The sequence below is a fragment of the Ovis canadensis genome, chromosome 7 (assembly GCF_042477335.2).
Source record: "Ovis canadensis isolate MfBH-ARS-UI-01 breed Bighorn chromosome 7, ARS-UI_OviCan_v2, whole genome shotgun sequence".
NCBI lineage: Eukaryota > Metazoa > Chordata > Mammalia > Artiodactyla > Bovidae > Ovis > Ovis canadensis.
The window spans coordinates 106,418,482-106,490,570 of record NC_091251.1 but is presented as its reverse complement, the minus strand read 5'-3'; positions in this window follow the sequence as shown (position 1 = coordinate 106,490,570).

Here is a 72,089-nt window from a genome sequence, read left to right as displayed (position 1 = left end):
GGAGTTTACTCAGACTCATGTCCATTGAGTTGGTGAGACCATCCAACCATCTCATCCTCTGTCATCACCTTCCCCTCCTGCCCTCAATCTTTACCAGAATCAGGAGCTTTTCAAATGAGTCACTCATCCCATCAGGTGGCCAAAGTATTGGAGTTTCAGCTTCAACATCAGTCCTTCCAATGAATAGTCAGGATTGATTTCCTTTAGGATGGACTGGTTGGCTCTCCTTGCAGTCCAAGGGACTCTCAAGAATCACTCCAACACTATAGTTCAAAAGCATCAATTCTTCGGTGCTCAGCTTTCTTTATAGTTCAACTCTCGCATCCATATATGACTACTGGAAAAGCCATAGCTTTAACTAGATGGACCTTTGTCAGCAAAGTAATGTCTCTGCTTTTTAATATATGCTGTCTAGGTTGCCATACCTTTTCTTCCATGGAGCAAGGGTCTTTTAATTTTATGGCTGCAATCACCATCTGCAGTGATTTTGGAAACCAAAAATTAAAGTCTGTCACTGTTTCCACTGTTTCTCCATCTATTTGCCATGAAGTGATGGGACTGGATGCCATCATCTTTCCTTTTTGAATGCTGAGTTTTAAGCCAGTTTTTTTCACTCTCGTCTTTTATGTTCATCAAGAGGCTCCTTAGTTCCTCTACACTTTCTGCCACAAGGGTGGTGTCATCTGCATATCTGAGGTAATTAATATTTCTCCCAGAAATCTTGATTCCAGCTTGTGCTTCATCTAGCCTGGCATTTCACATGATGTAATCTGCATATAAGTTACATAAGTAGGGTGACAATATACAGCCTTGACATGCTTCTTTCCAATTTGGAACTGGTCTGTTGTTCCATGTCGGGTTCTAACTGTTGCTTCTTGACCTGCATACAGACATTTAGCTTTAGCGTTTGATAAAAGAATGAATGCATGTTAGGAATATTAAATCAACTTTGTGGGCACTTTTTATGTGAAGAAATGTGAAAAGGATATGTTTGAAACTTTCATCAGTACCAGAAGATTGAAAAAATAAATGACAATTTGGACTACAAGTTAAAACCAGCAGAAGAAAGGCTTTGAATTGTAATGGATTTCAAGAATGAAAATGTTTTTAGGTTCAAGACCTATGGTCTCATGACTATCACTGACTAAAATTTAAAATTTGACTAGAGTTCAGTCTGAATGGTTTAATAAATTACTCAGGCTTAAGGTTGTTCAGACAGATACAACAGAATCTGAAAACTCAATTTTTTTTTAATGCAATTCCTTGGAAATGTCAGTGGGTTTTTGTTAGTTTGCTTGTTTTCTCCATTGCTGCCTTAGGGACCATCTGGTTATAGAGGTATTTTTCCCCAGCGGTAAAGGTGCACATATCCTTTATTTTCCCGGGAGGAAACACCAGACTGAGTTATTTCTAAAGTCAGAGCCCCGTTTTTCTTGTGGAAAAAAGAACACTAATTCATATTGCTACTGATTCTGCATGTTATTTTTTTTCATTGTTGTTGTTGTTATGAGTGAATGGTCTCTTCCTAATATGCCTTTTATGTGTATTATGAGAGGAACAATAATAAAAAGAATAATAGTATTTCAATAGAAAGGAGTAATGGCAATATGAGACATCTGTTGGATGAGATTGGGAAAACGAAAGAGTAGGAGTTTGAGCTGGGAGATTTGTCCAGGTGTGTGATGCTTGACTGTCACTGGGATTGAGCTGGTCAAAAAACCACTGCAAAGAAATCAGGGCCATATTTGAATGCGCAGAGTCCCTGCTAGATCTCTGCTTGGTTTACTTGAAAATGTCACTTCCGCTCCTGACTTCACCACTCAGTCTTCCTGTGAGTGGGAACTCCATCCCTAATCCAGCCAGCAGCATGACAGCTAATTGCCTGGTTACCTACCTAACCACTCCACAATATTCTTTCCACAGAGTTTTTCAGCCCAGAGTAACTGTGAGACCAAAAGGAAACTTCTAGCCACTCAGCAGTGTGATGGGGTGAGTTCCAGTGGTTGGGGTGAAGATGAGTGCTCCAAGCACTTATATGTTTCATAGCAAAGCATGCCGATTCTCCTTTTAAAAACAATATGAACTTATTTTGTTTCTCATCCTTGAAAATAAAGTGTGTTTGGTTAGAAATGAAACAACACAGCTGTCAAAATTATAGGTTTTTCCTGCCTTTGATGTATAGAATTATGAAAGACTCTGGAGGACTAAGGGAAGACTTAAGCTAAGAGGGCAGAATAAATCATAGTTTTGCTTGAAGAAATTTCCTTGCATGACTGACAGTATCATGCCCTGAAGGGTTTCTAGGATTCCATGGCACCCTCCTCATGGAAAAATGTCTAAGACCCAGTGGCAAAGGCAAAGAGCTAAGATCTACACAGACAGAGTTTAGGAGAAAGATAGCTTTAGCCTTTAAACACTGACAGTGGCTGATGGCCGACTCTTAAAGCAAAGGTAAGAAATTCTTTAGAAACATCCCTTTGAAATCAATGTGAGTGGAAATTCCATCTCTTCTGATATTTAATTCACTATATTTTGAAGATTCTGATATTTCCTATTGCAAGTTATTTACCTCATCTCCCTTGGATTTTTTGTCATCATTTTTGAAATAAATTCCTATTTTTTTATAACTCTTTAATGTCATTTTTCTAAGACTAATCTCTAGAAATTGAGAGCTGATTTCTTTCTTTTTTTGGAATTTAGAGATTTCAAGATATGGACCTGAAACATATAATTTATCCAGAGGAATGTGTTATGAAAATTTCTTTATTAATCAAAAGTAACCAGAGGAACCGCTGACCCCATATGTTATTTTGAAATACAGTTTATGTATGAAAAAATAAGATTTTATTGATGTAGTTACTATATTTCAGTGTTATAATATGGAGGACATAAATACAGACCATATTCACAAATTGAGAGTATGTGCTTCGTAAAGTACTAAGTCCATCTTTTATACAAATCTTCCTTTTGACGTGATCAAAGGGAATTGCTACCACATGCTGGATACTGCTTTTCATCCTCCTCTCCTTCTGTAGGCACAAACTATGATCTCAATTTGCACATGACATGATGCATGCATGACTTCAAAAGGTATATTGATCAGGCAATTAAATGCAAGCTGATGTTTGACATCATGTACAAGAATCATTTCTTGACTAACAGAATATTCTGTTTTCAAATCATTGCTGTGGCACCCTGAGAGAAAATGAAACAGGTTTACACAATTAAAATTCACTGTATTTGCAGAGCATTTGCAGAAAGATATATAAAAATTAGAATAGAACTTAGGTTTTCCCTTGTTAATTGTTTAACGATAACACTAGCTATGATGGTATCTTCCATTTATTGAGCATTTTTACTTGTCATATCTCATGTGATTAATTTGCATTTAAAGAAACTGGGCCTAGTAAGTAAACAAGGTTGAAATAAAGGAATACATAGATAATAATATTTTTTTTTTCTTTAAAAGCTTCCTAAAAATAATTAAATAATGTATAGTGGCTCAGACGGTAAAGCGTCTGTCTACAATGCAGGAGAGCCGGGTTCAATTCCTGGATTGGGAAGATCCGCTGGAGAAGGAAATGGCAATCCACTCCAGTACTATTGCCTGGAAAATCCCTTGGACAGAGGAGCCTGATAGGCTACAGTCCATGGGATCGCAAAGAGTCGGACATGACTGAGTGACTCCAATCAGATTCTATCAATTCAATCAGTTGTTCAGTTGTGTCCTACTTTTTGCGACTCCATGAAGTGTATGCCATCAGGCTGCTTCTGTCCATAGAATTTTTCAGGCAAGAATGCTGGAGAGGGTGGCCATATCCTCCTCCAGGGGATCTTCCTGACCCAGGGATCGAACCTGCATCTCCTGTGTCTCCTGCATTGCAGGCGGTTTCTTTACCACTGAGCTACTGGAGAAGTCGTATGATTAAATAATTATTAGGCAAATTTTATGAACTTCCAGGTCTTCCATTCAAGTCACAGCATAAAGAGAAAGAGGAAAAAGAGAAAAGTACAAGCAGACATGAGGCTGGTAATTAGCTCTGATCCTTTTGTGAGCAGACAGACTAGAAGGCAAGACTTCCTTAGAATGGATTCAAAAAGACAGAGAAGTATGGTACAAACTTTCTGTAAAAGCAGGGACTACCTGGAGCAGCAGTGAGTGTGGGAAAGTGTCACAGAGTGGAGAAATGGAGCAGTCAGTGGCCTGGCTTATGTTAGGCAGTTATCTTCAGAAATATGAACACAGGGAAGTCATGGTGCTGATTGTCACTGTGAGTTGTGAAGGTCATCAGATAAATGAGAGCAGCCAAGAAAATCAGATAAATAAGAGAGCATCTTTAGGTGGCAGTATTGGCAGAAGGCCTGCTTTGCAGGACCAGCCAGGCACAAGGAAAAATACAGGGAGACAGCAGTGTAACCTGAAACTGAAGATATGCAGGAGCTGTTACTTCCTAAAAGATAGACAGCCTCCTCTGCTTTGGACTATAGTTTTCACTGTTCTTCGATGTGAACTGAGGCAAAGAAATACAGTCTTGAAATAATTTTGTAAGTTTCCGCTGTAGGTCCTGTGCTGTAACCCAGACTGGTAACATGTGAACTCTTTTCATATTCAAATTTGTAGATTATTCATTAATTGGTTATGGCTAATGGGCTTCTATGGGTTTCCCTGGTGACTCAGCAGTACCAATGCAGGAAATTTAGGTTCAATCCCTGGGTAGGGAAGATCCTCTGGAGAAGGAAATGGCAACCCACTCCAGTTTTCTTGCCTGGGAAATCCCATAGACGGAGGAGCCTGGCAGGCTACAATCCACGGATTCACAAGAGTTGGACATAATTTAACAACTAAACAGTAACAACAATGGTCTCCTATATTTTCATTCCATTTTTCCAACAGATATTTATTTAGAGACCATTCTATGCTAAACACTGACATGCTAACACTGATTTAGATCTTGGGAATAGAGATAAGTGAAAGTGAGAGGGTTTTCCTGCTACCGTGAAGCTTACATTTTAACTAGGGGGTGATATGCAAATAAAGATGCCAAATATGCAAAGATTTACAATTGGCTCTTGTAGCAAAGAGGGATCAGTTACCTTTTAAACGTTAGGATTTAAAAGAGGATGATAACGTGACCTCAAGCGATTCTGAGGAAATAAACCATTTCAGTCAGAAAATGCAAAGCCCATTGTAAGGATGCTAAGGTTAGAGTGAGATTTATCTGAAAATCTAAAATAAAGCCATGTGTTAGAGCATAATGAACAAAGTAGAAAGTGGCAGGGAATGAAATCTGAGACATACGTTTCATGTGATGAGGTAAGAATTTGGAGATTTATTTGAAATGCAGTTGTTATGAAATGAGCCGTTTTGTTTCCTCAAAACCGATATGTTGAAATCTAGCCCCTAATATGATAGCATTTGGAGGTGAGTATTTAGGGAGGCAGTTGAGGGGTGGAGTCTTCGTGAATGGGATTAGTGCCCTCATCAGAAGAGGACAGAGAACTAGCTTACTTGCTTTCCGCTATGTGAAGATTTAGCAAGGCCACAACCTTGTGCAACCAAAACAAACCTTTATCAGACACAGGACTGGCTGATATCTTCACCTTGGACTTCCCAACCTCTAGAACTTGTGTTGATAAGCCTTCAGGTCTATGGTATTTTATAATAGCACCTGAGCTAAGAGAGCAATAGGAAAGCACTAGAGTATTTTTAGGTAGGAGACAAACTGGTTTGCTCTTTTTTTTTTTTTTTTTTTGGCTATTCCACGCAGGGATGTGTTCTTAATTCCCCAACCAGGGATCAAACCTGGGCTCATAGCGGTGAAAGCACTGAGTTTTCACCATTTGACCACAAAGGAATTCCCTGTTTTGTTCTTTTAAAAGAACATACTGGAAAATGAAAGAATTAAAGGGAGTAGGAACAACAGAAGGAGCAAGGAAATCATTTCGGAGACCACTATAGTACTTAGGGCTATGGATACGTGTGATGGTGGTGATGACAGAGATGAATGAAAATGGGATACAATGTGGAGGCAGGGACAAGAGGGTTTATCGAGATGGGTTGGACGTGGAGGGTAAGCGAAGAGGAAAAAAGACTTTTACTTTATGCAGCTGGGGTAGTGGATGTGGGAATTTAGAATAAAGCAGAAGTGTGACATCCAGAGAACACAACTGGAGTGAATCTATCAAAAGTTTTGTGTCTTTGATCTTAAAGTTGAGGCACCATTTGGAAATGCAAGTGAAAAAGTCCAAGAAGCAGTTGGATATTCAAATCTGGACTTTTAGGGAAAGTTTCAGTTTAGATATATTAACAAGTAAAACACCATCAGAGTACATGCAGACTTTACAATCTTCCCTGCGGCGACATTCCCAAGCATGTAGCATCACACCTTGCACCTAGTAGGAACTCAGTAAGGATTTATGTGCATTTTTATGCAGGGGGTATAGTGCTAAAGGTCGGGCAGAGAGAAAAGAATCAGAAATAGTTTAAGCAGTTTAAGAGATGGCCTGTTAGTTTCCCCCAGCGAGTGTAACATTATTAATACCACAACCCAGATGGCTTTCAAGAACAAAAATTTATTCTTTCATATTTTCAGAGGTCATCAGTCTGAAGTTAGTATCCTGGGCTGGAATGCGCGCAGGGGGACACACTCTATCTGAAGATGCTAGGGGAGAATCCTTTCCTGTCTCTGCCAGTTTCTGATAGCTTCTGTCACTCCTCGGCGTTTGGATGCGTCCTTCCAGTCTTTGAGATCAGCATCTTCACACATCTGCTCTGCATACACATCACCTACTCCTGGCTTCCCGGGTGGCTCAGTGGTGAAGAATACACCCTCAATGAAGACAACACAGGAAACTGAGTTTAATCCCTGGCTCAGGAAGATGCTCTGGAGGAGGAAATGACAGCCAACTCCAGTATTCTTGCCTGGAAAGTTCTACGAACAGAGGAGCCTGGCAGGCTACAGTACCTAGGGTTGCAAAGAGTCACACACAACTGAGCACGCACGCACACACTCTCCTTGATATGTGTTACAGTTCCCTACTATCTCCTCCTTAAAGGATACATATGAATGGAGTTAGAGCTCACCTGGATAGGCTAGCATAGTCTTTTTTATTTTTGTGAGTTATAAATTCTCAGAAAACCTCCCAAGTTTTAGAATATAGGCTGCTAAGTGAATCAACACTGCAATACAGCTGTTATAAAAATATCACTGTGCTAAATGTATTCAAATTTAATTGAAATGTAAAGATTTGAATTCATTATTTATTACAGCTAAAACTTTTAAAGATTACAACATTCCATATAAGCTATAGAAAAATAGGAAAAAGTATAAAGATATTCTCTAAGTGTGAGTGTAAACTTTTCATCTCAAGATCTTTAATTACATCTTCAAGACCTCACCCTTCCTTTATGTTTTTTTTGCCTTATAAGGTAACATTCCCAAGTTATAGGGATTAGGAGGTGGATATCTTTGGGGGGGTCATTTTTCAATCTACTACAGATAGTAATGAATTTGATAAATTTATAAATGTTAACATTGTAAGGGTATGTAATTACAGCTAAAGTAGAGCACTGTTTATAGTATCATAGGAGCATGTAAGTAAATCAAATTAATTTTGGGGATGTCCAAGGAGAAATGCTTCAATGCTCTGGGTCTTGATGAACAAGTTGGTGCTTTTAAGGTTGGAGGTAGAGACAGGAAACCCCAGGCATAGAGAAGTATATGAATGAAGGTGTGGAGCTGTGAGCAAATGATGTAATAAGCAAAGGAAAATTCAATGAACATGCTTCAATCCCAACTCCTAAGCGAGAAGTGTTATTCAGCCTTTGGAGAATACAAACTAATTTAAGATATGATATTTGTAAAAGTCTGTAAACTTAGATCATCCTTGGGGAAATAAAGTGTGCATACATTGAACAAATAGAGAACACTATAAATCAATATGCAATTATATGCTAACCTTTGTAATATTTACCAGAACTTCAGGGATAGAAACAATCGTCAGGAAATAAGTTTATTTGTGGGGATGAGGTATGCATCATGAAAGAAGGGCAGAATTTGAGTATGTAGAGAAGGTAAAATATGCAGAAAAAAGAACTAGAGTTAAAGCAGAATTAGGAGCTGTGTGAGTGTGAGAATATAAGGCTCACAGAAAAACTGGAGTCCTTTGAAGCATAACGAGAAATGAGATTAGATAAGCTAAGATGCAGTCCTTCTGTTGAAGGGTTTAAGGACACACAGAAGGTGATTCCTTGAAGCCCTTCTCATATAATAAGGACCATGTTGACACTTGCATTTCTGTCCTGCAGTTTGGAGGGTGTGATTATTGTCGTGTATCAAGAAGCAATGACTGAAACAGGGAACAAGTTTTAGTAATCCATTAAATTGCAAACTCTCTGGGAGAAGAATACATGGTTTATACTTTTTAGTTGGTTCCCCGATTCAGGGAACAAGTATTGTAGAATGCCACACCTGGAAAGGAGAAGAGGGAGACTGATATGGAAATGGGGAAGGAGGGACTTCCCTGGCCGCCCAGTGGTTGAGATCTCACCAGTGCAGCAGGTACAAGTTTGATCCCTGGCTGGGGAGCTAGGACCCCACGTGCTTTGAGGCCAAGGAGCCGAAACAGAGAACAGAAGCAATGCTATAACACAGTCAATGGGGACTTTGAAAATGACCCGTATCAAAAAAGATTTTTTAAAGAGACAGAGAAAGAAATAGAGATAAATTGTGTTGTTGACTAGTCTCTAGGATTACACAAACAGAGTGTGTGAAACCTGGAAGGAGAGTCATTTAAATGATTTATCGGGATCTCTGCCTGACCGTCTTGGTAAGCTTCATGTAATCTAGCAAGGCACTGAGAGAGACAGGCTGGAGAAAACTCAGCGTAGTGAAGGTTGATTTCCATTCACAACACATACACACAAAAACAAACAGACACGCACACACTCATGCACACACGTGTGCGCGCGCACACACACACACACTCCCTTGGCCTCTCTTCTGGAGCGTAAGTGTAATGTTTGCAGACTGTCTACATTAGTTGAGTTGAAAAGATAATATTTACAAATTGCTCTTTAACCACAGAAGTTGATCAAGTAATAAAAAATATTTTCCTAATGTGACGTTGGATCTGAAAGATTTGAAATGTGCCTACCTGGTATACTTGTGCGGTTGTTTTTGGCAAAAGAGACAATTTCAGAGCTCACAAGTCTGTCTTTCTGTCTGCCTCCATAAAGTTTTCTTGTTGATTTCACAGATATTTCAGCACTGATTACAAAGCAAGCAATATGCAAGGATCTGGCCTTTAATTTTGTTCTGTTTTCAACTGTGGATGGAAGCAATTCACAATCCCTGTTCCTTCATTCATCCATTTATTAAAATGGACACAATTTTTCATGCCTGATGCTCTGAACACATTTTCCCCAAGAGCATGCTGTGCTTCAGCACCTATTTTATTCTCTGGGAATAAACAACTCAAAAGTCAGGATATACGCTTTTGAGGCTACAACATAATATAAAATCATGCAAAAACTCAAAAATATTTGTGTATGGTATGTTGTATAAAAAAAATAAAGACTAAAAAAAGTGTTAATTGAAACATTAGTGGGAATTTCTAATTAATTAGTCTTTTTCAGGGAGTCAGGGAAGACCTCACCAAGGAGATATGAATAACTATTGAAGAAAAAAGAAGAGAATGGCAAGTAGATTTCATATCAAAGAGGAAGTGTGATAATAGACTCAGATTCACAGAGTAATAAGACATATTGGAAATCTCTGTCTTCAATATGGTAGGTGCATAGGATCCAAGGTGAAAGGGCCACAGTAGATGAAGGGACAAGAAGGGAATTGAACCTTGTTTACATTGCTTAATAGAAACTGTGTTTTTAAGTCACAGAATTTCCCAGTTGATTGAGACTTTGACTTAATTATTATTTCTTTCTGTTTTGTGCTCAGTTGTATCTGACTTTTTGTGACCCTGCCAGGCTCCTCTGTCCTTGGGATTTCCCAGGCAAGAGTACCGGAGTGGGTTACCATTACCTACTCGAAGGGATCTTCCCGACCCAGGGGTCAGACAGCATCTCTTGTACCTCCTGCATTGATAGGTTGCTTCTTTAACCATTGCGCCACTTGGGAAACCATATTTATTAATTTATTGGCCATGTTTTACGGCATTAGGGATCTTAGTTTCCTGACCATGGATTAAACCTGCACCCCTGCAGTGGAAATTCAGAGTCTTAACCCCTGGACTCCTAGGGACATCCCTAACAGAAATTCTCAAAACTCTGTAAGTGGAGAACAATTTAGTCAGATTTGCATTTAAAGGTAAGTGGCTGAACAAAGTGAACAAGCCCCAACAAGATAAGATGCTCTGTGCTCTGTATTAGTTAATGACAATGTTCAAGTGTTTTTGTAAGACAGATACTGTGTTGTGGTAATTAGAATCCATAAATCTCAGTCACTGTTGTAATACCAATACTTTGGCATCCAAGTATCATGGGTTGGCAATTTTGAGATTCTTCCTTCTTTGCTATTTTCCTATTTTGGAGGTTTGGTCCCTCTGGGTCTCTCCATTCATTGCAATTTTGTGTGGCTGAGCTATTACTCTTGATATGGTAACTCAGGAATCAGCAGTCCTAGGTGGGCAGGTCAAGACTCAGTGGAGCCTGAGAACAGTACTTAAAGGGGGAAAACCAAGGGAAAGTAATGACTATAATATAACATGTCCAGTGAGGGGGCTTGACCTTTCAGAATCCTGAGCTGCTGCAGACGCTCCACTAGCTGTGCTGAATAGTGAAGAGATCAGTCGCCCCTACCAGGCTAAATACCCTTTTCCGAGAGATCTCTATGGGGAAAGAAAGTGAGTGATTTGTCTGCTGAGTTAATGCAGGGCACACAGTTGTTTGGAAATTCAGGACTGGATGCCAAGGAGGAGAAAGAGAACGTTTAACCCTAACAGGATCTAATGTGTATTCAGAAGTGCAAAACTGGTTAGCACATAAGATCTGAAGATCAAAATGCTCTGGGAAAGAAGGAATGGCAGGGGATTTCTGTGAACAGAGTTAAAGACGAACTTGAAGAGTTAACACGTAGCTACTGTGACACCACAGCTGAAGTAAATGTCTTATGATCATAAGGCTGCCTTCATGTCTGTAGATCACTTATCTTAATCTGCAGTTAGGCTTTTCCTTTAGGAGATTCTGTTTCTCCTACTACAGGAGTAAAAGCCAACGTTCATTTCTGGCTTCTCTTATAGCCACTGAACCTACCATAGGATCAGGGACACAGTTGGTACTAAGCAAATTAATCATGTTATCATTTATGGGAAGCCTGCTGTATGGTATTGAAGTGAACTGTCAAATTTTAACGTGACTACAATCATCTTAAACTTTGCTTCAAAGGGGGTTTTCATTCAGAGATTTTGGAGTGTTGTTGATGCTGGGCATACATTGAGAAACAGGAGTTAGACACCTCAGGCAGAATACCTGGGGATCCAAAACTTTAGTAACTTGTCCGTTTACCCAGCACTCTCACCCAGACCAGGCTGATGACCCCTTAGTTCTCAAGCCTGCTCCCTGCCTTCCTAAACTCCAGCCATTCCTAAATGGAGCCACACAACTACCCTTTCTCCCCTTTCCAAAATGGTGCCTGTCTTTCTGGCTCCTGAAACTACTGCAATGGGACATGTGGTTAGCTTGCTCCCGATTCATGCGTAATGCAGGGTGCCCGGGGTATCTTGTACAGGTGAGAGCTGACTTCTTAGAGAAACAGCACAGGCTCATTCTCCAGACCTAGATGAAATAAACTGAGAAAAGTGACAAAGTGAGAGTCACTCAATCATGTCTGACTCTCTGTGACCCCAAGGACTGTAGCCTGCCAGGCCTCTCTGTCCATAGGATTCTCCAGGCAAGAACACTGGAGTCGGTTGCCATGCCTTTCTCCAGGGGATCTTCCCTTGACCCAGGTCTCCTGCATTGCAGGCAAACTTCTTACCATCATGCCAAATAGCTCTACCAGTCATAAATTACCTTTGGTCTTTTCTGAACAGAAAATAGGTCCTCACGCTGATAAAAAGTAGAACCTCTGTCTTTGCCTGTCTCAGCTGAAGTGACCTTAGCAACAGCACCTAAAAGTGGAATTGAAGAGAAATTGTCAGACCAGAGACAAGTTCAAAATTGAGGGTGAAAAAATTGCCCAGAGCTAATTACCTTCAGGAGAAGGCAATGGCACCCCACTCCCATACTCTTGCCTGGAAAATCCCATGGGCAGAGGAGCCTGGTAGGCTGCAGTCCATGGGGTCTCTAGGAGTCTCACACGACTCAGCAACTTCACCTTCACTTTTCACTTTCATGCATTGGAGAAGGAAATGGCAACCCACTCCAGTGTTCTTGCCTGGAGAATCCCAGGGATGGGGGAGCCTGGTGGGCTGCCGTCTATGGGGTCGCACAGAGTCGGACATGACTGAAGTGACTTAGCAGCAGCAGCAATTACCTTCAAACATCTCTCTTTCTTTACTGGACAGCAATTATGCTCTGATCTTTGAAAAATGAGTTTTTTTAAAAAATGGAAGAAAATAAAACGATTGAATCTCACCAGAAGTCTCTTTACCCTTCCTGAAACGGTCTGTTTACTGTTGCTTGACGTGTGTGTGTATGTGTAACTCATCTTACAACACACCTGTGATCATGTACCCTGCGTCTTTTGGCTTCTACTGGGTGGGTTTTACAAGAAAGAAGAGGCAGGGTTTCATTTTTCCCAGCTGTGAAGATGCAAAATTTTTAAATTAAAAATAACCTTTCAGCTGATTTCTTGCATAATTGCTACCTTGTTTTGCTAATATTCTGTGGCTGAATTATAACTTGCTGAGGCCTTGGGGATTTGCATGCTGGTTTATCCTCTGAATTTGCATTGACATGGTTTTCAGTGAAGTGAGCAACTAAATCCTGTGGCCATGAGCCTGGCTGGCAGTATTTGCATTGGAAATCAGTAGGAGATTAGGGGAACAGGGGCTCTGTACAGCCTCCCTAAATAGATCCAATGGTGAAAATGTTGGGTCTCTCAAAATGCTCTTCTCTCCTGTTAAGTGTCGGTGGTTGCCGAGACTTTAACTGTACTTCATCAAAGGATCAAGACGACAAGAGGATCCATGGGGGAAATGTACAGACTACCACTATATGACACGTGTTGAATGATAGGATCGTTTGCCAGAATCTTTTAAAATATATTTTTGGGAAGAAAAATTTGGGGAGATTCTTTCTGAATGAATAAGAACTTTCTGATACAAAACACCCCCTCAAAACTCCATTGTTTCCTGGGGCCAGGAATCAATGTATAAGGCCAATGAGGAACTTAGCATATTTCCTGATGTTGTCAAACTTCACCAGCTTACAAAATATTTTAAAGGCAGTCAGTGAGACATTCTATAAATTAAAAATGAGTGAAAAAAAAATGAGTGAACTTTTTTTTTTTTTAATAGGCTGGCCTTTTTTTCCTTTCTAGGCATTGCTTGTATATTGAGATTTGTACCTGCTGTAACTAGGCATCGGGGGTTATGCCTGATGCTGAAGAAGCACTGCTGCTGCTGCTAAGTTGCTTCAGTCGTGTCCGACTCTGTGCGACCCCATAGACGGCAGCCCACCAGGCTCCCCCGTCCCTGGGATTCTCCAGGCAAAAACACTGGAGTGGGTTGCCATTTCCTTCCCCAATGCATGAAAGTGAAAAGTGAAAGTGAAGTCACTCAGTCGTGTCCAACTCTAGCGACCCCATGGACTGCAGCCTACCAGGCTCCTCCATCCATGGGATTTTCCAGGCAAGAGTACTGGAGTGGGGTGCCATTGCCTTCTCCGGCTGAAGAAGCACAAAGAGCTTTAATTTCAAACAAATTTTTCGTTTCTTCTTTTTTTTTTTTTTAAGCTCTGATTATGATTGAATTGCTTTTACTTGGCACCACGGACTCTTTCCCTTTGGAATTTGAAAACCAGTCGAGAGTGTGCCCAGAGCCACCCAAGGAAGGAAAGTGCATCTCTGGGATGTTGAGGGACATCCCCAAACAGCGCATGAGTCTCTGGGAGTGTATGCAAATCAGTCTTCTGCCAGAAAGAGGAGGGGGTGGACATAGAAAAAGATGATCATTTTAAATATATAAAAAGGATGCTTGGTCATTCTTATATTGTCTCCTCCCGTTGAGTGTCTATGTTGTTGGGAGAGCTAGGCTAGGACCCAGGGTTTCTGAAAACCACCCTCTTATTGTGATGGCGCTCAAGTTCAGATGCCATGAGAGAAGAAGCAGGAAGAAGGAGCTCACATTTGCTCTCATTTGAGAAGGAGGCTACGCTGGTTTGTGGACCAGGTATGAAAGCAGTTCCTTATTATCCAAACATGATGCTTCATTTTGATACCCCGGGTAATGAAGCAGCAAGCAATAATTGTAAGACCTGCAGAGTAAAGCCTACTGTGACTATCCCAGGAAATCCCTGTCATGAAGAGGAAACACCAGGGCTGTTTACATTTATATTAATTTGTAACAGAAACAAATTAGAGAGCTAAGAATGTCCCAACAAATTTAGACAAATAATGTTTGCTTAAGTTAAAAAAAAAAAGAGAGAGCTTTTGCAAGGCGTTCTATCACTATAATACAAAGTGTGTTCTGTTGTAGAGCGATGATAAAAAATTATAAAGGATACAATACAATATCCATATAAAATTACTATTACATCTCAGTAAGTCACAGCAACGGAAAAGAAGAAAGCTTCATGACTTAAGAAGGCTGAGTGAGATTTGAAAAACTCTTCTACAGCAAGGTCAGTGGCTATAAATATAAATAAATTGCCTCTTCATGTTTCCCCCTCCAATCTCCTGGTTCCTCTTTAGGTTGCTGGGCAAGCAAAAAGAAGACAAGTAAACCAAAGAAAACAAACAAAAAAAGCCAATTTTCAAACAGATGAAAGAACATTTTCCTTTCTTTATGATTAACATTTTCCTTTCTTTCTAATGTTTTTTTTAATGAACATTTCCTTTCTTATCATTTCATATTTTTGTTCTTTTATTAGTAGCAGTGAATTCACATTCAAAGATCAAATTGATAGTATAAGTGTGTGGTTCTCAGAGCATAGCCCTCAGTCAAGCAGCTTTAGCATCACCTGGGAACTTGTAGAAAAGGCATGTGGTTGGTTCCAGTGCAGACCAACTGAGTCAGAAATTCCAGGCTGGAGTGCAGCAGTCTGCTTATAAAGCCTTCCAGGTGATTCTGGTGCATTCTAAAATTTAAGAACCACTGTTTTAAACAAATATTATGATATCCGTGGGCTTCTCTGGTGGCTCAGCAGTAAAGGATCTGCCTGCAATGCAGGAAATGCAAGTTCGATCCCTGGGTCAGGAAGATCCCCTGGAGCAGGGCATGGCAACCTGCTCTAGTCTTTTTGCCTGGAGAATCCCATGGACAGAGGAGCCTTGTGAGCTGCAGTTAGTTCATAGGGTGGCAGAGCGTCAGAAAAGACTGAAGCGACTAAGCAGCAGCAGCAGCTGGTCTCTGGAGTTTTTATAACTTATTTCTATTCAAATTGTTTTAGCATGGAAGTTTTCAATTCAATTATTTGGTTTTAAACTGCTTTTTTAATGCTTTAATGCAGATGAGATTTCATGTTCTAAAACTGATATTATGAGTTGTTTCTTCATAAAGAAGAATAAGCATATCATTTAATAGTTTAAAATTATGTATTTGCTATAAATTAAATAACCCCCAGGTTAGCCTCCATGTTATCCTTCATAAATATTTGAAAAATGTTTGGCATAATTTCAAAAGGACTGAACATTTTTCAAAAAAGACTTTCATTATATGAAGAATATTTTCAATAAAAAATAAATTTAATAAAATAGGAATTGGTTTAAGAGCTCTTCCCTAAAATTTCAATTTATTTACAATATATCAACTCATTATATTTATCTTTATAAAAAAAATATTATTTGCCTGGCAGCACTGGCCCATTATTGGTAACTATTTAAGAAATGTCATGAAGCATCAAAAATTTGTAACTTTCAATATGTAAATATTAAACAAAACTAATGCTTTTTGCTTTTCTAATTTCACTAGTATTTCTCTGGATGTTTTATTCTTTCATTAGGAAATATGTATACATGACAAATATATATGTTTATCTGTATTTTACAGTATACTCAATTCTGAACATGAATGAAAATGTTTTTAACTAAATAACTTTCTATGTAAGCCGAATTCAAACAAAAATAGTTCACATGGCATAAAAGGGTGTTGAAGCCACTGTGTATAGAATAAATCTCTTTCAGACATCGCCTATGATTTTTAATGTGGGCTGAAATAATGATTTTACCCCTTCTTTTTCAGTTTCAGCTGTATGTGAAAACCAGTCTTGAAGGCATTGTGAGAAAGGAAGCATTCAGTATGATATCAATACCTCATGCTGTCAGAATATTCAGATATTTTCAATAAATTAAGTTTTGCTGTAAAATTCCCTATGCTGTTTTGCAAACCTAACAAAAATGTTTTGGATTTGCATTGGTTCAGTTTCCTTTATGTTCAATCAACACAACCATATATTGATGTCAAAACTGTGTAGTGAGGGATGTAGATACAGCTATATATCCGTCCAACTGGGATTGCAGAAAATGAAAGTTTTATCCTTGGAGTAAATAAGTACGTATTTTGCTATATGTGCATATGTGTGTGTGTAAAATATATAATAACACATGCTTATATATGACTTTTTAAAATTAAATTGCGTTTGCTTTCCAAGAGCTTCTGAAAGACTTTTCTGTTAACTGCCAAAGCAGATGGGTTTCATTAAACTGCCCAGACCATTCTGTCTCTAAGCATCTGCCTGGGCCAACCTGAAGGGGAAAGGGCAGACGTATGAGGAATCTATTCTTCTTTAACCCTCTCTGCAAGGCATCTGCTAAGACCTCATTCATCACCGTGAAAGCTGTGAACGGATAGTTAGGCAATACCCCAAGGTCTCGTTGGGAGTGGTAGTGTAACGCCTAACCTCTCCGCTGGTAAAGAAAAAGCAACATGTACTTTTGTCAAACTGTCAGCAAACACTTCCCTCTTGATACAGTTTGCTCGACCCAACCTTCTGCAATGTCAACTGGCCGCAAATGTTTCATTTTGAAGAAAATCCCCAACCGGTGCCTTGATGTGGCTCTCACAAATGAGGACTTCTGCCTCTGCAGAGGCCGAAAGTGTGTGGAGTTTGTTTTCCTCCAGAGGGATCCAAACTGTGGAGGAAATAAAATGGCTTTCAAATTTGCCTGTCAAATTATACCATTAGGCGATGAGGGCTCTGGAGCTATTGAGTAAAACCAGCCCAATATGTCTCCTTATCAACCATGTTTATAATGATAGGAGACCATTCCATCATTCACAATATCGTAGAAGTAGGGCTCCTCTGGCCGCCGTGAGGAGTAACGGATGATGGCAGTATAAGCTGCAGACACCAGCCCGCACCCCACCCTGCTCCTCACCTGGGACTGAATGCTAATGCAGTGTTAACTACATGGCCCCCCCTTACTTTCAGGTTTGAGTGCCATAACTTTTCAATCAAATGAAATTAAAGCCAGAATCATCATCCGCTTCTTAATTACCGTGTGATATATCTCAATCACTTTGTTTTTAGAGGTGGCATGAGAATTATGAAAGACAGTTAATGACACTTATTATGCAGGGTATGGCGTGGTCCATTAAGCCTTAGAAACTTCCGTGTAGCAATATTCACCCTGACTTCCCTCAGAATTCTAATTCCTTGTTGTCCAAAGGCTAAGACGCTTGAGAAATCAGCATGACGCCTGGTAAAATATCAACTTTCCCTCAGTTGACTGGGAGTGTCCATCACAGAGTAGCTTTTGATTCTTTTTATTTATTTATATAGTGCCACTACCTCTCTGTCTCTAAATTGTTCCGTGGTTACCAAGTTATCACAGAAAGTAATTTTATTTGTAGTGAATTGAGTTCACCTATTTAGTGCCAATGTAAGTATTGATGCTCTCAGGGAGGATTTTCTGTTCACATTTTGTCTTGAATAGTCAATATCAAATTTACTGATATTACATATCCTAACCTTAGTTTTCTGTTCTGCTTTATTTTTCATCTCTGTTAGTAAGTCTAGCAAATGATAATAATCACTCTTAAGATGCCTTAATACAGTTTTTCCCCCATTTACAAAACTGTTAAATATACTTCTCATTTTGAAATGTATTTATAGATTGATTATAGTTTCTTTTATGGAACTTGAATTATTCAAGTGACTATAAACTGTCCCTAATACTAAAGTAAATCTTGTAAATCAAATAGATGCAATATATATGAAAGTGAAAAGTGTTAGTCGCTTAGTCGTGTCGACTCTTTGTGACCCCATGGACTGTAGCCTGCCAGACTGACCTGTCCATGGGATTCACCAGGAAAGAATACTGGAGGGGGTAGCCACTCCCTTCTCCAGGGGTTCTTCCTTCCTGACCCAGGGAATGAACCCTGGGCCTGCTGCATTCCAGGCAGATTCTTTACCATCTGAGCCACCAAGGAAGCCCTCAGAAATATGGTATTCTCTTAAATAATTTGTTAATGTGTATAAAATTTACTGGACTTTGATGTAAAGTTGCAAAACCAATCACTTGCCATGCCATGCCAAGTTGCTTCAGTTGTGTCCAACTCTGAACAGCCCTATGTCCATGGGATTCTCCAGGCAAGAATACAGGAGGGGGTTAGACTAATCACCTGGCCCCAGAGTGCTCATTTGCATCCAACTCTTGTGACCCCATGGACAGCACCCTGACAGGCTCTGTCCATAGATTTCCCAGGCTAGAATACTGGAATGGGTGTCCATAGATCTCCCAGGCTAGAATACTGGAGTGGCTTGCCACTTGCTTCTCCAGGGATCTTCTTGACACAGGGATCAAACCTCCATCTTTTGCATCTCCTGCATTGGCAGGCAGGTTTCTTTTTTTACCAGCTGAGCCACCAGAGAAGCCCTGACTGGTCACTTAACACATTGTAAAAAGGAATTGCAAGTATTAACATTTATCCTGATTAGCCAAATTCTCAAACTGTCAAATATGTACAGCATATTCTGAAATCAGATTATTGATACCTAAGTTAAATTCTCTTACGTACTTCTCTACTTAATCTTCTCCAGATTAATAAATAAAACTCAATTAGATATAATAATTCATCTTAAAATCCTTGGCTTTTCTGTTCTGGTGATTGTGGTTGGAAAATGACCAGATACATAAATTGGGATTTGAATGGCACACCTTGATTTTTAGTGTGTAATGGAGACTTTGTCATTTAAATAAGGAAGTAGTCAGGATACAAATATTCATGCCACCCCATTACCTACTTCTGACAGCTTGCAGAAGACTGCAAATGTTGCCAATATGGCATAGAATTTAGCTGTGTTTTGCATTATTTTTTCATTATATACATTTAAGTGGATTCTCATCTAGATATACTAAGTAGTTTGATAGGACTCTATAATTTTTTAAAATAACAAGATGAAATCTGACTGATTTTTAAATTTTTTCTAATAGTTTAAGAGTATCATTAATATTATTTATACTGTAGTTGTGAAAAGACTCGTGTGACTGTCATTTTACATCCCAGTGAGAGTAAAATTTCGTATACACTGAGACTATCTTGAGGACTATTCAGCTTCTTCCTTTTGATTTACCTGTTTTTAGCTGTTTTTCTTTCTTCAGGAAATCTATAAGGAAGCCATTTTATAACCTCACACCATTTTCGGTCTTGATTTCTCAGTACAAATGTCCTGATTTTGTTAAATGGCTGGCTTTTCTTGCTGACCATCCCCACAAAATAAAACTACTTTCCTAAGTAAAATCAGAGAAATACTGCTTATGATTTAAGGCCCACATCAAATGCCACCAGATCTGTGAGATCTTTCTCCATTATTTCACCCAGATGTGAACACAGATACTATGGCCTTTGAATCTCTAGCAATGATTCCTAAGCCACACTGGTTAGAACCCAGTTCCAGCTCACCCCGCCTCCTGAATGATGAAGGGGAATGGATACCGAGGAGTGAAAATGCAAAAGTGTTAGTCACTCAGTCACGTGCAACTCTTTGTTACCCCATGAGCTCTAGCCTGCTAGGACCCCCATCTGTGGAATTCTCCTGGCAAGAATCCTGGAGTGAGTAGCCATCAGCTTACCGTCTGTGCCACCGGGGAAGCCCAGAAGTCACATAGATGGAACACTAAATCTTGCTCACCTGCTTTGCAGTGGAAACCCTTTGTTTACTTATGTATTTTTTTCCCTCTTCAAGTGAAGCTTACATCTGTTTGATATCACAGCTTAAAAAAAAAAAAAGATAAATGAATCCAAAAGAAAACAAATCGAAACTTACATTTCCTTTCCCTGTTAGAGTGTAAGTGCCAAGGAAGTGATCATTTTCCCCTCGTTCCTTTGATTCCCCGACTCTACTTGGTTTGTAACTTGGCAAGTGAGTAAATTCTGTTATATGGGTTGACGTTAGGCTTGTTGTTGTTTAGTTTCTAAGTCAGGTCCAACTCTTTGCAACCCCACGGACTGTAGCGTGCCAAGCTCCTCTCCCCTCTCCTCTCTCCTGAAGTTTGCTCATATTCATGTTGATTGAGTGAATATTGCTATAGAAGGCTTGTTCAAACCTGACCTCGCCTGTCGTGCTAGCAATCAGAGTGGGATAACCCTCTTTATTATTGTTTCAATTAAATTGAATAATAAGAACTGTAACACCAAAGTCAAGTGCTGCTGCAAGAAGGCAGGTACTAATTATGGTTATGACCTTGGGCTTTGAAGCTAGACTAGTGACATTCACATCCTGGCTACCATTTATACTTTCATACTTGGACCACTTACTTAACCCTATGCCTCAGTATTTCTGTATGTAAGATGGAAATATCCTATGGAGTTGTTATTTGAAGCATTGATTCGTGTATCTCAAGCAACAGTACCGAGAGAATCGCATAAAGAGATCTGAAAAACATAAAGCACTAGGTAGTGAAGGTGTAACTTATAGTCTCTAGGTTTACCATTTCTAGCATCAGGAAATTTCTAGCCCTAAGTTAAGGAGAACTTAATGCAGCTTTTTAAACTGCTCAGAACTTCAGAATTCTAAGAGCACCCATAAGTATCATATATTCTATGAAGTTTTACATTAAAATCAGATACGGTAAAATCATGATTATTATTATCAATATGAACAGAAACTGCTGTAGAAGCATCTCTTCTGGCCACTTAGAGCCAATATATACCTATTTGTATTGCTGGTCATCTAATAAAGGTTAATATGGCATCATGTATTCTTTATTTCATTGTCTTTTTCTACTTGAGAAAGTTTCCTAACGAGAGGACTTCAGTTCGGGTAAAATGCCTGTCTTGGTTTGCCTAGAAGTTTTCCAGGTTTAGCACTGAAAGTCCTATTCCCAGGCGCCCCTCAGTTCTGGGCAAATCAGCACAGTTAGTCACATTAGGGCCTCTTTCTCTATTCCCTAAAAGGTTTAGCATCATTTCTTACACGTGAACAGTGTTCAATTAACATCTCCGGAACTGCAATAGATTCAGTTGGTTGCAGTCAAAATCCATCTATCAGGTCAGGCATAGAACCAAGGGAAATGTCTTTGTCTGATGTGGTAGAAAAGTTACCAGGTGGATTGATGTAGGCCCACGAAAGTCAAAGAAGATTAAAAGGGAAAGTAAATCCTATGTGCAATAAAAGTAAACTAACCAGAAATTTTTAATATACAGTAATTAAATTTTTATTCATCTGCTGAAAAGCAAGGGAGAGGTTGATATTAAATTATTAACTAGCCAAAGTATAATATATTAAGTTTCTCTAATTGACAATCTGCTTTTATTTCAATAAGATAGTAATTGTATGTTTAATAAATACTAACAGCTAATTAAGATGTAGTGATGGGCCATTATAGTAAGAGTCTATAAAATATCTTTCTTTGTAAAGTTTCAAAATGTTTTAATAAATGATACTTGTTGAAACTCATGTACAATTAAAGAAGTGCATTAAAAATCTCTGCTTTAAGAAAAGCACGAGTAATGTCCTTTCCTAATTATAAGTGTTAATGCACACTGAAGGAGTCTGCTTGGTTATTCATCTTTTGAAATCCCCATCAGTGACTCCTTGATCTTGGAAGTCCCTTGAGAGATAATGTAAGCCTGATACATTCACGCTTTGCACTTCCAGCCTAAGTGAGAGTGCATCAAAGGGGGAGAAGTTCATAAGTCATACATTCTGTTCCAGTCCCTGTTAGAAATATCAACAGAACATGCTTTCTGAAGAGTTTTAAGTACTTCCAACCTCTGTTGGAAACAGGAAGGGCAAAGGTAAAAACAAAAAATATTAAAAAAAGAAAAAGTAAAGAAAACAATATTGAGCTTCAAAAAAGAAAGAAAAAAAATGCTTGCTTTGCATTTGGAACCAAGATTAGAATTTTTTCTTTCTGCTTACTAATTCACCCACCCCATGATCGTTGCCAGGGCAGAAAGTCAAATAGCCTTCTCCTTGTGCACCTCTGTACTCTGGGTGACTTTAAGCTCAGTGCCCCCACTGACTTCAAAGAGGGGAAAGGCCATGGAAGAAACCCATAGGGTGCTGGGGGAGTGGGGCAAAGGGTCAAGGACAAAGCTGCAGCTAAGTCATGTGAAGTGTAGCATTGTTTCTTTATCATCTGATGGGTTTAATTAAGTCCTATCTTCAATATTATATAGCAGATATTTTTTCTCTAGGTGAAATGGAAACATCTGTATGTTCTCATAAAACTAAACTCTCACACATGCAAAAATAATAATTCTGAATGGTTTTATGTGTATAAATGTCAAGTCAGGCAAATGTCAGGAATATCATCCCTTTCCTGCATTCAGTTCAGTTCAGTTCTGTCACTCAGTTCAGTTCAGTTCAGTCGCTCAATCTTGTCCGACCCTTTGCGACCCCGTGAATCGCAGCACGCCAGCCCTCCCTGTCCATCACCAACTCCCAGAATTCACTCAAACTCACATCCATTGAGTCAGTGATGCCATCCAGCCATCTCATCCTCTGTCGTCCCCTTCTCCCTCTTGCCCTCAATCCCTCCAAGCATCAGTCTTTTCTAATGAGTCAACTCTTCGCATAAGGTGGCCAAAGTACTGGAGTTTCAGCTTTAGTATCATTCCTTCCAAAGAACACCCAGGGCTGATCTCCTTTAGGATGGACTGGTTGGATCTCCTTGCAGTCCAAGGGACTCTCAAGAGTCTTCTCCAATACCACAGTTCAAAAGCACCAATTCTTTGGCACTCAGCTTTCTTTATGGTCCAGCTCCCACATCCATATATGACTACTGGAAAAACCATAACTTGGACTTTACAGAACTTCGTTGGCAAAGCAATGTCTCTCCTTTTTTCCATGCATTATGGATTCATATTATGCAGAAGCTGTCCTGGCAAAAGTCAATATTCGAGGGGTAATTTACTCTAATGAGAAATCTATAAGGCATTCACAACTACTTGACCAACAGTTAATTGGTGCAGAGGTCTGCTTTGGTGAAAAGGGGGAAGAGGTCACAGAAATGGAAATGTAAGATAGGGTTTTATGAAGCTGTTACTGCTGTTAGCTAATAGCTTTGCCACATGGACATTTTTTATGTGTGAATGTCACATAAGAATAATCCCATTGGTCTTCCTCTCCTACCTCAAAATACTTCATTCTTGACCTGTATTTTGAGAGGGACAAGACCAAATACATGTCTTTTTTAAGTGTATCACTTGAAATAACTTACTCAAAAGGTATATCTTATTTATAGAGCCACTTATTTGATGAAATCCAAAAAAGTGATTCAAATCCTTTGTTAATCATAACTGTTCTTAACTTACTGTTGTATGGGTCTTACATCAATTTTTTTTCCTATAATTTGGCCATTTTAAAGGCTTGCTGTCAAACACCATTTCACAGTCTAATTTTTAATATTTCCATTAAACTTTCTGCATCTCCACATGGGATCCTTTCCTTGAACATCACATTAATGTTATCTTTCTTCCAAAAATCTAATAATGATTCTTGCAAATGCGTGACTAATTTCTTCCAGAACTTGTCACTACCAAATGCTCACACCAAATGTTATACTATTAGTAGATGAGAAGCTCTATATTCAGCAAAGTTCACTCTCCTTTTTACCCTTCTGAGAGCCAAAAACACAGATACCTGTTTTCATCACCAGAATGGAAGCCTAGTTGCCATGGAATGGTCTCTGCTGGTTCTAACAGAGCTCCCTTGTGAAGATTTTATTCTTAATAAAGTCTGTCCATAAAGCATGATTGAGGGACTTAACATAGAATCGATGAAATAAGTTTAATGTGATGACTTTGCTCCTCTGCCTTCTCCTACATCCTGATTACAAAATCCAGGCTCTCGTAAAAGATGGTATGTTGTGTATTCTCACCTAGGGGTCAGTGCTGGGAGCCACAGCAGGTCACACCTATTCATTTACTCTGGTCAGTGGCTGACTTTTACTGCAACTGCTTCATGGGATAGTTTCAATAGAGACTATGTCATGGTTTGCAAGCCCCAAAATATTTACATCCTGGGGAAAAAGTTTCAACCTATTGTCTGGTGACAAACAGTGATAATTCCTATAATCGAGTTTCTGCCCTCATTTCTAATTTCCTTCCCTTTCCCACTAAAACATAGTAGCCAACTCAGAACAAATCTCAAGATCTCCTTCAACTTTATATGGAAAAGGAGTTCTTGCTCTGGAGTTCAGGAATGAGATTTCTTTTGGGTGTATCTGCATGTATGTAGGCATGTGTCTGTCTGTACCCACCTTCTCTGGAGCGGTGTATATTCAGTGGCTCAGAGTGTAGTTCAAATTCAGATAATTCTGATGTTTGCATGCAGGCTCTGATCGTTTGTCTGTATGACCTTATGCGGATGGCTAAGACTTTTCCAAATCTTAATTTCTTCATCTGAGAAAAATAGATCAATTAACACCAACTGAAAATATTGTTTGAGGATGAAAATAAATATGACATTGTCTCTCGGGTTCATAGAGTCATATCAAGTACTCACCAATGCTCTTAGCCAGTAGTTGGGAAATCTATTGGATACTTAATGCCAAAAGATGCTCACTTGCAACTCCTGTCCCTGAATCAAACTAATTTGATTTAGTCATCATAATGATTCCAAATAAAGCCTTTGTGATATGGTGAAGAATGAAATGAACTGTGACCGTGCTTTCATTGATAGCATAATGGGGAGCCATGGAACAAGCTTAATAAAATACTGCTTTTGAAGAACATGTATTACTACCAATTTCCAGCTTATTTCTAAGAGTAGTCACAAGTAAAACCTGGATAGTCCTGTAAATATATCAACCTGTATCAGAACTTTTGAAATGCTTTTTAAATACTGATATCACATGGTGGTAAGAATTTTGCATGACTTACATGCTGATATCACAATTTTGCTCTGAAGGAAAACGAACAAAGCAGAATTATCCATTGGCCTAAAGGTGATTCAAAGAAAAGCCCTCGAGTAAAGCTTTTAGAAATCTGATCAATTTCATTGAGCATCATGCAGCACAAATATATATTAATAACTGAGAATTTTAAAAGTGAGTTGACTTGATAATGAGTATTTTTTAACCCAGGGCCTAAGACAGAAATGATGAATGTAGTTTTAAGAAGCAGATCTGCCTATTTAACGTCCTTTCCAATCTGAAGTGGTACCAGCAGTGTTGAGAATAACAGTACATATGTTATGACTGTTTGAATTTCAGAAAGCCTTTGGTTAAATTCTGCATAATTGGTTCCCGCTTAAGACAGAACTTGCAAGAATCCAGGAGGAGACATGGGAGTAGATAAAGAATGAGTGAAAGAAACAAAGAACAGACACTCCTAGTAAGAGGAACCATGTCCACTCCGGAGGAGCGTATTAAGAGGCTCCCACATGGAGCAGGGCTTAGATCTTGGCTGCCTTTTATCTGAGTAACTGGTTCAGACAGTGGGATCAGATTTAAGTGGTTACATTCGCAGAAGCTGATTGGAGGACAGTGAACACGGAGATGGCTGCCAGAGAAATTCGGAAGGCACGGATGTACTTAATTATGGCACAGAAGACCAACACATGGCATTTAATATTAATTATAAACACATTAGGCTCAGAATACATTTACATACAAACACAGGAGAAAGGGGCAAGACGCTGAGTCTCAATATATAGACGCTTATGACTTAAGATAATGTAAAAATCCATTCACAGAAGCTTGGATTTGAAAGTTCTCATACTTAATACTTCAGGGTCTAAAATATAAGCAACTCACTGGGTTAAACTATTTTCTTTAAATGATAACGCTTTGGGGAGAACTATATATGCTTGGGGAATTAAGATAGATTTGGGGATCTTGTTACAATACAGATGCAAGTTCAAATTTCAACTCATTTAACAAAGAGCAGAAAGACTTTTTATCAACTAGGATAAATTAGCAATGTAGTTCAGACTTTGTGACTATGCCTCTACAAGCATGTTTGCAAAAAAACAAAAAAGAAAGAAAAAGGCTCTGCTTGATGTGCTGATATGATTTCTCCTAAAAGGATGGTAAATTTAAATACGGTGGTATAACATGAGCCTGATAAATTTGAAGATGGCTGACTAAGTAAACGTCCTTTGGCATAGGACTAAAATGTACTGTGTCTCCACTTGATCAATTTAGAACTCAACTAACAAAAATTGTTCATTCTCCAGAAACTGTTGCACGTGCAAGTGTCATCGTTCTGACTTCAACTTAAAGAAATCAAGTCAGTTATTACCATCTCCAGCTTGCAAAATGAATAGCAAAATGCAGGCAACAGGAAATGAATTATTTCCTTAAAATACACAGTCACATTATATGAACAATCAGATGGTTCACATTGACTTACAAAAGAAAACATACACATCCTTGTGTGCTCTGCTATTTATGTTCTTGTTTAATTGATTGTTCAAAGTACTCCAGGGTGATGACAAAGTCCCTGCCTGTCACTGTGATTGATCATCTAAGAGTACAGTACAAAATGCAAGAAGTCAGCAAACAATTATTTTAAAAATGAAAACTTGAGACTAGTAACTTAATTTTAAACTAGTAAGCTGATGCTCATATAAACACATCGAAACTGATCAGAGAAAAGGAAAGTTAACATTAAAGATTTGGAATTATTTTGACAAACACTAGTACATTTCAGAAAAGATTCTGTACATTCTGCCTTAAGAGTTAAGGATCTTAACTGCGGAACAAATAAGATTACAAGAAATAATCAGATCCCAGAGATTCTCCAGTTGGATAAATAAAGCTAAGCATTCATAACAAATAAGTTGTATCTTATGTATGGGCTCTCAAGTGTGTACTGGAAAGATTTTGAGGTTATCTAGACCCCTTAAAAAATTCCGTATACAACCATCACTGTTTCTTGGAGGAAATACTAGTAGGATGTTTAAATGCACAACTTTGAAATTTCCTAATTTTTCTTTTGTTGTGATTCATCAGAGAGGATCAGGGTGTGCTGCTACTTTTCTGCAGAAATATTGACTTGTGTTTATTCAAAAAATTAACTTTGCCAACACACTGAATTACTTTTCAATGGAAGACTAGCAAACATCTTATCAAAATTTCATGTTGAAGGTAGTTTTTCCTTATTTCTCTTTTTTGTTTCCAGAAAAACAAATATTGATCTATATCTGATATTTACTATAATGTATTTGATAGGTGACAACACAGTGCTAAAAAGACAAATAGTAATATTTAACTTAATGACACCACAGTGTTAAAAAGGCAAGTAATAATATTAACTTAATGATGATTTACTATTTTCTTAAGTACTGTGGGAATGCTTGATATTATTTAACTTATTTGTGCTTCCCAGGTGGCTCAGTGGTAAAGAACCTGCCTGCCAATGCAGGAGACACAGGTTCCATCCCTGAGTTGGGAAGCTCCCCTGGAGAAGGAAATGGCGACCCACTCTAGTATTCTTGCCAGGAAAATCCCATGGACAGAAGAGTCTGGCAAGCTACAGTCCATGGGGTGACAAAGAGTTGGCCATGACTGAGTTGGGACAGCACCACTTATTTATATGCAGTTCTTAAGAGATGAGGTTTGTTTTCACTGTTTATAGATAAGGAAATGAAATCTTTGTGAAATTCAGTAGCTTGCTCAAGGTAATGTCAGACATAGCAATTAAATCTAACTAGGTTTGCTTGTTTCAGAGTCTACATTAAGGAAGATTATAAAAATTAGGTATTAGCATATATGAATTTTCAAATATTTGTTGGATGCCTATTCTGTTCTCAGTATTACTATGGGTACTGGGGAAACATCAATGAACAGAAGAATTACTATAGCATTCAACATATTTTTCAACTTAAAATGATTCAGTGTCTGCAAGTCTGAGCTGATAGACTGCAATGGATAGCCACAATCACTTACCTGAGGAAACAGGATTAGCTATCAGATGTTTTGTTATTGTTGTTATATAGACGTTTTTGAAATAATGCCAAAATATACCAAATAACCAGGCACTTAGTATAGTTTTTTCCTGCTTATTTTTTTGCATGAGACCTCAGCTATTAAAGCAAATAGGTTATATAGGATGGCTACTCTGCTACCACCCATTATGTGTTATATATACATGCATTATATACACTTCTTGCAAGAGCAGCCTAGAGGGGTTGCATGATTTCCAACTTGAAGTTCAAGAGATCTATGCACTCATACGCTTCCCAGCTTGACAGAGCAGTCTATGGAAGCTTTGAGGATCAAATCCAAATTTTTCTGACTCTAATAATTCCTCCATTAAACTATGATCAACATAACATACAAACACATGAAGCATACCTCTTATAAGACCAGAGAATCCCAACTAAACTGCAGCGGGTAAGAGATCTCAAAAGCCTTGTTTTTAAGGTTGCTTACAGAAGCTTTTCCACTCTGCAGAGAAGACTCTTCAATGTTAAATAAAGGGGCAACTCAGATGCTAAGCATTACTTTGTGTGTCTTTCAGATAATAAAAGAGAAGTGATCCCTAAAAAAGAGAACAGTTTTTATCTCAGCTTTTAAAACTTTTACTTAACAAAAGAATAAAATCACCATACATGTATAAAACCTATAAATGGGACAGGATATTTTATCCCTTATTGTCTTTAAAGTCCTGTTAGCTTTTATTTATTTCTATTTCACTTGGCCATTTTGCATTCAAGAATCTCCTTCTCATGTGACTAATGCTCTGATGTATTAAAATAGCACTTAGTATATTACTGCAAGATCTAAGAGTGCCTGCGTGTCTAGTCAATCCTTGCTTCCTTCTTTAAAATTCCTCTTGTGGTTTCTACAGTGATAAAATGAAGAACATTTGTAAAAACTTCCACAGAAACCATCAATTTGCAAAAGACTCATATATTTGCTTTCACCAGGAATAAATTCTTTGTATTGTATGTGTGTGTGTGTTTCCATAAAGAAAACTGATTCATCTGTATTAATTGAATTTAGAGTGGAAAAGGTCCTGATAATTCTTGTTTCCTCTTCTAGCTCTTTACCATCAAAATTCCAATTGCTCTACTTTGCTATCATGCCTTTTCAACGTGTCCAGTAGAACTTGCATTTGCTTAAAATACAAAGAGTAGAGGAGACAAAGTTGTTTTTTGTTTGTTGGATTTCTTGCTGATTCAATTCAAGAAATTTTGGTCTTGTCCTTTACAAGGATCATGAAAGTAAAGAAATAATATTCAAAGATTATTTCATAGAATCCCATTAGCAAGCCTATGAGCAAACTTGGGCAAATTCACATGCAGTGAGCAGCAGAACAAAATTCAACCCATGATCTCTCTGGTTCCAAAGTTTCTACCCTGAATTTCCTCCTCCTCAAATTCTACCAGTTGGTGGAATTCCACCATTCCATGTCTTGATCTTCCTCCTTAGCTAAGTGCAGATCCTTGGAAGGAAGGAGGCTTGTAAAGGCTCTCAGATGAAAAATGCTTGTCTATATTTTCTCTGATGCCCGAATATTGCATCAGTATTGTTTACAAATAACTATAGGGTAGGGCAGAGTAGGACAGTGTGCAGTAAGGAGTGTGTTTCCAGCAAGCACATCTGCCCAAGCCCTGTGATCTGGTTCACTTCAGACAACAGCTAACACATTGGTTTATTACCAGAAAATACTAGGATATCAGTTGTTGGAAGTCCTTAGTGGTTAAATGTTTTTCTGTTGCTGTTTGGTTTTTAAGTTGTGTCTGACACTTTGTGACCTCATGGCACGCCAGGCTCCCCTGTCCTTCCCTATCTCCTGCAGTATGTTCAGATTCATGTTTTCAGTGGTGTTTATTGTAGATCTGTATGTTTGGATCCTAGAATTTCAGGATTGAAATGCTTATTAGATTTTTTTCTGTCCCAGTCCCTTTATGCTAATGTTGGAAGGCATGGGGTCACAAAGAGTCGGACATGACGAACGACCAACACACACAGTTTCTTTGTGTTGATGTTGGAAGGCCTGTGTCTAGGGGATGCACATCTCTGATCAATGCTAAAATATTCCCACTTAAAAGCAGAAGACAGGAGCTTTCATTCTGAATTGTGCTCTCTTCATTTACCAGATGACCCTTCTCCATACTTGCTACTCTTGCAAGCGTAAGTACACACACACACACACACACACACACACACACACCCCACTTCTCTTCCTACTTCCTTCATACATATCTTTACAATACTTCCTGCCCTGACAAGTTGAAGATTTAAATAAATGATGTCTTCTAATGGTTTAGAAAGATTCGGGGAATTTTAAGAATTCAGGCAGGAAAGAAACCATGGTAAAAAGCTAAGCACTCTGCTGAGAAAAGAAACATTTTCCTGTGAGAATTTCAAGAGGGTCTCCCCACCCACTCTGGGTTCTGCTTTTGATTCAGCTTCCATAAAGACGTGGCCTTGTAAGTATCTGCCAGCCTTGAGCTTTGTGTATTTAAGCTGGGGGTGTCTGGTGTCTACTCAAAGCAGCCTAAAGACCTGGTGTTCTTATGTTGCTTATTGTTTATCCGTTAGGAACAGAATAGAATCAGATGACTCACTTGGTGGGACAGTGGGTTTGTGGAAGAAGGAAGAGAAGCATTTGATGAACACCATGAATCAGGAAGTGTGTTTGCACCAACTCTCGGACAAGATCTCCCACTGACCTCAGAAAATCACTCCTTAGTTTGGGGCATTGTGTCCCAAACTATGGTTCTTATGGCAGATGCCCCTTTTGCCTTAATTCAAAGTAATTGTAAAATCATAAAGCTCTCATGAATTCTTACTTATCTGAATTGTATTTAGCCACGATTTTTGCTTTCTGGAAGAAGATTCATGTTCCAAGAAAAAAAAGCACTGTTTTCAAACTTTGGTGGGAACATGAGGGGATTATTGGATTTTAGGAAACTGTCACGTAATTGATTGTAACTTCTAGACTTATATTTCAGTTTCTATATAAGGAAATAAGACCTGCTTTCTATAACGATGATATGTTATCTTTTTAGAGGTCTCAAATTTTACACTTTTATTGAAAATGTTAGATTAAGCCATATATATATATATATATATATATGATTTTGTATACATGTTTTCATATGTACACTTTTTCAGCAACAAAGTGTGAAACAAAAAGATTTGAGGCAGATATTGCTTACTCAGCATAGTATACAGATCTTTCTTGACTTACTTTGGGGTTAGGTCCTAACAGACCCATCATAAGTTGGAAATCTCTTTTGAAAGTGGATTTAACATACCTAACCTACTGGATATCATAGTTTAGCCTTGCCCTGGACATGAGTCTGAGTGAACTCTGGGAGGTGGTAATGGACAGGGAGGCCTGGCATGCTGTGATTCATGGGGTCGCAAAGAGTCAGACATGACTGAGTAACTGAACTGAACTGAAGCTATGAGCACATAGCAGAGTTTAGCCATTTGCTCAGAACACTTGCACACTAGCCTACAGTGGGCAAAATCATCTAACACGAAGTCTATTTTATAATAAAGTGCTGAGTATCTCATGCAATCTATTGAATACTTGACTGAAAGTGAAAAATAGAACACTCCTGTGGGTACAGAATGGTTGTGAGTGTATCAGCTGCTTACCACTGTGATCACGTAGCTGACCAGGAATTATAGCTCAAGGCCACTGACCAGCATCTTGAGAGAGCTCTGGACACACAGAGAGTGGGAGAAAATCAAAATTCAGGATTTGAAGTAAGGTTTCTACTGAATTCACAGGACTCTCACACGAAGTTGAAAAATTCTAAGTCAAACCATCTTAAGTTGGGGCCATTTGTATCCATAAGAAACTTAATCAGCCTTTTATTGCAGAATATTCAAACTCTATTCTGGAATAGAGCTGTATTTGGATACTCTCCTCTAATATATATATATATATATATATATATATATATATATATATATGGAACTGTCTTCATGAGAATTTAATTTTAGCATCTATCTAGCCAACTACCTACTGACCTATGTATTTAACCATCTTGCTTCTATGACTCCTCTTCATGTTACTACTGGGTAAGGGGATGTCTTTGAGTCTTTATCACCCTAATACAGAGAAAATAATCCTTTCTTTTGAATCAAAGATCAAAGGATTCCATGATGAGATTTGATTATCTTGCTTGCATTGAAAGTATCATCTTTACCTCAAAGACTCCACATCATTCTAATACATGCCTCGCATATAACTGTACTTTTAAAATTTTAACATGGCTTTAAAGCAGAAGAGCAAGCATCAGAATGCAGTTCTCCAAGCTGCGGTAGTTCTCCATATGGCAGTGGTTTCACATAGTGATAAAACTCAGATAGGAAAGGAGCTTTGGGGAACGAGAAGTGGAAATCTGGGTGTGTGCTTGTGTGTGGAGAGGGTGGTGGTGAGGATATGTGTGTATTTCTGTTTAGAAAAGAAAAACTATTGATTACCTCTTATTTACCAGCTGTATTGTTAGGTACTGAACAGGAAATATTTCAAAGAATTCTTCCTGTGACGTGAGTCTGAGAATCTTTATTTTCACTTGGTTATTAATGGCTGTGCTGTGTCTTCCTTGCGATGCATGGGCTTCTGGTTGCAGCGGCTTCTCTTGTTGCAGAGCGTGAGCTCTGGATATGTAGAGTTCAGTACTTGAGGGCCCCGGAGCATGGGCTCAGCAAGCTGGGTGCACAGGCTTTAGTTGCTCAGTGGCATGTGGGAGCTTCAAGGACCAGTGATTGAACACTTGTTCCCTGCACTGATTGGCAGGCAGATTTTTAACCACTGGACCCCCAGGGGCATCCCATAAGAATGTTTATTTTAAAAGTTAAGTTCTCCTAGGTTATCCAATCTGTAAGTAAAAGGGTAAGAATTTGAATGTAAATTTGCATTATTTTACCCACTTCTCTTTATAGCATTTGTTGTAAAAAGTACATTGATTTTTTAGAAAACTTAAGAAAAAGTCACCAAATACAATAAACCACACAACCATTGTAACTACACAGAAGGAAAAAGGCATAGTGATTTTCCAAATAAATTTTATGCACATGTATTATATATGTGCATCTCTGCCTGCCAGCATTCACATGTTATAATTTCCTCTTCTATCTTTTGATAATATTTCTACTTCTGATTGTGTCTCCTCCTTTCTCTAATGCAGCTAGTGGAATGTCTTCCCGTTATAAATTTTATATTTCTTTCCGCTCTTTAACATGTTTACACACACTTAATTCTTAACTCATACTGATTAACTTGAGATGAAAAAGAGAAAATTGTTCCAGCAGGTATCAGCAAATTAAGATAAACACAGTTTATATTATTCACTCACTTGTACACCAGTGTTTCTCTCTGGATTAAAATAAAAATCCTAGAAGGAAGGCAAATTGGATATGTTGATCAGTCCTTGTCAGAGTTGACAAATGGAAAGCCTGTGGGTGAAGAATGCAGTCTCTACTCTCTGAATTTAATAGCATAAATCCATAATGTGGATTTTACACATCCCAGATTCTTATCTGAGCCACGGACCAGGAGTACCATTTTGCCTTAGATGTTTCCTAGTCAAGAGTTTCAAAAACTCAATTTCATCACACTTTGGAGATCATGTAAATATTTGCACACAATGAAAGTACACTTACCACTCACTGAATAATTAAAGGGACTAGTAATGGAAGAGGCCAAGACCTTAGAGACAGCACACAGTAAACCACTCACTGTTGCAGAAGATAATGTCCCTCCCATCTTTAATGCATCTTCCTCATTCTGTATGCCTATCATTCTCTGTTCCTATTGCCAGTTTACCATTTTGAAAATAACTTTGGCTTCCTTGGTGGCTCAAGGGTAAAGAATCTGCCTCCCAATGCAGGAGACAAGGGTTTGATCCCTGGGTCGGGAAGATCCCCTGGAGAAGGAAACGGCAACCCACTCCAGTATTCTTGCCTGGGAAATCCCATGGACAGAGGATCCCGGCAGACTGCATTCCATGGGATAACAGAGTTGGGCATGACTTAGTGACTAAATAACAACAAGATAACATTAAACCTAGTTTTATCACTCTACACCAGTAAACTGTGAACTCACTGAGTTAAGACCACATATTGGTTGTTGCTATTTCATATATGTTTTTTATTTTATTACACATCTGTATACTTAGAATGAGTTTGAGTAACATATAGAGTTGACCTTTGAACACCTTGAAGAATTAGAGGTGCTCACCCCACCCACAGGGCTTTCCTGAGAACTCAGTTGGTAAGGAAACCACCTGCAGTGCAGGAGATCCCAGTTCGATTCCTGGGTCAGGAAGATCTGCTGGAGAAGGGATAGGCTACCCACTCCAGTATTCTTGGATTTCCGTCGTGGCTCAGCTGGTAAAGAATCCACCTGCAATGCAGGATACCTGGTTTCAATGACTGGGTTGGGAAGATTCCCCTGGAGAAGGGAAAAGCTACCCACTCCAGCATTCTGACCTGGAGAATTCCATGGACTACAGTTCATGGAGTCACAAAGAGTCGGACACAACTGAGCGACTTTTACTTTCACTTTCTTTCACGCTCCACACAGTTAAAAATCCACACATAACTTGACTTCCCCCAGACTTAACTACCAATTACAGCGTTGACTGGCAGCCTCACACATAACATAAAAGTCAATTAACACATATGTTGTATATTGAACAACAACAAATATGTATTATATATTGTATTCTTACAGTTAAAGTAGCTAAAGAAAATGTGATTAAGACAGTCATAAGGATGAGAAAATATATTCACAGTGCATACATGTATTCACTGAAAACAATCTATGTGTAAGCAGATCCATGAAGTTCAAATCTGGGCTGTTCAAGAGTCAACTGTCTTTAGGATGCTGATACACGTGTGTTTTCTGAATCTATGTTAATGACATTAAGTAATTTGATTGCTCATTTTGCATAATATTTTGGTCATCTGGAATGTGGTGTGTTATGCTTGAGCATCATTACTAAAAATTCAAGCTTCATTCCAGAGATCAAGTGATTATAACCAAAAACTGTTTTTTCCTTATGTGTCGAAGAGTTCTTAGTGTGGAGAGTCAAAATAGGTAGATTGCAAGTTTAGAAAATATAATACTGACTGAACAAAGACATGTTAGAAATTTTAGATATTGTAAGTGCTTCTTGATTTCTGTACAAGTGAACATAGTCAGTTCATCATTAGCATTGTTTAATTGTCCCTTCTTGTCTCTTTTTGATTAACTATACTCTCCAAGTTCCTCTCCAGAGCACAATATTTTAATTGTAAGATACATTTTAGTTGTGATATGGTAGTAATAAAGCTAACATCATGATAAAAAACTTTAAACAACCTTGACAGCTTTAAAGAGCAAATTTGACACTGAAACAATTAAAACTATGATGTGTAATCATGAAACACTTTCCTAGAATGCAAATAAAAGTAACTTAAAGTAATAGCTATGATGTAAAGACAAGACATTCTTAGATTGGTGATCATATGTACACAGGAAGGAGAGATCAGAACATATGGTTTAAAGGTAATGATCATGCTTGTAGCTAAAAGTAACAAGAAAAGATGAAATAACAGAGCAACACATTTTAAAACTGCCCTATATTTCAGTATGATAAACTAAAAAGAGATTCAGCCTTGATATACTTTGGAAAACATATACAATTTAACAGGCAAAAAGAGTTTGCATGAAAATTCAGGTCGATAAAAATTATAGTAACGTATACAACATAATCAGGCTGATCTCAGCTTTGACTCTGCAATACTAGATGGCAGAAAATAATGAGAAAAGCCTATGATGTTTAAGCCAAAATGACTCATTGTTGTAGTCAAGTACCTTTTTGAACTACAAGACTCAACACAAAAATCGCAAGGAAAAGTAATGAAGCTGCACATTTCCAAACTTGAAATATATCCAGAAATAAGACAATGATGGATTTAATTCTCCTGAATTCACATTAGCTTTTTTCTTTTTCTTTCTGTACCAGTCAGTTTCTATTTTATAGTCATAGTGTTTGTTTTCAACAGCCTTGGAGTCAATGCCACGTGGCCATGCCATGGATCTGACCCTGGACCCTACTTTTATGTGACCTTCATGACAGCTGACCCCGGTGGCTGCCCACAGTCTTTCCAGGGTTAAACAAGAAATGCAATTGGTCACTGACAAGCTGGTAACTAATATTCCCCTTGATCCAATCAGCTAAAACAAGGTAAAAGGTAGGATTACTTCATCCTTTTATTTTTCCTCCGTAGTGTTGTAAGATAAGATAGTTTAAGAAATATATACTTGGTGCATAAATATTATGTTAAAGTTAGTTTATGTTCCACAAAACTGTAACAGAAATATTTGCTTAATAACAAAAGGCTTCAGGGAATATATCATCTTCAAAAATCCCTTTAAAAATGCTGAATTCCTAATCTAGGTGGCTAAAGTGAGAACTGCAAATAATAATATAAAGTGGCAAAAAAAGTGAAATGAAAGGACTATTGGTGGGCATTTAAATCAGTTACACAATGAAATAAATAATAAAAATAGGAATAAAAATAACATTGGACCAATGATAATTCGTTAAAAGAAGCTATATAATACAGTTGTTACTGAGTCCAAGCTTGCATTGCTCACTGAAAAGCAGGCCAATAAATCAAGAGACAGTTGCTGGGGCAAGGAATAGCGACTTTATTTGGAAAGAGAAGATGGTATACCCATGTCCCAAAGAGCCACCGTTTCTGAGTTAGAATTCAAGCTTCCTTTATACTAAAAGGGGAGGGATACAGTTCTGGTTCTGATCAGACTCCTGAGAGAATGTGTTAATTTATTCCTTCCTTGCAGCCATTCACAGGTGAGCCTGGTCAGGATTTTTCCTATGGACTAAATAAAGTTATTTTAGCTTACCATTCTTTACATGGCAGACAGGGTTCCCAGAGATGAGCCATTCTGTGTAGTTTAAACTTGTAGGCAACATTCCTTCAGTGATTAACTTGTAGCAAAAGCAATAGAATAGGAAGGTTAAAGAAAGGGACTCGATATGAAGTCAGACTTGTTCTTCCCTATTACACGGCGATTAATAATATTAACAACACAGCAGGTGGTCAACAAACGCATGACAAGGTGCTCAACGTCACTCATTACTATAGAAACGTAAATCAAAACTACGATGAGGTATGACCTCACCCCAGTCAGAATGGCCATCATCAAAAAATCTGCTAATAGTAAATGCTAAAGAGAAGCCTGTGGGGAAAAGGGAATGATCTTGCAGGGTTGGTGAGAATGTAAATTGATACAGACACTATGGAGAACAGTAAGCATGGAGATTCCTGAAAAAACTAGGCGTTAAACTGCCATATGGTCCAGAAATCTCACTACTGTGTATACACCCTGAGAAAACCATTGTTGAAGAAGACACATATATTCCCGTGTTCATTGCAGCACTACTTAGCAATAGTTAGGACATGGAAGTAATCTAGGTGTCCATCAACAGATGAATGGATAAAGTATGGTACATATATACAATGAAATATTACTGAGCTATAAACACACACACACACACACACACACACACACACATTTGAGTCAGTTCTAGTGAGGTAAATGAATCTAGACCCTGTTACCAAGAGTGAAGTAAGTCAGAAAGAGAAAAACAAATATTATATATTAAAACATATATATTGAATCTAGAAAAAAGGTACTTATGAACATATTTGAAGGGCAGGAATAGGGAGGAAGACATAGAGAGGAGACTTTGGACACAGAGGGTGGGATGAATTGAGAGTGGCACTGAAATTTGTACATTACCATATATCAAACTGATAGCTACTGGGAAGCTGCTGTACAACACAGGGAACTCAGCGTGGTGCTCTGTGGCAACCAGGACAGGGTGGAGCGGGGGAGGGAAGGTTCAAGAGTGAGGGGACGAGGGGACGTGTGAAAACTTATGGCTGATTCACACTGCTGTATGGCAGAAGCTAACACAGTAATGTTGAGCAATTATCCCCCAATTAAAATAATATTATAATAATATATAAGGGCTCATGCCATAGGTTTTAAAACTGTCGGAAGGACTTTTGGTTACCCCTTCTTCTGGTGAGAGGACAGTGGGTTTTCTGAGGGATTTGTCCTCCTCATTATCTGTTAATTTGCCTTCTCCCAGAACTTCTGTTTCTTGGAAGTACAGAGAACCCAGATTAATTCACTGAAACTCAATGCTTAACCTTTATATTTTCTAAGTCTGTTAGTTAATAGATGTTTTTCTCTTGGATTTGAAACCAATGGGTTAAATGCCTGGAATTTGGTCAGATCAACCTGCAATGATACTACCTGGAAATTAAGTTAACTTTTGAAGTTCACAGTGAAAAGACATTGACGTCTGGTGATGCAATCTGAGCACCTGGATTAGCTATACTAGTCTGTACTTAAATTCTAACTGTCTGACACCAGTTGATGTACATTTCTTTCACTTGCAGCAATATCAGTTCTAAATATTATAAGCATGTTTCTCGAAACCTTGAACAAAATCTTAGAGATGGAACATTTCCTTTTTTTTCTCTTATTAGTTCTGCTTAAATAGAACATTCTTGTTCTCATTATTTAGCTTAGTTTAATTCCCTTAAATCCCTTTAAATGGATTGTGAGATTTTTTTTCCTGATGGGTTTTTGTTTGATAATTTTTCCAAGGGTATCGTTTTAAGAAACCTTTTAGATGAAGTTGTTGGGATTTCTGTAACAGTGATGGAGTCATGGGTTGGGATGAAATCATGGCACTCTAATGCCAATAGGCTAAGAAGAAACAGGCTACAGAGATGAAATTCCCCTGAGGACATGTGTGAGGTTGCCTTCCTCTGTCATCAATCCTTTCCTGATGAAAACAAAAGAGAGCATGCTCCCCTGTTTCCAAATACACTGGGAGCAGTTTGCTTATCAATGCCGCCAGAAAATGGATAGGGAAATTTCTATCCTGCATTTATCAGGAAAGACTCTCAGATAAATGTCACATTTGCTCCACTCTGCCCAGGGGAAAAGCCTGACAATAAGACATAATGAAGACTCAATTTCTCCAGATACTTCAAAGCCTCAAAAGCACATGGAATTCCCCCCACCTCCCTTATCCACACCTGTAAACTTATTTAGATAAATGAGTCATTTACACAGGGACGTCAGAGGAAAAACGGAGGGTCATAATCTTGCTTTCAACGTTTACTGCTTCTGTTCTTGTTTATGAAAACGAATTTGGATTCTTTCTGAGTCAACTTAGACTGTAACATCAAAGAGAACATGATATGTAGGTCAGGCTGTAGAAAGAAAGGGAGCAAAACTATAAACGACACCTGGCCAAAGAGATACAGAGATGAGCAAAGATGTCTGCTATGACAAAAAGGGATGAAGGCTGGCACCCCCTGGTAGTATACAGCCTCTGTTGGATTGAAATCAAAAGTCAACTGTATGTTTCTTTCAAAAACAAAAAAATACACCTAACAACATATCATGGAAAATAAAAAGGATAGTCAAAAGTCATATTAGACAAAAGCATACAAGGTGGGGAAGGGAAGGGGTGGTGAGAGTTGTAATTCCACACAAAGTAGAAATCAAGGAAGAAAGCATTAAACAAAAATGGAGCTTATTTTCTCTTACAAGGTATAATCTGCAATGAAATAGAGCTGTCATAAGTCTTTATGAGTCAAATATAGCACCAATGCCTATGACATAGAAAGCAAAAAATGGAATAAAATGAAAAATATACAGAAACAAACAATAGTAGGAGACACTGTATGTAACTCTTACTTTTGACATGTCAAGTGGCTTAAAAGTGTATGAAGCCAGCTGTTTTTCAGAACCAAGAAATATATGGATTTATTTAAAAGGAAAAATATAGATACATATTTGCTCACAATATTTTTTATATGCCTTAAGTATGTAGAGACACAATGCTAGATATAAATCTTTATGTCTTTACCAAACTATAAAAGTGCAAATCAAATGCAAACCAAACTTTAAAAATCAATAAAATTCAAATTAAAATCACATTTGTATCTACAGTAGCAGAACATTTCATGTTTCAAGTTTCAGCTGTTATCTCTGACACTATTTACATCACTGGAAGGTAAAGCACGGTGGTTAAGGCTTGAACTGTGACTACAGTTGCCACTTTATAATACTCAGGTTAATAATATTGGTAGCTTACCTAACCTCCATACGCCTCCGATTTTTATCTGTGAAATGGGCATAATTACAGTACCTGCCTCAAAAGACAGCTATAGATGTACTTCTAACAGAAACAGGCGCTTAGTAAATAGCATGTGTGCTCATGTTTAAAATAACTAATTTTTAATTTTCTTGCATTTATGGTGAGCTACCCGTTTTATTGATCTTTAACCAAATACCGTGTTATAAATAAAATAAAAATATTTCCTATAAGACTTTTGCTTATTTATTAGTATGCTTTCAGCTAAAGAAATTTTAAAAAATTTGTGAGTACAGATACACAATAAATCATAAAATTTCAAAGAAACTGTTCCATCACTGCAGAATTTAGAGTATAATCCTAGGCTACAGGGTATGTGTATATATATATATATATATATATATATATATATATATATATATATATATATATATAAGTGAAGCCGCTCAGGCCTGGGGATCCTCTAGACCTAGGGATCAAGCCCATGTCTCCTGCATTGGCAGGTAGATTTCTTTACCACTGAGCCACGAGGGAAGCCCATATGTATGTATATATATGCATATATACATATGGACTTTATTTTATACATATATGGGCTTTATATTCTAAAGTTATATGTATGTATAAATTTTGGAATATAAGTCTTTAGAATTTATATAGAATTTATATTGTATATATATAAAGTCTTTGGAATTTATACATATATATATATATTTATATATAAGTGTACCTCTGTGGAAATGTTTTAGAAACAAGTTTAAAAGTGATGCTAGAGAACCTATGACAAAAATTATTTTCCGATTGATTTCACATTTTACTAGACTAGACCTTGTTAAAAATGTAAAATATCTAATAGTAAGTTCCATTTATTTACACAACTCTCGTGTGTTATTTGCCATTTGTATTTAGGTGCCATAGTAGGAGCTATTGAAAAACAAAAGACAAAATGATCTTAAAATGATGTCTCAGACATTAAATGACCAAAGGAGAGAGAACCCTCTGGGGGGGAAAAAAAACAAAACATGAAAGGCAGGAATAAAAGCAAAGTTGGCACTCTATGCTTTAAAGCAGAGAACAAAAATCTGGTCAATGTAATAGACGTAAGCTTTATCAGAGGTTAAACTGTGACAACTGAAAATTCGGCAGTGTAATGTCAGATGAGCAGTGTGTGTATTTGCTCAGCCGTGTCTGTCTGAGCCCATGGACTGTTGCCTGGTAGGTTCCTCTGTCCATGGAATTTTCCAGGGAAGACTACTGGAGTGGGTTGCCATTTCTATTCCAGGGAATCTGCCCAACCCAGGAATCAAAGCTGTGTCTCTTGCATCTCCTGTATTGGCAGGCAAATTCTTTACCACTGCTCCACGTGGGAAGCTGATCAATGTTTTCTTAATTTTAAATGGTCATTCAGCTATTTTTAATATACTCTAAAACAAATATATTATCTTATTCAACCTTAAGAAGGAGGCATCAAGTGAAATGCTCTGGGTGCATTTGAATAGGAAGGCAAAGTTTTGCATTAGTATCTATGAAAGCAAAAAGAACTGTATGGACCCTCAGATCACACTGATCACAGCACCAGCTGATGGCCTTTGGGAGTCACAGCAAAAAAATTTCCCCTGGGTAAATACCATGAGTCTGTTGGAAGAGCTGTGCTTCGTTTTTCCTGTCACCGGCCTTGGAAGCAGCCTCTGAAGTCCTCAGCAGTAGGAAGGCCACCAGGATTTTTTATTAACTTTTACTGAGCCCGAATGCCTCCCTGTCTTCTCCTGGGCCACGGACTCATATAGGAAGCAGCGCAGGCGCCAGGGATGGAGGCGGAGAAAGACGATGTAGAGGATGAGCGGCTCACAGGAGGAGGGCTCAGCACGCCTCTGCAATCAGAAACTCTGCTCTTCATGCTAAACCCCAGCGTGGGAGCGCAAGGGGGTCCGTTTATGGCCACGGAGAGGTTAAACTATGGCGCTGGGCGGACCAGGACTTGTTCCGCACGATATAAATCACCTCCTGCTGTGGTTTTTCTTGCCATTTTATTTGCAACCACACTGTAGAACAATGTTTTCACATGCTTGGTTGAGGACTTTTCTTAACCATATACGGCGGTCAGGGTAAAGAATTATGTCTTTGTTTATTTTTCTAAATCTCAATGGAAAACACATCTTTTCCCAAATGAATGTGTTCTCGAAATATTTACTTTGTGAAAATACAACTATCGTTTGAGGAATCAGATTCAGACCGTGTGCTAACCATAAGTTCAGCCTGTGTTTTGTCACTATTAGTTTTTTTTTTTTCTGCTCTCTTTAAGAATGTTTTACATGAAAAGATTATTTTAACTAAATGCTATTTTGATATTATCTTGTTTTATACACTAAATTGAAGGGAGATAAAAGGCAAATAGAAATGTGATTATTCTTAAAATCAAAGTTAAACGTGATGATGCAAATTTTGGCAAGAATTCTAGGAATCAAGAATAAAAATTAAAGGGTTATTTTGTAACCAAAGTTTTCTAAGAAGGAATTTTTAGAATTATGACGTAGTAATTTAGACAGTATCTTAATAATCCAGGGGAAATAATTGACAAATTGGAAATGTAGATTTAGTAATCACAGTTAAAAGTTTATTTGCTACCATCCACATTTATAAGATGTTTTAATTTATATTTACTATTAAAACCAGTATCATGAGATGTTATGCTTCTTTCCTCACATTTCACAAATGAGAAAAAATAAATAAATTCCTGAAATTTCACTGATTATCCTGTGTTCACACAGTTCATAAATCATGGGTCTGAGACACGACTCCTTTATCCTGTACTTTCTAAACCCAGTTCTTTCAGTACATCACAGTAATCTCATTTTTATTCTTCATCTTCATTTTTGTTTAGTATCTATTTAAGAAAAGAAAAAAATAGGTTCTTCCAACTTTAAAGTGTGTATGTTTCCTTATCAACCTTCTTGGCTATCTATGAGCCCCATTAGTCCTTTGTTATTCTTTCAAAAACCAACTTTTGGCTTTGATAATTTTCTGTGTGTGTGTGTGTGTGTGTGAACATTCTTTAAGGTCTGTTTTTTAGTAATTTCTTCTGATTCGAGTCAAATTGTATGTCCCTCTTAATGATATGTTCATGTCCCAGTCCTTGATACTGGTGAATGTGATTTGATTTAGATAGAGGGTCTTGCAGATATAAGTAAGATGTAAGTCAAGATGACAGCATGATAGAGTGGACCTTCAACCTGATATGACAGGCATTCTTACAAGAAGACAGAGAGAGACACAAGGGAAGACTCCAACGTGGCAACAGAGGTGGAGATTGAAATTATGAAGCTCCAAGGCAAGCAGTGTCAAGGGTTTCTTGCAACCCGTGGACACCAGGGGAGAGCATGAAACACTTCTTAACTCTGAACCCCTTAGAAAGAGGCACTTTTGTCCATACTTGGATTTGAGATTTCTGGCCTTTTGAACAATGAGAGAATGCACATCTGTTGTTTTAAGCTGCCTGGTTTGTGTAATGTGTTATGCAGATCTAGAATTCTCTTAATAATACATTCACCTTCATGTCTTGGGGTTCAGTTTGCTGTGCACTTTCTCACTTCTTGAGGTGAATCCTCAGATCATTGGCTTATACGTTTTCTTCTTTTTAAATATGCCTATATTTATACATTTAAGACTATATTTAAGTTATACATTTATTGGTAAATGCAGCTTTAATTATATAACCCAAGTGTTGATATGTTTCATTTTCATACTCAGTTTAATATTTTCTAATTTCCCTTTCCCCAATGGTATGTATCCATATATTATCTTATTTAAAAATGCATGGCTATTTTTATCTTATTTAATTGAATTATTGTTCAATTCCTTTGTCAGAGAAGACATTCTAAATTATTTTTAATTTTTTTAAAAAGTCTTAAGAATTGTTTAATGGCTCACCATCAGATTAATGTTAGTATGGTTTGGAGACACTTGAAAGAATGCAATATCTGTCAGTTTGGATTGTAATTGCCTTAGGTCTTCAGTTTAGTTCAGTTCAGTCGCTCAGTCATGTCTGACTCTTTGTGACTCCATGAACTGCAGCACGCCAGGCCTCCCTGTCCATCACCAACTCCCGGAGTCCACCCAAACTCATGTCCATTGAGTCAGTGATGCCATCCAACCATCTCATCCTCTGTCGTCCCCTTCTCCTCCTGCCCTCAATCTTTCCCAGCATCAGGGTCTTTTCAAATGAATCAGTTCTTTGCATCAGGTGGCCAAATTATTGGAGTTTTAGTTTCAACATCAGTCCTTCCAATGAACACCAAGGACTGATCTCCTTTACGATGGAGTGGTTGGATATCCTTAGGTCTTAGGTAGAGTTTATTAATCAGATTTTCATATCTTCTTTATTCTTACTGTTTTACTTTTTCAATTCTGTAACACAGATCCTGTTTGAGACTCCAGTTGTTCTTGCTGTTCACACTGCCTGCACTGTTTGCTAAACCCAGGGTAGGCAAAACCCGAGTTAAAGAGGCTGGAAGAAGAGGGGAGGAGCTGTAGGAACTGCAGACGTGTTTATGCCCTCCTGGCTGGCACTGCAGCCGGAACAGAGTCTCTCTCCTGGCTGACGCTGCAGCCACGATATCTGCTAAGTTGTTTCTGACTCCTGCAACCCCATGGACAATAGCCCACCAGGCTCCTCTGTCCATGGGATTCTCCATGCAAGAATACTGGAGAGGGTTGCCATTTCCTCTTCCAGGGGATCTTCCTGACCCAGGGATCGAACCCGAGTCTCCTGCATTGGCAGGCAGACTCTTTGCCCACCAGGGAAGCCCTCAACATAACCACAACAGAGCCGTAAGATAACCTCATATAACATAGTCAGGTGTCACTCCAGGGTCACCCCAACGCAGCAGCAGCCAGATCTTTTGCGGTGAAGCTCTCGGGAGCGCGCTGCCCAGCCCGTGGCCAGGAGAGAACCTCGGGGCGTGCATGCGCAGTGCTGTGAATGCGCTCAACTGGTGCATAGTCATTATTTACAAAACAAGGGGTGAGAGCGCCTGAATATGCCATCTTGGCTAATTTTCTCTCTCCCTGCAAATTCATACAATCTGTTTTTGGAAACTTTATTATTAGATGCATGCATATAAGTCAATTGACTCGTTAATTCTTACTTTTGCTTTGACAATTGCTTTTCTTTAAAGCCTACTTTCTCTGATACATGGGGTTGTATAGACATATAACATTGTTTGCTCTTTTGCTTTCAACATGTCTGTATAATTGTATTTAAACTATGTCAATAAATGGTGTGGTTTAGTTGTAGTTTTATTATTTTTTAAAATCCAGTATAAATTTTTAAAATTTCATTTATCTATGATCGATGATTATTCCATTCCTACATATTTCTTCTTCTAAACTTCATTAATTTAAAATAGAAAAACTTTTCAAAATGTGTAAATCTCAAGTGCTCTTTAGGTATTATTGCTAATTTTAGGAGCAATGAGTAATATGGCAGAGATTTTGATTTACTAAATATTTGCAAGATTAAAATGAATTTTCTATCTATGATTTCCCTCTCAAGAATAAGTATTTTCTATATCTTAGGTAAGACTATGGGAGAGTTGGGAACCTGTACCCGTGACAGCAGCATATTCATCTGTAGTTGTAACGTCAGTAGTGAAAAATGGTGTGTTTGATCTTGTTGCTTCCTTCAAATGTATTATTGAAACTTGCTTATTTAAGCTATTTGATATGTTATGGTCTGAGCAGGCTTGGTGCTGCAGAATATCCTTTTATTCCTCAATCCTTTTAATTTCAAATGAAATACAAAAAATATTATTTCAACTATCTCTGTCATGTGGTAATAGAAGTAAATTAGATGATAGATATCAAGTAATGGATATTATGTTTTAAAAGTTCTGTTGGAAATAAAGGATGCACTATGATTAAGAAAAGCTGGAATAGAGTATGTGTTAACATGTTTGTATTCGTCAGGAATCACAAAAGCCCTGTTCAATTAACTAGGACTGTCTCGGTCATCTATTCAGTTACTTAATTTTGAAAAGATATTTTAGTACCTTCTTAAAACACATTTACAGGGTGATATCAATTTAATATTCTTTTCTAGGTGTTGATAGTTTTAATAATAAAAATAGTAATTTCATTTAGCAATTACCTACTATAGAGAAATGAACTGTTTTAAATAGTTTATATGAGTTACTCCTTTACTAGTCACAGCAATCCTGCAGAATTTCTGTAATTATCACCATTTTATAGATGTAGAAAAAGTTTATAGAGGTTATATACCAAAGGCCCAGATTTCTGTTCAAAGTTTTTGCCCTGTTTTTTTTTTTTTTCTCTCTCCTCAAAACATGGCATTCACATAGCAGGTCCTACATGAAATAATCAACGTTCTACTGAGACACTGAGGAATTCAGGAATTGTAAGACAGTTTTGTTAAGGAAAAGAATGGAACTGAAGTAGAATAACACAGAGAACAGTAGCTCTGGGAGGCAGTAAAACAAGACACTAAGATAAAGAAAGAAAGGTGTATTAAAAACATGCTTCTTGATTCTCATTTCTGCCTGTGGGTAAATCTAGATAATACTTAGGAAGGAGAAGCTGGAGGGCTCTCGTCGTAGGAACGATATCTGTTAAACCTGCTACAAAGCACAGGGAGCTCAGCACCAGGCTGTGTGATGACATATAGGGTTGGAATGGGAGGGTGGGAGTTGAGTCCAAGAGGGATGGGATATTTGAATGCATATAACTGATTCATTTCATTGTACAGCAGCAACTAACACAGCACTGTAAAGCAATAATACTCCAATAAAAACATAAAAAATCAATTGAAAAACCAATGCATCTGATAATAAAGGTAGTTATTTCAAATTATAAAAGCATCAGGTATTTATTTCTTTACTTTTCACCAACTATTTATTGAGCACTTAGTACGTGCAGGCGTTCAACTAGGTGACAGCCATACAGGAAGAATCTAGAGTTAAGAAGACTGCCAAAGATCGTGAGAAAGCAGAAAGATTGGGGAGAGCCAGTCTGACATGGACAGGGGAAGGCGTGATTAATGAGCTTCTGGATGAAGGAAGGGTCTTTGTTATGTACCGAAAGGGACAATTGTAAATCTAATCCCCATTATCAAGAGAACAAGCTTCATCAAATTTTTAGGAACCAAAAAAATTCAAGAATAAAAAAGAAAACATGTAAAGGTATTTCTTCAAGGCAAATTTAAATTACTTTATTTTCCCCTGAATTTCTGTACTGTTGGCTATTCAAACTTACTCCCTTACAAAGGGAAAAATATATATATTTTAAATGGAAACTGTGTTTTAAAAGCTTTTATGTGTAATGGGAGAAGTTTTAGAATGTTCATCCAAATTTAGACTTTACTGAAAGGGGGGAGGAAATTGGTTATAATAAAATATTATGCAAACATAAAAGGCATTTTATAACTGTGTGTAAGCTAAAATAATATGGTTTTGGTGGGGAGCAGAATAAATTATCAGTGAGAAGCACTAGCAAAACTGAGCCTTTCAATTTTTATTGTCCATGGTGAATCAATTAGAAATGACCAAAGTAACTACAGTGAGAAGAATATAAAGTGTCTTTCATTTGCTGGTTTATTTCTAATTCACATAAAAATATTTTGAAGCAAAATGTCATAAGTCACAGTATGTTTTTTAAATATAATTTTCCTGGTATTGCCCATCTCATTTCACTTTTTTCCCTACATTAAAGCTAATTAGTTCATGCATGGTTTTAACCCCAACTTTGGAGACATTGACTAGATAAACCTTGAATGGGCCAGGATTAAAATATTGAATAAAGAACCAGGTTATAAGAGATTTGTTTTTATTTGCTTTGTGTATATGTGCATGTGTGGGTTTGTCTAATTTACCATTTTAATGTTTTGTCACTTTAAAGTGTCCATTTACATTTCAGATAAAGACATACAAAATGGAAAAGCTTTCCTAAACATTTCATTTCAATAAGGTTCAAATATGTTAAGAAACAAATGTCCAGGAACATATGTTAGGTCCTGCCACCACGTATCCCCGTGACGCATTTTCTTTCCTTGAATCATATCCATCAGACCTGATTAGGATTGTAGGTCAGTTTCACCAAGCCCTCTACTGGCCCAGCCTGGGTCTGTCTTGCTTACCAAGGTATACGTATGACCAACATGGATAATGAATACATTTTGCCTGAATGAAGCTAAATTTACCTAAATGATTGTAATAATCTAACTATTCCCCCTTGACTTCAAACTTCTCCCCATTTCTTACATTTGCCATGCTGCGCAGTGCACACAAAAATGAAGATTCTTGCCTTATGGATAAATAGGCATTTTTCATCTAGGAATTTGAGAGTTTTTTTTCATAAATATTTACTTAAAAAAGACTTCTGAGCAGACCCCCACATAAAAAAGATGTTTTGAAATGAGTGCTAAGTTTTTAGGCCCTTTTCATAAACATTCATATCCTATTTTTATGCTTCTCCTTGCTAAGAAACTTTTGAAATATGCCCCCAAATGTTTGAATTGAATCCATTCACAAGTGCACTTTTGTTTAAATACAACTTAAGGTAATTTGAATTGAGAAAATGGCATCCAGTTGTCATGCCTTCTTAAATGAACTTAATTGTCAAAGATTTATAGGGAGAATTTTTTTTTCCTTTTCTGCTTTAAGAAAACAAATTTCAGAAAACAGCAAAATTCTGTAAAGCAATTATCCTTCAATAAAAAATAAATTAATTAAAAAGAAAAAATCTACATATGCCTCTGTCTTTGAAAAGAACAGATGTCAATAAATAGATTCCCTGATGAAAACCAAAGGATTTATTTTTCCTCTAATACATTTATCCAAGGGTAATTCATTGGAACAAGGATAATTCAGGGGATCCTAGGCTAAGTACATTTTGGATTCTAATGCTAACTTTGTTACTTACTTAAATATGGGTCTTATTTCTCATGTGTCTTAATCTCCCTGATTTTGAAAGGAAAATGAGAATCTCTCCCTTCCACCTAGTGCTTTGAAAATCCAATAAAACATCACAAAAAAAGATGATTACAACTATAAAAAATGTAATGATGGAGAACACAGTCTATAAAATAAATAACATGGAGGGGTCTTTAATATGGATTTCATTGATGGAATGAAAGAAATGCCAGGCATTATTCATTGTGTGTCCTGTGTGATGACATGCTAGATGAAAGGACTGAGAAGTAAATAAGCCATTCTATCCTCACTTCCCTCCAAAAGGGGCTCCTTACTTAGTTGAGGCAGTAGACATATAGACCAGATCACACTCTTCATTCAGTGAACATTTGTAGAGAATATGTTATGTGCCAGATACTGTTTTTGCCAGTAAGGATACAACAGTAAGCATGGATATGAGTAATCTCTGCCCTCATTGGCTTCTAAATGTGTGAAACAAGCAAAAAATCAAGATAAATAAGTCTGTTTTTGTTGTTCAGTCACTAAGTTGGGTCTTACTCTTTGCAGTCTCATGGACTGCAGCGCATAAGGCTTCCTTGTCCTTCACTATCTCCCAGAGTTTGCTCAGATTCTTAGCGATTGAGTCCATGATACTATCTAACCATCTCATCCTCTGTCATCCCCTTCATATGTGGCTTTTAATCTTTCCCAGCATCAGGGTCTTTTTCAGTGAGTCGACTGTTTGCATCTGACTTCAGTATTGGAGCTTTAGCATCAGTCCTTCCATTGAGTAGTCAGGGTTGATTTGTTTTAGGGTTGATTGGTTTGAACTCCTTGCAGTCTAAGGGACTCTCAAGAGTCTTCTTCAGCACTACGATTGGAAAGCATCAATTGGGGCTCATTCTGCTTTATGTCCCAGCTCTCACAACTGTACATGACTACTGGAAAAAATAACATAACTCTGACTATACAAACCTTTGTTGACAAAGTGATTTCTCTGTTCTTTAATATGCTGTCTAGGTTTCCCATCAGTTGACCACAAAGGTCCTGCAAAACCAAATTGACTGTGGTTAGGAGATAACTAGACCACTTTCCAGGAAGAAGCAAAAGACTGTGTAAAGGTTTGGAAATGAAGGATAGACATTTTCAAAGAAATGCTGCTTCATCTTGGACCACAGTATATGAGATATAGAATAGAATCACTAGAGAGAAATCCATAAAGGGCATCTGGAATCATATGGAGGCTTTTAAAGGATCTGGATTCCTCCTGTGGGCAATAAACGGTAGTAAGCAAGAAAGAAAACTGGATGCTATTTACATTTTAGAAAAATGATGCTTCTGCATAATGTTGGGTGAGAGAAACAAGGAAGAAATTGAAGTCAAAAGCAGCAGATGGTAGACAATCATAAAAGTTTATTTGTAAGAGTTTCATTCATTTCAGTTCAGTTCAGTGACTCAGTCTATGTCCCACTCTGCGACCTCATGGAATGCAGCATGCCAGACCTTCCTGCCCATCACCAAATCCTGGAGCTTACTCAAACTCATGTCCATTGAGTCGGTGATGCCATCCAACCATCCTCTGTCGTCCCCTTCTCCTCCCGCCTTCAATCTTTCCCAGCGTCAGGGTCTTTTCCAATGAAGCAATTCTTCGCATCAGGTGGCTAATGCGAAGTGTTGTAGCTTCAGCATCAGTCCTTCCAATGAATATTCAGGGCTGATTTCCTTCAGAATGGATTGGTTTCATCTCCTACAGTCCAAGGGACTCTCGAGTGTCTTCTCCAGCACCACAGTTCAAAAGCAACAATTCTCCCACACTCAACTTTCTTTATAGCCCAACTCACATCCACGCACTACTACTGGAAAAAACATAGCTTTGACTAGATGGACTTTTGTTGGCAAAGTATTGTCTCTACTTTTTAATATGCTGTCTTTTCTTCCAAGGAGAAAGCATCTTTTAATTTCATGGCTACAGTTACCATCAGCAGTGATTTTGGAGCCCTCCAAAATAAAATCTCTCATTGTTTCCACTGTTTCCCCTGTTTCCCTATATATTTGCTATGAAGTGATAGGACCAAATGCCATGATCTTAGTTTTCTGAATGTTGAGTTTTAAACCAACTTTTTCATTCTCGTCTTTCTCTTTCATCAAGAGGCTCTTTAGTTCTTCACTTTCTGCCGTAAAGGTGGTGTCATCTGCAGATCTGAGGTCCATTCATTTAATCAATGTTTATTTGTCATGCATTCTGTGTGAAAAACTGTGCTTGTCAATAAGAATGTCATATTGAGCCAAACAGACCCAGGGTAGACCCTTAGAAGGCTTGATGAGACAGTGTTTTCAGCAAGAGAGGATGGTTATGGCTGGCTCAAGGAACAGGATGATGCTATGGGGACATAGGGTGACAGAATATAATATTGGTATGACCAAGAGTACTGATCTGGGAAGTGACAGGAAGTAACTGAGGGGAAAATCATTTCAAGAGATGCTTAGAACACAGAATAAATACATTGTCTACAAAAGAGAGAGAAATTATGGAAATAAGTCAACTAGTTCTTTTGCATCTCTCCTCATTTAATTACAGGATGCTCCCACTCTCAGTTTTTGGATACTTTAGCTCACAAGGCTATGTCTGCTAAAATTAACAAGCTCTGTTCTAAGAGTTAGATACAAAATGTACTGAGACTTCTTTTCTAAAAGTTTCTTCACTAAAACCAAGTTCTACAGAGAAGCTTAAGACTTGGGATGAATTTATATATAGAGTGAAAGAGAGGGAGAGAGACAGAACTTACTGTTCTAAGAATGGACATACAGGAAACCAAATAAATATAAATTTGTATTTTCATGGAAATTACTTTTTTAGTAGGAAGGAGATGGAAAATAATAATAGTAAGGGTTAATATGTGTACTTTATGATTATAGCATATGATTATGATGTTTTTGATTTTGGGTGTTGGAGAAGACCCTTGAGAGTGCCTTGGGCAGCAAGGAGATCAAACCAGTGAGTCCTAAAGGAAATCAGTCCTGAATATTCATTGGAAGGACTGAAGCTGAAACTCCAATACTTTGGCCACCTGATATGAAGAACTGACTTATTGGAAAAGACCCTGATGCTGGGAAAGATTGAAGGCAAAAGGGAAGAGAGCAGCAGAGGATGAGATGGTTGCATGGCATCACCAATTCAATGGATATGCACTTGGGCAGGCTTCAGAACACAGTGAGGAACAGGGAGACCTGTGTGCTGCAGTCCACGGGGATGCAAAGAGTCAGGCAAGACTTAGCAACTGAACAACAACAAGAAGGGTTATAAAATTATGGGGAAACAGTAGAAGGTAATGGAAAACCAAGAACATGAGGGATTATATTTTAAATGTTGAGAAGCTGGTGTTAGAACAGACCCTGAAGGAAGTGAAAGAGTGCTTCACCTGAATGCCTGAGGGAGAGCTGCCCAGACTGACAGAAAAGTTGTTGGGCTCCATCTCTTTGGTTCAGAGAATGATGAGAAAACTAGTAAACCTGGAGCTGAGTGAGGGAGGACCAGTAAAAGATAAAGTCTGCAGGGTGATGGACAGGGACTGATCATGTACAATCTTGTAAGCCTAGGGTGAACTTTGGATTTACCTTTGAATTTAGGGGCCATTTAAAAATTTTTAGAATAGAAACGACATGGTGGATTTCAGCTTTAATTGGACTTCTATGACCACTCTGTTGAGTATAGCCTACAGGAGCAAGAGTGGAAGCCAGCAGATGAATTAGTGAGAAATATAATTATCTAAGGGCATTGCTATATTAGATTTCAACAAACCTATAACTCAGAAGTCTTAGCATCATAGACTTGTTGAGTGACTTTTAACTCATTATTATCAATAACATCAAATCTATGAAGCCTAGGACACATACCATGATAGATATGGAAAAACTAATACCTGTTAAGAAATCTATGTATCCAGAAAAATAAGCTGGACTACACCAGTCAGCTAGAGATCACTACAACTGCTTACAGGTAACAACACTTATTTCAAAGTTGCCCAGATGTTTGTACATTTCCTTCTAGCTCTAATATTTTATGCAATCATGAAAAGAAATGCAATAATAAAATGAGTCAAGTGTTCCAAATTTTTAACCAGTGTTTATTGCTTAATCATTTAGAGATCATCTAAACCAATATTTTATTCTATAGACAAACATTTTTTTCACCTTGAAGATTGTATAATTCTCGAATATAAGAAGAGTGTAGGGAAAAGCTATGAAAACACAATAGTGGAGATTTGTTAAACTTATTATGTTATCATAAAAAGACAGGTTGATTTCAGTAGTACAATGTGTTATTTATTTTGGGAAAGAAACTTGTGTTTGCTGTTGAAAGAGAAGTAATATAAAACACAGTTCACGGGGATAACACAAAGTGGATGATCAAAAAATAATTTTCTCTTTACTTTTGTTTTTATACAACCTTAAAATTAAAGATCATATCAAAATCTAAAACGTGATAGTGAAGCATAGGGAATGGAACTTTTCCTCTTTCTTCCATAAATGTTCTCTTCCATTCATATATGTCATCTTTAATATTTTTTCTGAAAATATTTTGGATTGTTATGTGTATCAAGTTTAGTTATAAATGCAAATTATAAGAAATCTTCAAATAATGTTGCCTAAACCAATACTTTGGCCACCTGATGTGAACAAAGAACTGACTCATTAGAAAAGACCCTGACGCTGGGGAAGATTGAAGGCAGCAGGAGAAGGGGACGACAGAGGATGAAATGGTTGGATGGCATCACCGACTCAATGAACATGAGTTTGAGCAAGCTCTAAGAGTTGGTGATGGACAGAGAAGCCTGTCATGCTGCAGTCCATGGGGTCACAAAGAGTTGGACATAACTGGATGACTGAACTGAAGCAAAAATAAAAGCTTACTTTTCTTTTTGTTGACAAGTTCCAACACTGCTATGATGCTAATGAAATCAGAGACCCAGGCTTATTCTTTCCTGTTTCTTTGTCATGTATAACTTCTATCCCCATGTTCGCCTCCACAGTCCAAAGTGGCCAGAACTCCAACCAGTTCATCTGATTTCTATCTAGCAAGAATACGATGGGGTACAGGATTGGAGACAAAGGATATGCATCTGTTTTTTTGTCATAAGAAGGGTTCTCACATGGCATTTTAATTTTTACCCTTTGGCAAGAACTAAATCAGATGACAAAATCCAGGTGTAAAAGAAGTGAGGAAATGGTCCATTTTCTCAGAGTCTTTGATTTAGCTAAAAAGTGGAAAGTTCAATTAATTGAAGGAAAGAATGAGTACTGAAGAATAACTGAGAATCTCTACCAGTAAACTAAGTAATCAATACTTTTATTTGGTCTCTCTTTGATTACCACCACTGATCATCTGAGAGAAGGTATATCCAATGTATAACTGGAAAAATTCCTCAAATAAACACCTGAAATTCATAGGAAAGGTCACTGAGCTCCGTAGGCTGCTTGTAGAAGGGTTCTTAAAAGAAAAAGAAACGACATGACAGAGCCTAATGCACCAAGCCAAGTCCAGCCCAGAGTGCAGAAGGGACTCTGTGATGGTATATTAATTGGTGAACTCCAAGGGAAATCTGGAAAAACAATGGCCTAGAGACAGAACAACATTATGCCTAGAGACATTCTGCCTAGAGACGGCAGCACTCAAATAGATCCACTGAAACTGGTCAATGGCAAAAGTTCTCAGAATTGATGCTGTCTTTAAGATGTGGAGGATTCAGACCCATAACTTGACCAGAGTCCACCATAGGCTGGCTTACTTCTAATTAGACTTGATTTCTATCGGGCTTCCCTGGTAGCTCACAGGTTAAAGCGTCTGCCTGGAATGCAGGAGACCCGGGTTTGATCAGGATATCATTATGTAAATGAGAAAATATTGCACCAAAAAGGCTTTTAATTGCCTGATTCCATAGTAAGTATGTGTATTTTAGGGGAAAGAGAGAGAGGTTAAGTCATCTCATGAGCTTTGATGGGGAGCTCCAAGCCAGGCTTCAGCAATACATGAACCACGAACTTCCAGATGTTCAAGTTGGTTTTAGAAAAGACAGAGGAACCAGAGATCAAACTGCCAGCATCCACTGGGTCACTGAAAAAGCAAGAGAGTTCCAGAAAAACATCCATTTCTGCTTTATTGACTATGCCAAAGCTTTTGACTGTGTGGATCATAATAAACTGTGGAAAATTCTGAAAGAGATGGGAATACGAGACCACCTGACCTGCCTCTTGAGAAACTGTATGCAGGTCAGAAAGCAACAGTTAGAACTGGACATGGAACAGATTGGTTTCAAATAAAAAAAGGAGCACGTTAAGGCTGTATATTGTCACCCTGCTTATTTAACTTACAAGCAGAGTACATCATGAGAAATGCTGGGCTGGAAGAAGCACAAGCTGGAATCAAGATTGCCAGGAGAAATATCTGTCACCTCAGATATGCAGATGACACCACCCTTATGGCAGAAAGTGAAAACGTACTAAAGAGCCTTTTGATGAAAGTGAAAGAGGAGAGTGAAAAAGTTGGCTTAAGCTCAACATTCAGAAAATGAAGATCATGGCATCCCGTCCCATCACTTCATGGCAAGTAGATGAGAAACAGTGGAAACAGTGGCTGACTTTATTTTTCTGGGCTCCAAAATCACTGAAGATGGTGACTGCAGCCATGAAATGAAAAGATGCTTACTCCTTGGAAAGAAAGTTATGACCAACCTAGACAGCATATTGAAAAGAAGAGACATTACTTTGCAAACAAAGGTCCATCTAGTCAAGGCTATGGATTTTCTAGTAGTCATGTATGGATGTGAGAGTTGGACTATAAAGAAAGCTGAGTGCCGAAGAATTGATGCTTTTGAACTGTGGTGTTGGAGAAGACTCTTGAGAGTCCCTTGGATTGCAAGGAGATCCAACCAGTCTATCCTAAAGGAGGTCAGTCCTGGGTGTTGATTGGAAGGACTGATGTTAAAACTGAAACTCCAATATTTGGCCACCTGATGTGCAGAGCTGACTCATTTGAAAAGATCCTGATGCTGGGAAAGATTGAAGGCAGAAGGAGAAGGGGACAACAGAGGATGAGATGGTTGGATGGCATCACCAACTCGATGGACATGGGTTTGGGTGGACTCCGGGAGTTGGTGGTGGACAGGAAGGCCTGGTGTGATGTGGTTCATGGGGTTGCGAAGAGTCAGACACGATTGAATGACTGAACTGAACTGAACTGACCTGAAGGAATGTTTTTCATAATTTAAAAGAAATCTGTGGATTGTTGTTTTTTAGTACCTCAATTGTATCTGACTCTTTGTGACCCCATGGACTGCAGGACACCAGGCTTCCCTGTCCATTTCCATCTCCCAGAGCTTGCACATCTCATGTCCATTGAGTCGGTGATGCCATCCAACCATCTCATCCTCTGTCATCCCCTTCTCCTCCTGCCTACAGTCTTTCCCAGCATCAAGGTCTTTTCTAGTGAATTGGCTCTTCACATCATGTGGTCAAAAGGTGAAGCTTCAGCATCAGGATCAGTCCTTCCAGTGAATATTCAGGGTTGTTTTCCTTTAGGATTGACTGGTTTGATCTCCTTGCAGTCCAAGTGACTCTCAAGAATCTTCTCCAGCACTACAGTTTGAAAGCATCAATTCTTTGGCCCTCAGCCTTCTTTATGGTCTAACTCTTACATACACACATGACTTCTGGAAAAACCATAGCTTTGACTATACAGACCTTTGGTGGCAAAGTTATGTTTCTGCTTTTTTAATACACTGTCTTGGTTCACCATAGCTTTTCTTTCAAGGAGCAAAGGTTTTCGTAATATCATGGCTGTAGTCACCACCCACAGAGAGTTTGGAGCCCAAAAATCTGTCTTCCAAAAACTTTTGGAGACCCAAAGTCTGTCACCATTTCAACTTTATCCCCATCTTTCTGCCTGCCATGAAGTGATGGACTGGATGCCATGATCTTAGTTTTTGGAATGTTGAGTTTTAAGCCAGCTTTTTCATTCTCCTCTTTCATGCTCATCAAGAGGCTTTTATTTCCTCTTCACTTTCTGCCACTAGAGTGGCATTTTCTGCGTATCCTGAGGTTATTAATATTTCTCTCAGCAATCTTAATTCCAGCATGTGATTCATCCAGACTTGCATTTTGCATGATGTACTTTGCATATAATTTAATTAATCAGAGTGGTAATATACAGCCTTGATGTACCCCATTCCCAGTTTTGATTCAATCTGTTTTTCCATGTCCAGTTCTAACTGTTGCTTCTTGTCCCACATACAGGTTTTTCAGGAGGCAGGTAAGGTGGTCTGTATTCCCATCTCTTTAAGAATTTTCCACAGTTTATTTGTGATCCACACAGTCCTTCTTCAGTGATACCCTACTTCTCCAACTCACTCCCAAGCCTCATAACGTAGGTGGCTGAGCCTTCTCCATCTCACCATCACACCATGCTCTGACTTAGCCCAAAGCACTGAGCACTGAGTGAATTTTAATTTTTGTTTTATTCATTTTTTCCCCACCAAGGAGCTTGACATTCATCTGTATGGTTGCAAAATGGCTAACATTAGTTCAAGCCATGATTCGTTAGTGAATGAATTCATTTTCATAACATGTAACAATATCAGCATTAGCATCCAGGTAAGTCTGTCACAATTATTAGTGTCAAGGAATGCTGTGAGAGCAGGCAGGATAACCTAATTAGTGGTAGAAAGCATGAGAATCAAACTGTCATTCACTAAAGTTCAACTTGGAGATGTCACTTGACTTCTTTGTACATTATTTATTTTGATTTTAAAATGTAGCTTATGGATAATATTAACAAACACAATTTAGGATGTATATTGGAATAAACTAAGCTATAAGAATAGTACTTAGGACATAGTGTTTATCAAACTGTTGGATCCTCTGTTTTGTTTAGTTTTTACTGGAGTATAGGAAGACATGATATTAAATTCTCATTTAAACAAGCAACATATTAAATGTATTAGCAGAAATTAACTCTGCCTCATTTTCTGTGAGATATGATTAAGAAAAGACTGGTATATATCGTGTTGTTTTTCCAAGGACACATACAACACATACCGGTGTGCTTTAAATATCCCCCAGAATGGTATCTTCATATTTTTCTTGTGTGAATTTCCCCTTAGATATCTTTCAGAGAATCCATTTAATAATCTGACTAAACAGGGTTTTCCCAAATGTTTCAGTGGAATGGTTCTTTGATGAAGCATGTATGTAAATGGTGAGAATTCAGTACTTTAAAGTGCCATCAAAACCTGAAATTCCGAAATATACTAAATTTGCTTGATGTCAGTTCAGTTTAGTCATTCAGTCGTGTCTGACTCTTTGCAACCTCATGGACTGTAGCATGGCAGGCCTCCCTGTCCATCACCAACTCCTGGAGCTTACTCAAACTCACATCCATTGAGGTGGTGATACCATCCAACCATCTCATCCTCTGTCATCCCCTTCTCCTGCCTTCAATCTTTTCCAGCATCACTGTCTTTTCCAATGAGTAAGTTCTTCACATCAGGTGGCCAAAATATTGGAGCTCCAGCTTCAGAATCAGTCCTTCCAATAAATATTCGGGACTGATTTACTTTAGGATTGACTGGTTTGATCTCCTTGCAGTCCAAGGGACTCTCAAGAATCTTTTCCAACACTACAGTTTGAAAGCATCAATTCTTTAGCCCTCAGCCTTCTTTACAGTCTAACTCTCACATCCACACATAACTACTGGAAAAACCATAGCTGACTATACAGACCTTTGTCAGCAAAGTCATATGTCTGTGCTTTCTAATATATTGTCTATGTTGATCATAGCTCTTCTTCCAAGGAGCAAGTGTCTTTTATTTTCATTTTCATGGCTGCAGTCACCATCTGCAGTGATTTTGGATTCCCCCCTCAAAAAAAAGGTTTCTCCCTCTGCCCATTGTTTCCCCATCTATTTGCTATGAAGTGATGGGACTGGATGCCATGATCTTCATTTTTTGAGTGTTGTTTTAAGCCAGATTTTTCACTCTCCTCTTCAGATTCATCAAAAAGCTCTCTAGGTCCTCTTCACTTTCTGCCACTAGGGTGGCATCATCTGCATATCGGAGGTTATTGATATTTCTCCCAGCAATCTTGATTTCAGCTTGTGCTTCATCTAGATTGGCATTTTGCATGATGTACTCTGCATATAAGTTAAATAAGCAGGGTAATAATATACAACCTTGACGTAACCCTTTCCCAATTTGGAACCAGTCTGTTGTTCCATGTCCAGTTCTGATTTTTGCATCTTAACATGCATACAGATTTCCCAGGAGACAGGTAAGGTGGTTTTGTATTCCCATCTCTTGAAGGATTTTCCAAAGTTTGTTGTGATCCACACAATCAAAGGCTTTGACGTAGTCAATAAAGCAGAAGTAGGTGTTTTTCTGAAACTCTCTTTCATTTTCTATGATTCAGTGAATTTTGCGTTTTATTGCATGATGTAATAGTCTCCAAATGTAGCAACCCCAGAGTGTTTTCTTTTTCTTTTCTTCCTTCTCCTCCTCTTCCTCCTTTTTTGGGGTAACATCTATTAACATCCTACAAAACTTGTACTCAATGGAATGCAATTGGTTAAAAATCTAGCCTTGAGAGAAACTTAAGCAGTAAAATCTTAGGTACGTGATGACTCTCCATGTGTTGGGGAAGTTGGTGAACAATAAGGATAGTCTTTATGCAAACTGACAACAGAAGAGGGAAATTTTTTTGTGATGGGGCAAAGGGGAAATCAGTTTCTAACTTAATGAATTTAAGAGGCTTGAACAATTAGATAATTGGATACAGCTGTGTTTGCTAGGTGTTCAAAATATTTTATTTCAGTTTCAATAACTAGCAAAATCTACCCCCCTACATTTATACACAATGCATGTGTACATATGTATTTACCTGAAGTAGATACTATATGTGAGAATAATTATTAATGATTATTAAACATGCATCTATAAAGGATCAGTTCCTTTAGTAAGTTGTTTCTTTTCTTGATACTGTTTATATGTACATATACACACACACAAGCACATGCAATCTTGATAAATGTATTTTTTTTTAAATTTGAACTTAAGTAAATTAAAACACAATGCCCTCAAGTTAAATTTTGGAAAATTCATATAATAAACTGGTTTCTCGTCAACAAAACATTGAGGAAGCATTTTGAAGTTTTAAAAAAATGCTGTTTATTCCATTCGTATCACTCAGAAAGAGCATGGTAGTTTGTCAAGTGATGTCAACCATGAAAATTCCAATTCGGAAGAGTCATCTTTTGAGAAAGATAAAAGTAATGGAAATATTGGCTCAAAATTGAAATGCAACTAAATTCCATAACATTAATGAGATATATATCAATAGAAAGAGGTTTCACCTGAGGAATCCTAAGTGAATGGGTCAAATTGCTCATGCAGATTAAATGTAACTTTAGAGCTTTTCTTGGAGCAAAAATTACACATATTTGTTTAGGAAACTGTAAGCAATATAATTTAGTCTAGAGTCACAGACATTTTAAAGTATAAAAGATTAGGAAGAGTAAGCAAAACAGTGATCATGCGCTTGGAATAAGCTCATTTCATAATCAAGAATAGAGAAACTTGAAGATTTTAGACTTAAACACTGATGTTTCATGTATCAGATACTCTTTTAAAGCCCTCCTTTTCCCTTCTTTCTGCCAGTTCTTGGTGCCTCCACTTTCAGTGCATGTGCTCAGGTTTAGAGAAAGAATCTGGATAACTAGAAAAGGAAGTCTTTAAAGACCATTAGTACAGCAGTGAGGCTTTCTTACAGATGTTCAGAAAAATTGACAAAGGACAGAGTTTAAACAGGAGATCTTTGGAGAAACAAATGAGCAGTTACATGAAACATTTTATATTTGGATAAAGTTCTGAAATATTCACATTTATTTTCCATTAATAGGTAAGCTATACTTATTATAAAACCTAAAAGCATTAATTTAAGTGCTATTTTATTGGTTATTAAACCAGTATTAGCTACTTTATCAAATTTTATATGTCTAAGTATAATTGAATTTGTAAAACAGTAGCTTTCATTTTCATAATTTTAATGAGTGTCTATATATATATATTTTTTTTTACAAATCCATAGACCTAATCATAGATACAGTTAAGTACCAGAAAACACAATATATGCACTGACAAGGATGTAGCTTCTAATCCCAGCTTTGTCACTCACTTGCATCTGTCATAGGTCCCACAGTGAACTACCCTGGGCTGTTTTTCCCATCTACAAAACTGGGAATGTGGGTCAGCAGAGGTCTTCTCGCCTGGTTCTGCATGGGAAATATCCATGGAGTTTTAGAAAAATGAAAATTTCCAGAAACCTCCTTTCCTGATTCAGGTGAGGCTGGACATCTGTTTCTTAAATAATTGCCCCGTATTACTTAACCAGTAACCAAATTTAAAGGATGCTATATTCAGAAGAATTGTCACACTTTTCAAAATCCTACTGTGTGCCTGTATGCTCAGTCATGCCTGACTCTCTGTGACCCAATGGACTGCAGCCCACCAGATTCCTCTGTCCATGGGATTTTCCAGGCAAGAATATTGAAGCGGGTTGCTATTTCCTCCTCTAGGGGATCTTCCCTACTCAAGGATTGAATCTGTGACTCTTTTGTCTCCTGCATTGCAGGCATATTCTTTACCCTTGAGTATTTAACGTTTTAACATTTTGGAAAAGGGGGGAGTAAACAAAGAATCCTGTTCTAATTTACATATCTCAGGCTTTATGCAGAATGAATTGGCCTTGCTTAGAATTCGTTCCCCAGATTTGACTAGCTGCAGAGGTTAAAGCTTACAGTTGATTTGAGGATGGACGGACCTTCTTGTTACCTGTTCTGGAAGCACAGGGGGCGTATATACAGACATCCTTCATCCAATTACCTTGATCCTGGCAACCACTGTAATAACGTGTAGTTGCAGACATAAATTATGATAGCCTGATTAAGAATAGTTTGGCAAAATATGCTAAAAGATTTTAATGTCCTTATTGTGTGAGGGAGTAATTCTATCTCTTTGAATTTAAATTAAGGAAACAATTAGGCTAGAACATGATGAAGAGGTAAAATATTGAATAGCTTGTCTTCTTGTTTCTTAATGGGAATTAAATGAAACACAAAATACAACTTCAATCATTGTTCCGATAATGTTGGAAGCTTGGTTTAAAATAAAGATTCTTAAGACACTTTCCTAGAGATTCTCTAATGCAGTACATCTAGAATAGGGATATATCATTGTATATTTTAAGCAGTTCTCCAGGTGATTTTTATGATACGGTAAATTTGAGAATCATTATATTTAGTAAATTATATTAAGAAATAAAATGCCTATAACAATTAGAACAGTGGTATATAAATTTATATTTTCATGAAAAGTTATAAGGCTATATACCAGGTTTTGTAAAATGTTAGCTTATATAAGTACAGTAAGAACCTTTTTTTGTTAAATAAGTTATCAGTGTGTTGGGAAGGTTCAGAAGAATTTAGTAACATCATCTCTGATAGAGGAAAGGGAAATTTTCGCTTTTCTTTCTGTCCTATGTATCTCCTTTAATTTTTCAACAATTAACATTCATTATTGTTTTCATCTTTTTAAATTAAAAGAGAGAAAGGAATCAAAGAAAAGGAGTGCTGGACTTGTATTGCTATACAGTTTGGAGAAGAGGCATTAACTCTGAGTCTCATTAAATGCAGGGTAATGCGCCCCCCGAGCAGAGGTGCCTGGCAGTTCACCTGCCACCCCAGAGTCTGCTGCAGGCAGGCCCACCCTGATTCTTCCACTTAACGTTTGTGTGTACTCCTGGAAGGTCAACGCTGGCTGTATCTGAAAATGCTTTTCCAGAAGCAGTTGGAAAAAGGATCCTATGCCATCAAAATAATAAGTTCCAGCTAAGTTTCCACTAAGTGACTACTTTCAGTAAAGGTTTTTATCTTAAGTGAATTTAATTCTTGTACATGAGTAAATATATCTAAAAATATATTTACTTAGCCCTTTGCCTTTTAAGCCTATTTCTAATTGTTTGGACCTGAGTGGAGACAGAGAACAGTTGAACCACAGTCCTATACCAAATGATCCTTCTTGCAAAGATTCAACAGAATTGGGCTTATAGTCAGTCTCAACTGAACATTTCTTTCCTGTAGGAAGAATAGAAAGAAGCTTATTTGCATTAAAAAGCAAGGCTTTGATGGATTTTACTTTCTGCAGCCACTTTTATTTTTTTAACATAAAGAGCTACACCCAAGAAAATGTAAAGATGAGTGAAACCCTTCAGAAATGCATCTGCTTGCTGTAAAGCAAAATATTTCAGCAAGTTGCTTTTAGGGTACTGAGATTAACCACATATACTTTTGTGAAATGCTTTGAAGATAAAAAGCATTTTCTAAAAGCTCAGTATTATTATTCTAATTATTATTCCTTTCAAGCAGTCATTAAAAAAAGTATACATTTTAACCAGCTTAGAAGCATTTATTTTCATCTTTTTTTTTTTTTTAACACAAAAATGCAGGTGATTCCATCTTAAAGCATGTCCTTTCTCTCTGCATGGAATTTCTCAATTGCTTAGAATTTTATATAATTTGTAAGCATCCCATTCTTGGAAAGAAAGTTATGAGTAACCTAGATAGCATATTTAAAAGCAGAGACATTACTTTGCTAACAAAGGTCCATCGAGTCAAGGCTATGGTTTTTCCAGTAGTCATATATGGTTGTGAGAGTTGGACAGTGAAGAAAGCTGAGCGCTGAAGAATTGATGCTTTTGAATTGTGGTGCTGGAGAAGACTCTTGAGAGACCCTTGGACTGCAAGGAGATCCAACCAGTCCATTCTAAAGGAGATGGGTCCTGGGTGTTCATTGGAGGGACTGATGTTGAAGCTGAAACTCCAATACTTTGGCCACCTCATGCAAAGAGTTGACTCATTGGAAAAGACCCTGATGCTGGAAAAGTTTTGGGGGCAGGAGGAGAAAGGGACAACAGAGGATGAGATGGCTGGATGGCATCACCGACTCGATGGACATGGGTTTGAGTGGACTCCAGGAGTTGGTGATAGATAGGGAGGCCTGGCGTGCTGCGATTAACTGAACTGACTGTAGACATTTCATCAAGGCTTGAGGGCTATTATGAGTCTAGCTTCTGTTGTAAATTTACAGTCTGTGACTCATCAAATTTATTGAAATAGCTCAGATTCTTTGGAAGTTTAATACGTTTTAACCTGATCTTTTTAGATTGATGGGAGTTGACATTCATTTGAAAAAGTTTATCCTTTTGATTGTTTTTGCTGTTATTATATAGATAGAGTCAAAATAAAAGTTTATTCCATAGAAATTAAATTGTAGATGCATAGAACTCAAAGGTCAAAGGGAACTATTTGATGGAAATAAGTAGAATTGACACAAATCAACTCTTTTCTCCCTCCCTGTGGACAAGGGAAGAAACACATAGCTTTCTACTAGCGCATTTCTTCTTCATTTTCAACTGAGGTCATCTCTACATAGTGATTTTCTGGAGTCAGTTCAGTTCAGTTGCTCAGTTATGTCTGACTCTTTGCGACTCTGTGGACTGCAGCATGCCAGGCTTCCCTGTCCATCACCAACTCCCGGAGCCTACTCAAACTCATGTCCACTGAGTCAGTGATGCCATCCAACCATCTCATCTTCTGTCATCCCCTTCTTCTCCTGGCTTCAATCTTTCCCAGCAAGAGGGTTTTATCCAATGAGTCAGCTCTTTGCCTCAGGTGGCCAAAGTACTGGAGTTTCAGCTTCAACATCAGTCCCTCCAATGAACACCCAGGACTGATCTCCTTTAGGATGGACTGGTTGGATCTCCTTGCAGTCCAAGGGACTCTCAAGAGTCTTCGCCAACACCACAGTTCAAAATCATCAGTTCTTCAGTGCTCAGCTTTCTTTACAGCCCAGCTCTCACATCCATGCATGACTACTGGAAAAACCACAGCTTTGAGTAGATGGACCTTTGTTGACAAAGTAATGTCTCTGCTTTTTAATATGTTGTCTAAGTTTGTCATAATTTTTCTTCCAAGGAGCAAGCATCTTTTTAATTTCATCGCTGAAGTCACCATCTATTTGCCATAAATTGATGGGACCAGATGGCATTATTTTAGTTTTCTGAATGTTGAGTTTTAAGCCAACTTTTTCAGTCTCTTCTTTCACTTTTATCAAGAGGCTCTTTAGTTCTTCATTTTCTGCCATAAGTGTGGTGTCATCTGTATATTTGAGGTTATTGACATTTCTCCCAGCAATCTTGATTCCAGCTTGTGCTTCATCCAACCAGGTATTTCACATGATGTAATTTGCATATAAATTAAACATGACAGAGTGACAATATATAGCCTTGACGTACTACTTTTCCTATTTGGAACCAGTCTATTGTTCCATATCCAGTTCTAACTGTTGCTTCCTAATCTGCATACAGATTTCTCAAGAGACAGGTCAGTGGTCTTGTATTCCCATCTCTTGAAGAATTTTCCACAGTTTGTTGTGATCTACACAGTCAAAGCCTTTGGTGTAGCTGATAAAGCAAAAGTAACTGTTTTTCTGGAACTCTCTTGCTTTTTTGATGATCTAGCAGGTGTTGGCAATTTGATCTCTGGTTCCTCTTCCTTTTGTAAATCTAGCTTGAACATCTGCAAGTTCATAGTTCATGTACTGTTGAAGCCTGTCTTGGAGAATTTTGAGCATTACTTTGCTAGCGTGTGAGATGAGTTCAATTGCATGGTAGTTTGAACATTCTTTGGCATTGCCTTTCTTTGGGATTGGAATGAAAACTGACCTTTTCCAGTCCTGTGGCCACTGCTGAGTTTTCCAGATTTGCTGGCATATTGAATGCAGCACTTTCACAGTATCATCTTTTAGGATTTGAAAGAGCTTAACTGGAATTCCATCACCTCCACTAGCTTTGTTCATAGTGATGCTTCCTAAGGCCCACTTGACTTCACATCCCAGGATGTCTGGCTCTAGGTGAGTGATCAGACCATCATGATTATCTGGGTCATGAAGATCTCTTTTGTATAGTTCTTCTGTGTATTCTTGCCATATCTTCCTAATATCTTCTGTTTCTCTTAGGTCCATGCCATTTCTGTCCTTTATTGAGCCCATCTTTGCATGAAATATTCCCTTGGTATCTCTAATTTTCTTGAAGAGATCTCTAGTCTTTCCCATTCTATTGTTTTCTCTATTTCTTTGCAATGATCACTGAGGAAGTCTTTCTTTTCTCTCTTTGCTATTCTTTGGAACTTTGCATTGAAATGGGTGTATCTTTCCTTTTCTCCTTTTCCTTTAGGTTCTCTTCTTTTCTCAGCTATTTGTAAGGCCTCCTCAGACAACCATTTTGCCTTTTTGCATTTCTTTTTCTTGGGGATTGCATTGATCACTGCCTCCTGTAGAATGTCAGGAACCTCTGTCCATAGCTCTTCAGGCACTCTATCAGATCTAATCCCTTCAATGTATTTGTCACTTCCACTGTATAATCATAAGGGATTTGATTTAGGTCATACCTGAGTGATCTAGTGGATTTCCCTACTTGAATTTAAGTAAGAATGTGGCAATAAGAAGTTCATGATCTGAGCCACAGTCAGCTCCCAGTCTTAGTTTTGCTGACTGTACAGAGCTACTCCATCTTTGGCTGCTAATAATATAATCAATCTAATTTTAGTATTGACTATCCAGTGATGTCCATGTGTAGAGTCTTCTCTTGAGTTGTTGGAAGAGGGGTTTGCTCTGACCAGTGCGTTCTCTTGGCAAAACTCTATTAGCCTTTGGCCCTGCTTCATTCTGTAATCCAAGGCCACATTTGCCTGTTACTTCATGTACCTCTTGACTTCCTACTTTTGCACTCCAGTCCCCTATAATAAAGAGGACATCTTCTTGGGATGTTAGTTCTAGAAGATTTTGTAGGTCTTCATAGAACTGTCCAACTCCAGCTTCTTCAACATTACTGGTTGGGGCATAGACTTGGATTACTGTGATACTGAATAGTTTGTCTTGGAAAGGAAAAGAGATCATTCTATTGTTTCTGAGATTGCATCCAAGTACTGCATTTTGGACTCTTTTGTTGACTGTGATGACCACTCCATTTCTTCTAAGGGTTCTTGCCCACAAGAGTAGATATAATATTCATCTCTGTTAAATTCAAATATTGAAATGAAAACTGTGTGTATCAACTGAAATTCATATTGTCAGCATGATCATTGGTCTTGAAATCATCAAATGAGTACAGTAAATATTATAGAGATTAATCATGACCATAAATCAATAGTAGGGGAGGGTAGGCAAGTTAAATCCATACCCAAATTTTCCAGTAGAATTATGTAGTAACATCAACTACAATAGTCTCACCAAGGCCGTAGCCTAGGCTTTTTTAAGTTCACAATGATTATACCCTCCAGGTATGATTATGTGTAACAAATTAATTTGCTCAAGATCCCACTCACCATTTAAAATAAAAGTCTATTCTAAGAAAGCCATAGAATGTTAACAACTTAAGGATATTCCAGTGACTCTGCCTATAAAGTTCCTGATGTACTAGATCATTTTGTTTCTCTCTAACATCTACCTCATCTCAAGAATCTTAGGAAGTACCTCTGCTAGGACACATCTCTACATTTCTCATGTGGCTGGGACAGGTTCCATTGCATTAAAAATTGGATCAAAGTTTTACTGGTAGTCAAGCAAAGAATGAAAGGGAATAAAGTACTTATTTCGATAATGTAGCTTCTGATATGTTCAAGCTAGGAAAGAATGGCTAGCAGTGAGATGCCAGGAGAAAGAAACCAGGGCCAGTGTGGACCATTCCTAGACACAGTGATTCTGCACACTTTTTTTCTTTCCAATGTTCACTGAATATATGCTTGTTAGTAACAGACATGTGCTTGCAGAGAGCCAAGAACTGAAAGATTCAGTGTTTTATTTCCAGTCTGGACAGTGAAGGAGTGTTTGCATACACATACACACACACACATGAGTAACTATCATGAAATATGTTAAGTTTTACAACTGAGACATAGGCATGGCCATATTGCTCTCCAGGAGACCAGGGAAGACTTCAGGAGAATTAATAATTTGCATAGGTTTTAAAAGGCTGGATAAGAGATTTTTGGTTTTGTTTTAAGCTTTTCATTTCAAACCTTTCTTATGCATTACATTTTCTCTAAATTCATGCTTGATGAATTTAGAGAAAATGTACCCACCCATGTTAATACCATCATGATCAGAATGTTAAACATTACCAGCATCCCATGACTGAAAATTATTTTGCAAAACTTTCTCTTTCTCCAAAAGGTACCCCCAATCTTACTTCAAAATATTTCAGGTAGAGAATAAAAGAATCTAGTCATAGAAAATGAAGCTATGTATTTGCAATAATGGTTCCTTCATGTATATATATGGGTGGAATAACCTAGGCACTTGAGAAGTTTGGAAAAAGTCTGAAAGCAGTGCTTAGAATTTTCTTTTATTAATTTATTATTTTAATTTATCATATAGTGACATGAAGAACTGACTCATTTGAAAAGACCGTGATGCTGGGAAATATTGAAGGCGGAAGGAGAAGGGGACAACAGAGGATGAGATGGTTGGATGGCATCACTATCTCAATGGACATGAGTTTGAGTAAACTACAACAGTTGGTGATGGACAGGGAGGCCTGGCGTGCTGCAATCCATGGGGTCGCAAAGAGTCAGACACGACTGAGTGACTGAACTGAACTGATCATGTAGTGAAATTAATTTAATTGTGTGTATCTTCTATGAATTTTAATACACATAAAGATTCGTATTAAATCATCATCAAAATTAGGGTCTAAAACAGTTTCATCAAAACTTTCCTTGCGCTATCACTTTATAGTCATATCTGCTCCCTCCCTCCAAACTCGATGAACCAGTGATGAGTCCCTCATTGCTTATACTTTGATCTTTTCAAGAATGACATAGAAGAGGAATCATGCAGTGTGTTAACATTTGAGCATAATGCATTTGGGATTCATCCAAGCTGTTGTGTATCAGCAGCTCATTCTTTTAAATACTGATTGGTATTTCACCTTATGGATGTACAGAGATTGTTCATCCATTCCCTTGTGGTAGTCAAATTGGATTGTTTCCAGTTTGGGGAGATTATGAATAGAGTTGGCATAAACAGTCTTGTAGAGGTTTTCATGTGAACATAAAATTTTATTTCTCTAGGATAAATACTTAAGAGTGGGATTGTTGGGTCCTGTTTAAATTTGTTTTATAGAAACTGTCAAACTCTTGTGCAGTGATTTTATCAGATTGCTTCATGTATTTGGAGCTTCTGCTGTGAGGTGCATAAACATTTATTGTTTGTGACTATTTTGTCCTTTGTGAATTGAGTCCTTTATAATAATGCAATAATCCCTCTCTGTTTTTAGTAATAGCCCTTGTTCTGAAGTCTAATTGGTTTGATATTAATGTAGCCACTGAAAATTTTCATGAGAATCTGCATGGTATGTATTTTCTATCCTTTCATTTTTATCCTATTATATAATTGTATCTGAAGTGAGTTTCTTGTATACAAAAGCATAATGGAGCCATTTTAATCCTTTCTGTCACCTTCTGTCTTTTATTGATTTTTAATTTTTTAAAGTAATTTTTAATTAACTTTTTAAAATTAATTTTTAATTTAATACTTTTAATTGATATGTTTAGATCATTTACATTTAATGCAATATTTGATATGTTTGGATTGAGGGGTGCCATTTTATTATTTGTTTATCTCTTACAATTCTATGTTTTTTCATCCTAATGCTTTCCTGGGGGTTATTTGAACTTTTTGTATTTTATTTTAGTTTTTTAGTACTTCTTGTACTTCATCTCTTTGAATAGTTATTTACATGGTTGCTCTAGTTATAATAACATGAAAATCATACTTTCCATATTCTGCTTAGAATCACCATTTAACCATTTAAAGTGGAATGTAAAAATCTTATATAGTCTGTTTTCTAAAATTTCTTTCTCTCCTTTATGTTACAGTGGTCTCATATATTACATATATGTACATTATAAGTTCCATGAGTAAATATTTTCAGCTTTACTTGCAATGGTCAATAAAATTTTAAGGAATTTAAGAGAGTAAGAATAATTTATCAGATTTACTCAGATACTCAACCATTTCTGCTCCTCTTCCTTCTTTTCTGAGGTTTCAAGTTTCATCCAGAAATCACTACCCTACTGTTTGAAGAAGTTCCTTTATCAATTATTTGTGATCATGTCTTGTGACAATGAACTCTCTTATTTCTTTTTTTTTCACCTTTATTTACAAAGGATATTTTTGCATAATGTTGAATTCTAGGCTTATTTTTCTTTAATTTCAATTCAGCCCTTTATACATGTCATGTCATTTCCTTCTGACTCTGGTTTTCTATAAGAAAACTAGATGTTCAAATTATTTTCTGCATACAGATAGTGCCTTCTTTCTGGTTGTTTTCAAGGTTTTTTCCTTTGTCTTTAGTTTTCAATGGTTTGATTATGATGTAATGAAAAGCTTTCCTTATAACATTTATTAACTGTTCCTTACATTTTACTACCTGACTACTTATTATCTTGCATTGCTCTGCAGTTGTTTCCTGAACAGAAATTTTGTCTTTTTAGTCATATTTCAAATATTTGAGAAAAAAAACCTAGAACTTTGTTTTCTTCTTTATTTCCTGCAGCACACAGCAATTACTCTGCAGAGGTCCCTCCCTTGAAAATGAATTAACAGAATGTTTTTGGACAAAATATAATAACAGAATGTGGTATATGAGAATGTGTCTTGGCCAAGAGAGGAGGAAGCATTAGCTTTAATCGAAGCCAGGGTGGGCTGAGAAAACAACCAACATTAAGTCAGGCAGGCAAGTTATCGATGGCAGGGGCAGATAACAGAGCTTAAGTGTGAATCAAGCTGAAATAGATGTTAGAACATTCTCTATGGAACAGAGCCTTTCTCTGGCTATTAAAGGACAATTAGTCTTTGCTGCAAAGATCAAAGAAACCTAAGACTGTGGCTATAGATACTAAACAGGCAACCCGCTGACCACTTATATTTCAATTTGTAGAGATTATCAGAGCAAATCCATCTCTCTTTAGTTATTCTTAGAGATTACAGGTACCATTAGCAGGATCATCTTGGAACAGGAAAGAAGAAACTGGAATATGTATATGCATATATAGAAACTGAAGCTCTATGATTCAGCCTGTAAAATCCCTGCTTCTTTAAATGCCATTGAAGCCAAATATGCAATCATTTTCCCATGTTTCTGGCATTCTGAATTTATCCATAGTAGCATTTACTTGACTGCACTGTTTCCTATATGTCTACGTCACATGGCCAAGAATCAGAACTTATTTTACCTTTTAACCTTAGCATATAGCACAGTAACTGGTACTAATTAATTAATATATATTCAACAAATATTTATTGAGAAAGAGAACATTCTAG